This window comes from Aulonocara sp. 'chitande type north' Nkhata Bay, linkage group LG6, assembly GCF_057382095.1.
Source record: "Aulonocara sp. 'chitande type north' Nkhata Bay isolate Kocher_YH1m ecotype deep benthic linkage group LG6, A_spYH_male_GT1.1, whole genome shotgun sequence".
In the NCBI taxonomy this organism is placed as follows: domain Eukaryota; kingdom Metazoa; phylum Chordata; class Actinopteri; order Cichliformes; family Cichlidae; genus Aulonocara; species Aulonocara sp. 'chitande type north' Nkhata Bay.
Window position 1 is genome coordinate 22,743,168 of NC_141349.1, and position 72,089 is coordinate 22,815,256.

The 72,089-nt window shown below is 38.8% G+C and overlaps 2 protein-coding genes across 2 annotated transcripts; one reads left to right on the top strand and one right to left on the bottom strand.

Moving 5' to 3' along the window:
* Positions 1–669: 669 nt before the first annotated feature.
* tacr3a (tachykinin receptor 3a) lies at positions 670–30,374 on the top strand. Its single transcript, XM_086295688.1, has 5 exons — positions 670–6,909; positions 10,301–10,498; positions 11,259–11,409; positions 25,625–25,821; positions 27,644–30,374. Exons 1-5 carry the CDS (start codon positions 6,542–6,544, stop codon positions 27,975–27,977), a joined length of 1,248 nt encoding a protein of 415 aa, XP_086151814.1. The 5' UTR covers positions 670–6,541; the 3' UTR covers positions 27,978–30,374.
* Positions 30,375–43,009: 12,635 nt separating this feature from the next.
* Positions 43,010–44,600, bottom strand: LOC147327805 (uncharacterized). The gene is made up of 3 exons (XM_086297594.1): positions 43,851–44,600; positions 43,288–43,669; positions 43,010–43,179 (listed from the first exon to the last, which is right to left on the bottom strand). The coding sequence occupies exons 1-3, from the start codon at positions 44,598–44,600 to the stop codon at positions 43,025–43,027; spliced, it is 1,287 nt and encodes a 428-aa protein (XP_086153720.1). The 3' UTR covers positions 43,010–43,024.
* Between the last annotated feature and the right edge of the window lie 27,489 nt (positions 44,601–72,089).

Here is a 72,089-nt window from a genome sequence, read left to right on the forward strand (position 1 = left end):
GTAAAAAGACGGAATCGTCCCGCATTCAGAGAAATTATTACACGTTTCGTGTTGAGCTGAGAGGGGACGCAGTTTGTCCCGGACTTCATCTAGAATGAAAAAAGACACAAAGGTGGAGTTATTCTGTTGTTACGCTGCACAGCTGCCTCTTCTTCTCTGATTCTCTCCCCTCTCTCTCCTGTTGCTACTTTAATCATGAAACTGATCAATGATCAGCTGATCGGCTTTTCTCTTGTTTGTTTATCGTCCACTTTGCGCCAGAAAGAGGAAACCAGCGGATGTCGCGCTAAACAACAGCAGCATGTTTAAGCTTGATCAGCTGTTGTTAGAATTTATTTCATATTACTTTCTAGTATCAGCTGATGTTTGCTGGAGCCACAGCTGTAAAAGCTGCTGGTCATGATATGGTTTGGTTATCTGGTGAGAGGGAAACATGAAGATGAAACCAGGAGATGTCCTTACTGGATCATCAGAGCTGTGATGGAGAAACAGGTTTACCTTTTAGTTAACATGAATGAGTTAAAGGGAAGTTATGAACTGTTTCTGAGAGACAAATAACACCAGGATCCTTTTCTATGTAGCTGACAGCTGGTAACTGGGCGGATCTAGCAAAGTTTTGCCAGGGGGCCAAGGGGGGCATTAACAGGGAAAGGGGGGCACAAAGAAATACTTTCTTATTTTCATTTAAAATGTCTGGCTGTTATTAAATAATTATCTGAAGCTTACAACCAAAGTTTTTATCTGATGTAAAATGTATAGAAATCATACATATACCAACAAGACTGTACATCACTGTCACAACAGCATTTGTTTTCATTCAAAGGCTATATGGCTTTAATACCTGGTGGGCCGGTCTTTAGTCAAGCCCGGGCTGTTTTTTTGTCCCAGTCCAGCCCTGGGCACGACACGCAGTGAATTAATCTGAGAGGGTGCATCAAAAAATAAATGGCCGGGCCAGCAGTGCATATCACAAATCAGCTCGCATAGACACATTAGTTGTGCCTCTTCATAATGAATGATGGTATCTTAGCTAACAACCCCAACTACCAGATTCAACTTGTAATTGGCTAAAAATAATTTAGCCTACTGGTAAGAGGGACGTTGTTAGTTTTCCACAATCCGACACTTCAAAAGCTTCAGGAGCTTTCCGCTCAGCACAGCATCAGCACTACGGAAATACACAGATACATCCGTAGACTCGAGACACAATGCATTTTTTTTTAAATGTTATTTATAAGATTTTAAGTTCAAAGTTACATAACGTCACACCAGACAAAGGACATAAGATTCAAAAACAATAACATTTAAGCACAAAAAAAAAAAAAAACCAGAAACCAAACACACAACAACAAAAAACCCAAACAGGAAAACAGGAAAGAAAAGGAAAAAAAATTAAATAAATAAAAAATTTATTAATAAATGAAAAAAAAAAAAAATACACCAGTTAGCCAGTACAAATCAAAAGTTCAAAAGAAACACCATTGTTCAAAGAAGATGATCTTCTGCGTGAGTTTAGACAGGGCAACAGAGAGTTCACCAAGACCAAAAGATGTGGGAAACAAGTCCAGGAAGGAATCAGGGTCCGGCAGAAGTGCAGTTTCACACAAACACAAAGTGCAGTCAAATGGGTTAAAGTTTATGTTGAATTCCCATTAATATGATTGAGAAAAGGGCCCCAGATTTCGACAAACTTAAAATGGGTGTCAGCCAAACGATAACGAACCTCTTCAATATACAAACAAGCAATCATCTCATGTAGCCAAACCCTGAACAATGGAGGAGATGGTGATTTCCAGGCTCTAAGAATAAGTCTTTTAGCTACAATCATGCCAAACATTAAGGCTCTCTGAAGAGGATGTCTGAGTGCCAATGAGGTTAGGGAGACACAATGCATTTTTGGGACTTTCAGGTGTATGGACCAATGTTTTATTTTCTGATCAAACCAGAAATCTTTAATGAGCAGCTAGATTTGTCTCGCATTAACTGGCTAAGTTAATGCCAGTTAATGCAACATCGAAGCAGCTGGTATCCACAGCTGTGCGTGTTCATGGAGCTTGCATTTTCACCTGCTGGACATCACTACCTGACAAGTTTAACTGTCTTCAGAACATTGCAGAGGCCTTATTGACAGTATTTGGCTCTAATATCTGTGTGAGCACATTTTCTCCTACACGAAGCGTGTCCTCAGGTAGCCGTCTGAATGCTGGAGTGCTGAGTGGGAGACCAGAGATGACATTAACATGTGTGTCTCTGTATTAACAGACATGCCATATTGGCTTAGTTTATTTTTCTTATCATTGTTGTGAGGACACCATAAATAGCATTTGTATTTTCTGTTGTACAGTCCATTTGCTGTTATGAAGTTCTTGTTGTGGATAAAATGTGTCTTTTTTTGTTTATATTGTGTAACTGTTCATATAGAGCATTATTAAATTTATTGCTAAAGCAATCATATGGCACACTGACTTCTGAGGAAATTTTAAATGGCACTCGCCATCAGAAAGGTTGCCTACCCCTGGTCTAGAGGATAACCAAGTTAGGCACACTGACAAGTGTCCTAGTGACTGTCAAAATTAACGCGTTAACGCAAATTAATCCGCCATCATGGTCAATGTGATAAAAAAAATTTAACGCAATTAATGCATCTGGAGTGCAGAATGACTCAAAATCCCTGAAATGTTTCTGTCAATGCATTTTGGGCAGTTTTTGCAAGTAGAGTTACCTTTGCACATGGGCAAATGGGCAGTTGATCAGGTAGTGCGTATATTTTCCCTTTTTTCTCGAGTCTGTTTGCTCATGCAAAATTAAATGCGATTAATATAGAATACAAATAAATGATATTTAATCGTGATTAATCAAAATTAATCCACTGTAACCCTGTAAGGTTTTAATTGTTTGACAGCACTCATTTATATTATATATTAGTGTATACTTACCTATTAGTATATAGGTTTTTTAAAAAGTTGTATTTCACAGGAGAGAACCTGTGTTAAAAGATTGAAGAAAACTATTCATTCATATTCATATTCATATTTTTTAAATCACTAGTCCTGGCACAAGCAACTGGATCTGCATAGGCGTTGGCGGTTTTTTCCTTCCCACTGTTGCCAAGTTCTTTCTCATAGGGATTCTTTGGATTATTGAACTTTTCTCTATATTTTGTTAGAGTCTTACAATATAAAGCACTTTGAGGTGACTGCTGTTGTGATTTGGCGCCATATAAATAAACTGAATTTAATTAAAATTGAAATCTAACATGAATGTACAAAATATACTTTACTTTAGCATATCACCACCATCCATGATGATTATTCCAAGCAATGGTGCTTTATTCTTATCAGTGCAGCAGACCTTGACAGCTGCTGTAACTGCACTGAAGCTGGTTTTATTGAAGACAGTTAATCTTTGCTCTGGTAGGTGTATATCTATAGCAACAAACTAGAGTTTGACAGTCCTACCTCATTATTCTCATTTTAGTTGAGGTAACACTGAAAACACTCCCTTGCTTCTAAATTTGAGTCCAAATGTTTCAGCAGTGCAAGCATGGCTGCTGATAACATTTACTTGATTAGTGTGTGGCAGTCTGTTGTTGGTCAATAGTTGCACTTTGACAGCAAAAACTGAACTGAACGAACAATACAATGAATTCCTCACATGACAGTCTTCTTAGGAATTCAATTTTCAGCTGTTAATGTCTGAGATATGGACTAATTAGGAAATAATTGAAGAGCGATGCACATTCATTAGCAAATAAATTGCTGTCCATGGTTGCTGTCCACATTTTGAACTGATCAAACCAAATAGCCCCGAGCTCTAACCCCAGTTTGAAACACCACAGCACCAGCAGTGAAAAGAGCTACACATCAGCTGTCCTGGCATGTTTATAAAAGGTACTGTTATCTAAATAGCTAAGCAAATGACACATTAAGTCAGAAAATGGAGCTTCCCAATGACAATCAAGCCTATCAAGCTTTACAACAACAACACAGCAAAGAAGCAGTGACCAAACAATAAGTCCATGGTGGCTCATTACACAGCTGTTCTCAACGTGATCCAAGGGGAAAACAGACAGGAGTCAATTTCAAGTTGGTATGCGTCACATACAAAAGAAGTTGTTGTTGTTGTTTTTTTCCAACATTGATGCTACTTTTTTTTTTTAAATTACTGGTAATTTAGGTTTTGTTCCTGCACCACAAAACCATTTAATTACTTCTGCACAGTTTCTTACTCTATAGCCATTACAATGTATTATGTTAACAGTGAGAGTAAAACCATTATGCTTCAGATTGCAGGGTAGCAATAGTTGACAGGTGTAGCGTTTGTTTGTAACTATTTGCATCTTTTTATGCACCTGTATCTCTTGGTAAACAGTATAATTAAGATGAATTTCAGAAGCTGCAAACAATGTCTTTGTGTCAGGAAACATTGTCTTACTTTTATATGACACAGCCTATAGACGCAGGCTGCAGTCACTGCAGTGTAATTGTGCCTAGCAGAGTGAAAATGTCTAATAAACGTCCTCTCACATTTAAATGCAGCATTAAATGTTCTGCTGAGTCAGAATTCAAAACAAAGCTTACTTTTTTCTTTTGTTTGAATGCACACATTGAACTGAGTTAAAAGTTTTAGTTTGAGGAAGACCTACTGTGGAACCATACCTGATAACTGGGGATGTATTGTTTCAATGAGGAAAAATGACACTGAGCAGCTGCCACAGTACAGTGGGATACACTCACCAGCTACTTTATTCATCAACTGCTCATTGATGCAAATATCTAGTCAGCAAATCACATGGCAGTAACTCACATGTACTTAGGCATGGTCAAGACAACCTGCCAATGTTCGAATCAGAATTAAGAAAAAAGGTGATTTAAGACACTTTGAAAGTGGTGTGATCGTTGGTGCCAGTGCAGTGTGTCTGAGTATCTCAGAAACTACAGATCTGCTGGGATTTTCTCACACACATCTCTAGTGTTTGCAGGGAATAGTCTGAAAAACAGAAAACACCCAGTGAGTGGCAGTTGCCTGGGAGAAAATACCTTGTTGATGGCTGATGTCAGAGGAGAATAGCAAGACTGCTTTAAGCTTAGAGGAAGGCAACACTAACTCAAATCATCACTTTGTACAGCCAAGGTAAGGAGAAGAGCATCTCTCAACGTGTTAAACATTGAAAACATTGGACTGCAGCAGCAGAAGACCACACTGGGTGTCACTCCTGTCAGCTAAGAACAGGAAAATGAGGCTACAATTATAACAGGCTCACCAAAATTAAACAATCAAACACTGGAAATATGTTTCCTGGTCTAATGAGGGCTGTTTTCTGCTGCGAACTACAGATAGTAGGGTCAAAATTTGGCATAAACATCCTGAGTGCATGGTTCCATCCTGCCTTCTATCACCGGTTCAAGCTGCTGGTGCAATATTGAGGGGATATTTTCTTGGCACACTTTCACATCCGAGCATTGTGTAACACCACAATTGTTGTTGATGATTGTTGCTGTTGCCATTACATAAGGGATTTTTTTCAGACTGACACTGTGCCCATCTTCTGATGGCAGCTTCCAGCATGAAAACATGTCACAAAGCTCAAACCATGTCAAACAAGTTGTACTGGTGAGTGCATGTTATTGTCTGTCAGAAAGCTTTGCTGAACTCAATTGGATTTTATTAGCTGTATAAAACATGTAAATGCAGCCCGGATAGAGGTTTGTATAGCACTGTATGGGGAAAAAAGCGATGTGAGCTGTTGGATGTCTGGAGGGAACTTCAGCCTGTCAGTTGTAAATGCTGCATGGGTCTGACAGGAAAAGGAGAAATGAGAAAAATCACAACTATACCAAAAGTAAAGGTGACACAGGACACTGCACACTTTCACTTTCTCTCCAGTACAACTTAATAATAATAATAATAATAATAATAATAATAATAATAATAATAAGCAGCAGCACAAAATTTAATATATCTGGAGAACCCAACAGCAGGAAATGGCACTGATGAATTCATTGACATAGTTGGAACAACAAGTGTTAGAGAGAAAGACTGAATGAATGAAATGTAATATCCTGTTTGTAGCTTCGTTGGAAATACTGCAAACAACATCATCTGACGGGTCAGTGTAGATAAAGGTGCACACTAAACACGGACTGATTCTACACCGCAGAGAGAGAGAGAGAGAGAGAGCGCGCATTATTCATGAAGTGTAAAACAGCCGCCACTAGAATCAATCAATCTTTTTTCACATTGTGCCACTTGTGCGTCACTGAACGCGCACGGCGTCCTGCTGCTGGAGGAGAGGCTGCGCATTCATAGGCACAATCAGACACTGGGATTTACTTGTTCCACACACAGTTTCACTGCGTTTTATTAGTTGTGCGCAGAGACGTGCATGTCGGATCAAACAAACGGGGATCTTGTTAGGGGTGTTTAAGTTGCGCGCTATGGCGCATGTAAGCAAATCTTTCTTGCCAATCCAGCTGTGCGCCTAGAACATATTGGCGAAACAACTGAAACCTTTACAACATCAGGGGAAACGGAGAAGAGGATGACGGCTTCATATAACGGATCCAACATAACGACGAATCACACCAACCAGTTCGTCCAGCCGCCATGGCGCATCGCTCTCTGGTCTGTTGCCTACAGCTTCGTGCTGGCGGTGGCGGTGTTTGGAAACCTAATTGTGATATGGATCATTCTTGCGCACAAGCGCATGAGGACAGTGACAAACTACTTTCTGCTGAACCTGGCGTTTTCGGATGCGTCAATGGCTGCTTTCAATACTTCAATAAACTTTATCTATGCCGCTCACGGGGAGTGGTACTTCGGGGAAGCCTACTGCAAATTCCACAATTTCTTTCCAGTCACATCTGTGTTTGCAAGCATCTACTCAATGGCGGCAATAGCTGTGGACAGGTGGGTTTTATAAAATGCAGTAAAAAAAAAAAAAAAAAGTTAAACAGATAATGTTCTGTTGCTCCACATGCACCTCATACACCAATTCGTTTTTTATTGGTCACCGGGTAAATTGATTAAGGTCTTATTTTAGGTTTACCAACAGCCTTTAATCAGTTTCTGTCATTTTTTTTTCAATATTGGAACAAATAATCACTCAGTGTGAGGATGTTATACAAACACTAGAGTTCAGACCCTTCATTCAGCAATGGGAATATATCCCACTTATGTGCACAGTCTTATTAAATGCAACTAATAATCAGAAAAATAGAATATTAGAAAACACACAGGATGAAAGATAACCTTGACACTTTAATCTGGATCATTTTATTTCAACCCTGAGTTCAAGCAGCACTTGTGGGAATGTGAATTAAAATCAGTGTCTTGCTTCAAGTCAAAATGCGTTTTGCAAGGCAAATGAATGTATTAACTTGTTCCCTTATAGAAACTGATTTGGAGTCCTCACCAGTTTAGTCTGATGCCTCTGTTATCAACTTCATCTTTGTCCTTTTTTGTTCCCACTCTCTGTCCCTGCTGTTACACGTTTTTTTTGTTTGTTTTTTCCCCAATTCCCAATGGAGTAGTCAAGTCGTGATTTGCATAATTGTATTGGAAAGGCAGTTCCTCAGGAGGGTGACTGCCATCTCATACACCTTGAGCCTGTTTCATAGATTTAGTTTTACATTTCAATGCAAGTGAATCAGACTGAAACAGTTGTTTTGGACAGAGTCTGTGCTGCAGTGAATGACTCTGTGTATGCCAACACCCTAGAAAAGATTGCCCTTTCCTCCTACACGCTCTGGCTCTCTTGCTTTCTGCCACATGCACATCTTTTCCTTTTTTTCTTTTTTTTTTTGCTCATTCACACGTCCTCTTTTCTCCGTTGGTTCGTTTGCAGTCTTTCTCTCTGACAACCCTTGTGCTTTCCATTAATGTGAGGATGCAGTCAACACTATCACCAGGGCTTTGAAACTGATCAGTGGACCATCATACATCATAATGTTTGAATAAAGGGATTAAACTGATGAAAGAAGTAGCCACAGGCTGAACATAATGAAAAGACAAAATCATGTGAAAGCTGCAAGCAAGTGCAGTGTGTGTCTACAGCTAGTGTTCACGTGTCACAGTGCGTTGTGTTATTGTCTGAGGTGTTTTCTTCCTCCAGTGCTTCTTCTTGTCGCTCAAATGGAACAATGTAATTCCTCAGGCCGTGCTCATTTTGGCTTCTCTCAACAACGACTTACATGCCTTTATATTTTTGGTCCACAATGTCCATTCAATTTGTCATCTGTGTACAGAGAAAGAGAACATCGGCATGACCTAGATGATGTAGATGTAACCTCCGGTCATGCTTTTCGTAACCCCAGTATGGTGCTGTCTCCGCTCTGATGTCTTGAAATGGCATGAGGCCACAGTTCATGATCATCTGTGAATTTGTCCTTCCTGCTGAGTCTCTCAGCTGCCAAGTGTGTTTCCTTGGGCAGCGGAAAGAAAAGAAAACAGGTTTCTGTGTGAAAGGTAACACCACTGAAGATTTTACAATGTCCCTGTGGTCATTTTTTTAAACAATTTTTTATACCTCATATAATTATTTGATTATTGATTATTGATTTTATTGATTAGCATTCAAATTCAAATCTCAGTGAAAACAGTGAGAAAAAAAACCCAGTGAAAACAGAACAAAAATCTACCATAAAGAAAGAAAGCATGAGACAAGGCTAATCAAAAGGTATTGGCTGAAGCATTTGCTTATTACGCCAACCCTTTTCTGTTGTCTCCCTAAATGTTCTTCGATAGATATCAAAAAGGTGTACACTTGTGTTATTTTATTTAGGTTTTTCATGTTTGCTCACTGCAAGTCCATTCCATCAGCTGACATTGTGCTCTGGAACATACTTGATTTAATTATATTTTGGAGGTCAATATTGTAACAGAAATAAATTTCTTAAAAGCTTATGTACAATTTAATTTTCTTTGTTTAAATAGCTTTAATTGGGAACACTTAACATAGCTTTTACTAAAGAAAATGCAATGTTGTTCAAATGATAACAATATAAAGAAAAAATGAATAGAAAACCATGGCTAGTAAGGATTAAGTACAAATAACAATTAATGATTCCTTTGTGATACTCTAAAGTGAGGTTTGCAGACTGATTAAACATTTTTCTTTCCCTTGAGGACTTTTGAGAGAGCACTTGAAATGTACCTCTGTACATTATTTTTGGTCTGGACTCTTCATCTGAGGTAATCTCTGCTAGTTAAGCACATGCTGGTGATTGAGTGAATGTTTACTTGGTAATAAAACAGTGTTGTGACATAGCTTCAAAACAATATGCTTTCCAAAAGCTGTCCTGTGTAGCTTCAGGCATGACAGGCTTCCGAGTCACACCCAGTTCTGTTGTCTCCCTAAATGTTCTTCGATAGATATCAAAAAGGTGTACACTTGTGTTATTTTATTTAGGTTTTTCATGTTTGCTCACTGCAAGTCCATTCCATCAGCTGACATTGTGCTCTGGAACATACTTGATTCCACATTTAACAAGGTCCAGTGAGAAGCAATAAGTTCCAAACAATTACTGGTGAATTTGCTGTTATCCCCGAGAGGGTTGTGGTCACTGGAGTGAAAGGACAAGGCCTTTTTTTTTTTTTTTACCATCCTATGAAGATTGAATTAGCAGCTCTAAGCCCCTGTGATTGCCTATTGAAAATCATGTAACATCCTGAGCTGAGTTCACGAAGATGGTAATCTCCTGTCAGTGTTTCACTGTGTCAGTCAAACAAAATCTCATCACAGCTTTTTAGGAATGAATAATCCATCAGCTTCCCCGAAATTCAAACACCCCCATGTAATTGGACTTATACAAGACTGCCTTGTAGAAAATGAGGTATATTTTTAATGTTGAAAATGTCGTTGAATCATAAGTTGAATTAATGGGCGATTCAGTCAATTCCACTTGTGCATTAGTGACATTTTCCACTTTAAAATTATACTTTATATTCCAGCAGCTTGTTGAAGTTAAATGCTTAGGTAAGAGAATGTTTTTTTCTTTATTGCATACAGCAAATAGACTTGATGCTATCTTTTAAATTTCACACTTTCTCAAATAATTACTTTTGAACTGTGAAATATTGTTTCATGTTTGCCTCTTGAGTCCTCTTAAAATCCTTGACATGAAACAACTTCAGAGTGTATAACGACCACTGATCTGAAGACAAATTTTGAGATGTTACGATCTGTAAAAAGTAACTGCAATAAAGACAAAATAATAACATTAAGGATGTGTTAACTCTGACATGTACGTCAGCAATTAAATAGAAACACAGAATTCTCTTTTTAACCTCTTTGCTGTAGGTACATGGCCATCATCCATCCTCTTAAGCCTCGACTGTCAGCGAAGGTCACCACAGGGGTTATTGTTTGTATCTGGAGTCTAGCTATAGTTTTGGCTTTCCCCCTCTGCTACTTCTCAACCATCCAAACCATCCGAAGCATACCCCAAAGGACTGTCTGCTATGTGGCCTGGCCCAACAGGAAGGATGACTCCTTCATGTGAGAAAGATTTATCTGTTTTTTCTGCTATGTCTGATGTTTGAATGTGTTGGATGTACTTATACAAATAATACAAGCAAGATGAAATAAACTAATAAATCCCATCCTTCATTTTAAACATCACTCAGTACATTTAAACAAAGTAGAGCAGAGCAGTATTGTTGGAAACACTACAGGGTAGTGTTCCCGTTTGAGCATTATGTGTGCTAAGCTCAGCAAAAAATAGCGATTTTACAACATATTGATTTAATTTTTGTAAGTATATAGTTGTACAGTGGTAGTTTTGTTTAAAAGGTAAAGACATTGCAAGTATTTGGAAAACATAAACCCTATGACTACATCTGATGAAAACTTGTGCCATTGTCAGAAAAATGGCAAAATATGAAATATTGCAGTGTTTACTGTCGTATTCATTAGCATTATGAGAGTAAAAAATAGCATTCCAGAGAAATTATGTTTTTTTTCAGAGGTAAATAAGAATAGAGAAGCATTCAAAAAATGCAAAATATAATAAACACACCAAAACAATTTGTTAATTTATTGTCTTTTGTTATTTTTTCTGGAAGGTAGCACCAAATGCAGTCATTTGGGATTATAGTGCAAGTGTTCCCAGAATGTTACATTTATCAGTTGCAACAGGAACTAAGAGCACAGAGGTGGACATGTTTATACAGCATGAAACATATACTATGTGTGAGTTATGTATGATTATTTTTTAAGTGTTCCCACTTCTTTGACAATTTTTATACCTTCTTCTTAGGTATCATATCATAGTAACAGTGCTGGTGTACTTGCTGCCCTTAGTGGTGATGGGCATTACTTACACCATAGTGGGGCTGACACTATGGGGTGGTGAGATCCCTGGAGATTCGTCTGATAACTATCATGGACAGCTCCGGGCTAAAAGGAAGGTAAGCGGGCTTACAGGGGAAATAATACACCAGCATCTGAAAAATCAAGATATGACCTATGGGAACCCAATTTGCAACTGTGAATGTGATAACTGTTGAATGCTTAAAGGCAGAGAAATGGGAATAAGTATTTTTCTGCCACTGAGAATCCTGAAGCTTCAGAGTACTTTCATCTTGCTTCTGTTTTATAATCTAAAGTAAGCCAGGATAAGGACAGCAAACCCTGCTGCGTATATTTGTCTTTACTTTGCTCAAGCTAGAAACCATTTCAGCATGCACCAAGGCAGAGGAATTATGCAGCAGTGCACATACATTTAGGATTTGTATTTAAACTTTTGTTTTTTTTAATGATATAGTCACTGTAGATGAAACGTTTATTGTTGAATGAGGGGAAGACTCTCAGACTGCCACCAAACTTAATTATTTTCTCTGGGCCTATTTTGTGTACTTCCCTGGACATGCCATGGTTAGTGTAGCGTTGCCTTGGAATAAACATCCAGTGGAAGTGGATGACAAATAATTTTAACCTTGTAGTCTCCATTAGACAATTTAAAGTTGTGAGAATGCAGCTGTTGTTAAAACACACCATATTTCACAGGTAGCTTGTTCTGCTGCCTGCTGTCAAAAATAATGGATTACTGCTGTAAGGCTATTGATGTAGCACTTTTCTTCTAATGACTGTAGCTCCAGTGACTGTCCAACCAACCAGTGGGTATTAATTTTGAAAACGTCATTCACTTCAATTGCCTAAAATACTGAAAAAAATGCACACAAAAAGAAAAGAGAGAGAGAGAGAGAAAATAACACAAAGCAGATCTTCAAACTGCTGTAGAGGTGATTGTGATAAATTAGGTTTGTCATAATATTTTTAAAGTACAGATTACAGCTAGGTTAGAAGGACCCACATAGACCCATATTTGTATAACAAATGTGTGTATCCATATGGATATATTCAGTTATTTATAAAATAAATAGTATTGGAAATTGTACTTTAATGCAATTTAAACTTGGACTATGTATACGTTTCATAGTTCTATGTTTTTTTTGTTTTTTTTTTTTAAATATCTGCTAGTCTGCTCTAGTCTCACTTCAATAAGTTTGTATTGGCTGTACTTTGGGTGGTTTTTTTGGGGACCCAGTTAGACAGATGTAGAGCCTGGCAGCTCGGCAGGCAGCCGGCACGCAGGACCACACAACACGCCGGCCTCTGATGGAAGAGAGGCCGGATCAAACAGCATGCCAACCTTGGGCTTGGCAGGACTCCCGCACACTTTGACCTCTGTCTCCAGCTTGGCAGGTCCTGCAGGTGCAACAGACTCCAGTGAGAACGCCGCTGTACCAGGTGGCACCGCTGTACCGGGTGGCACGGCCAGTCCCTCCGCCACCCGGACCTCTGGGCTCAGGCCGAACTGGTCCCCCGTTCGCCTCATCCTTCGCCTCATCCTCCACCTCCGGCTGGTGAGGTTGCTTGCGTGCCTCATCCTCCACCTCCAGCTCTGGCTGCACAGGTTGAGGACACAATGGTTCCTCTGCGGCCCTCCTCCGGGGAGCTGGAGCAGGTGCAGGCACCTGCAAGGCTCCAGGTGCTCCCACCCAAGAAGTGGGTATGGGCGCAAAGGCAGGCTGCGTCCTGGCTGGCCCCACTCTGCTGGCCCCCTCTCCTACACTGTTGGGGAACGCCGGTGGGGGTGGCGGCAGTGTCGAAGTCCAGGCGCCAGCCAAACACCAACAACAACAATTTAAAGACAGGACCCAGTTTCCATTTTATGCGACAATTGGGGATGTCCCTCAGGTGCGTCTGCCTTCCCTGCAGCGGCACCGCAGACCACGCCCCACTACAAAGGCATTTTAAAAAAGCAACCATTGTTGGCTCACCCACAACTATTATCTAGCTAATGCTGCTGCACACCGATTATGCTTTGGTTTAGCTTTGGACCTTTTTCTAATTTTGTCAAAAACATTTAATTCTTCTTCAAATAAAATGTCTATTTGCTAACAGGCATGATCTGTTATTAATGCCTTTCACGGTGTCTTCACGGTGCCAGCAAAATTATATCTATGAAAGAACAAAACATATTTACTTTTCTCAGACAACACTAATAAAGGTAAATATATTGGATAGATTAGAAATCACTGGAGGAGATGTAAGGTCCACTCAACAGTAGAACAGTCATTACATTTACTAAATGATGTGCTTGTAATTTTATATATATATATATATATATATATATATATATATATATATATATATATATATATATATATATATATATATATATATATATATATAGATAGATAGATAGATAGATAGATAGATAGATAGATAGATAGATAGATAGATAGATAGATAGATAGATAGATAGATATGTCTGTACGGGGTTTTGTACATAGACATATTCAGATTTGACCCCAGACATATATTTTGTTCACTTGTTTTAGAGCAGAATTGTTGAAATCTTAATTTTACCATTTAATTTTTTTGTTTTTTGTAATTGATGAAGCACTGTTCTGTTCTCATTGCTGGTTTACATGGTACAGTGTGTTTATCTGAGCACATGAATGTCATGCAGGTTGAGAGTACAGTGCTCTGAGTCTCTGGTCAGAATAGATTACACAAAGGAGAGAACAGCACCAGGCTTACAAGCTAATGTTTTTATGGTACTCCAGGCAAAACATACTAAATAAATAAATATATATATTCAGCTCAGTGAGCCGAATCAATTTGAAAACTCATAAAAAAAAAATCAGCTTGGTGACTGGCACAGAAATGTAAATGAATCTGATGGAAATATTGTTGTGTCTACAGCTAAATAGACACTATAACTATAACTCATTTGAGTAAGTAAATGCAGATGGTGTCAGGGTTCCTGTTCCTAAAATGACTTCATGTTTTTTTCATGTTTTAAAGGATTGTGTCGCCTTTATGAAAGTGTTATAGACAATGTACATAGAAGATGTCAAACTGTGCATTGTGAACCCATTTTAAAGGAAACTCAACTCCAAGTTGACCTTAAATTGCTTTCAGCTCTTCATGGTATTAGTGAACAAAGCTATGGCTCATTAGCTGTGTCCCAGTTTAGTTTTACTTATTAATTCTGAGCAAATTAAATTTAATGGGTTCACAGTGGAAAGGCTTGTCAGTACGCATTGAGTTTAACTTTTTTTTGAGCATGCTGACCATGAGCTTTGCAGTCAGTTCACTGCACAATAAACATGATTAGCTCCATAAACGTGCTAAAAAATGAAAGCAAATACAAAAACATCAGGTAGAATCAGTTCAATATTTTCTGGAATCACTCACAATTTTCTTTTTCTGATTGATGCCCTCTGCGTTGTCTGCCACATGGCCATCGTGCTGGACCAAAACTAGTGTTAAAATAATCAACTGTGGCCGTCACTGTGAGAAAGAAACTGGGATTGTTTTATGTGTAAGGAAACATCAAGCACAACTTAGCTCGACTTAAGCTTTCCTAACTTTGTAACATAAAATCTAATAAATAGATACATCCAAGAATACAATTTTACTTAATTGTTGGAATTTAAAAATGAAATAATAAATGAAAACAGACCCAGGATGAATACAGTGTAAAAAATGAACTTATGTTATTTGCACTGCTCTTATTTCAATCATTAGTCTGCAAACTGCTGTTATTTACAGTTACAGTTGTGTATGTGGAGACTGAGGTTAAATAATATGTGACTGATTCGACATAACAAGTTATGTTATGATAAGTAAAATAAAATAAAAGCTTTTTTCTAAATGTTACACCAAATAAATGTCCCTCTAACTTCTTAGACGAACGAGCAAGTAAAAACATCCTGTTGTCAGAGCTTTTCAGTCATATCAGCTCACTTTGACCACAGTGAAACAGAATTCTAACTATAGCCAAAGATAACTAGAGTAAATATAAAATCGATTTTTAAAAAATGATAATTTCATTTGTTAAGGAGAAAAACCTTCCTGTATGAAAAAGTATTTGCCCCTTAAACCATATAAATGACTGTGCAAAGCTTGGCAGCTTATTGCATTTAGCCTATTTCACTTTCTTAGACAGCATCTAATTAAGTGATTTCTTAAATCAACAGGTCTGGCCTGAGCCTGGCTAGTGAAAGTGGATTCAGCTTTCCAAATATAATGTTGTTAATCACAGTTAATTCATGATTTAATAACAGAGGTCAATTAATTTCGTCACATAATGCCAGGCAGGTTTGGAAAGCTTTTTTTCCTTAGTAAAAAAAAAAAAAAATCCTCATTTACAAAGTACCTTTTGCATTTTCTTGGGTTAACTTTGTCTGTAATACCAAATTTTATTTGGTGATCTGAAACATGTAGGTGTGACAAATATGAAAAAAAGCAAAGAAAAAAAGAAAGAAATCATGAAGGGGAAATACAAATTTAAAACGTTATTTTCAGACAGGCCAGGGAAAAAATTCAAGCCAATTTATGGCCCTTAATATTTGTTTTGTAATTAGAGTGAAAAAAGTATGTGTCAGGGCTGGTCTACTGTGCGACTGGGAAGTTGCAAGCCTGTAACCATGTTTCTGTCATTTTGCTCATAAACCAACAACACAGATTGAATTAATTTTGTTTGTTTGTTATACAGTCTGCAGATTTAATGTAATCTTACAATTAATCAGGCTTAATCTGAGAGAATGTTTCAGTGCAAAAAGAAATTATAGTGACATCTTACTACAAAGATCATAACGTAAGCATGTATGTCTTTTCCCTGTTTTGTCCAAGACGTTTCACTGAATCTGGATGAGACTGATTAAGTAAACTACCACAGGAACTATGTGTAGTAGCTTATCTCAGAAAGGAAAAAAAACGTTATTTTCCTTGTTGTTATTGGTAACACTTTCCTCTTTACTCAGAAAAAAAATTCTTATTACTTACATATATTACTTATAAATTTATATTAATTGACAAAAAACCCCGGTAACGGTTCACATCCATGAACATAGATTCCTTTTTCATCATAATTTCACAAACAGCAGGGTGTTATAGTACCGTACAGACAACAACGCAGCTGCTGCATCTTGCTCATTGCTGTCAACTCCTCAGCTTTTACAAGACGGTTCTTTTGCAGCGGACTAGCTCTGCAGGTTTGCTTTGGCAGAGTTTTTACACACCCATAAAGTGGAGTTGTTCCTCTGGCTGGAACTGAACCAGTGACCTTGAATGTGTAACTCAATATATCATCTTTAAAGCAGAGGTAAAAGGAGAATACCTACTACCTGATAAATTGCTCACTTACTTAAAAGTATCTAGCAAAACAATGTCCTCATCATCAGCCAAATTATACCTTCGCTTGAATGAATCTTAATACTTTGAACTGCCGAATCACGTCTTTCTTTTTCACCGCATTTCTGGAGCATCTCATGACATGATTTGCTCACATCTTTCTAATGCCAAACTGCCTTCAGTGGGTCTTCTGCCTGAGCGCCAATCAGCATGCTAATTAACATGATAAATGACAAAGCTAATATGAAAGTTGTTTGTAGGTATGATTTTTTTTCCATGTTTACAATCTAATTTGTTTGTTAGGTCAGCAAGATCTGCTATTTAGTACTAAAGACAAGGTATATCTACTAATATTAGCTCTGTAAAGCTTTGACATATAAAAAATTAGCTACATGTTAATGCTATCATCTAGAAACTTAATGTCCAAACTCAGTGAAAGAAATGTGTAACAAATATTAATTATGCTTCATGCAAAACCTGAGGGGGACCTCACATAAGTCAAATACAAGTGTATATTTTAGTCTGGACCAGAGAAACAAACTGCAATAAAAATACCTAATAAATACAGAAATGATTTGACAGTGTCTTGTTTGTTTGAACCAATCATAAAAAAGACACATTTAAACTCAGTTTTGTAATTTTTCATCCTAATAATAGATTTCCTGTGCAACAGGTCTGCGAGATGAGACAAAGCAATAAAAGAAATCTTGATTGTGTGCATCATTTCTCATCGTTGTGATGAAAAGTGGATTCACACTGCTGCATTGTTTTGAGTTAATCCATTCTTCTGCAATCACAGCACCATGGGTACTCTATTTTAAGCTCATGCCTGGGGCTGTGCATTGAAAATGTCAGTCTGACACATGAAACACTAGTGACCTGTCGCAAGACCGCTGTGCAGTCCTTTAAGGTAGTTTGTGCTCAGTTTTTCTTTCTTGGTAGAGTCTTGAGAATGATACGTGAGAAGGTAAAGATCGGTGTGGATTACATTACAAGATGAGTTATTTGTAGATATTCAGTACAGCAGTGTTAACCTGTATCGTGTGCAAGTGTAACACTAACATCAGCAATAATGAAATGTTTTAATCCCATCTGGGTTCATCCATGGCCTGAGAGAGACAGTCATACAAGCATCAGTCAGTGTGGAGGGTTATGCTACAAAAGCTTTATTAAAGGTCATTAATAATACCATATAACTTTGCTGCTTTGTTTTGTTTTTTGTTTTTTTGAGTGCATGCTGAGCTTAAGGTGTGTCACACTCTTTCTTCTCGTCAGTGACTGATCAAAACAGCAATTAAATATCGGCCTCACACCTTGACAAGGACTCCAGCTGAAGCCCTCACTGCAGGCACAAATCATGGGTAGATTTCTACTCAGACCCTGTGGTACCTTGAGTCTCCCTTTCTTTTATCTACATTTTGTCTGCTCTCAAAATATCGTTTATTATTATTATTGTAATTAAATATATTATTACATTATTCTATGAATATTGTTGCTTTAAAACTTTACTGTTTATATACTAATAGTTCTCACAGCTGCTAATATCTAAACTTCATTCTAGGTCATTAGTAATCATTATTTTCTCGTTCATTTTTTCATTTTATTGAATGAGTTTCTCTGTTGCTTAATCAGTTAATCAATATTGTGTTTTATTCAAACTCACTATTTGGCGATATCTGTTCCACACGAAGCATAACTCATTTTAGTTTCATGCTCAGTAATGTGTGGTTATTTACTAGCTTAATGAAGTCCAGTGTTAGGGCAAACCCCAAGACTGTTTTGGTGGTTTACGGTCTAACTCTAAATTATTCATATCTCACTAGCTTTATTACTTTTTGGGTTTTTTCAAAAGGAACTGAGCATTAAATCAAAATGTCCCATTTTTTTTTGCACATTTCCCACTTTTCATTTTATTTAGATGTGAAATATTGTGGTAATGGAGATTTTTAAAGAAAGGTTCAGTTAGTATGTTCACTTTGGCTTAATTTTGTTTTTGCAGTTAAATTATGTATATAACCTATATATGTGATATAAATATATATGAATTGAATGTTGGTGCTGGACTGTGTGCTACATTTGATTCCCACTCTGTGCTCCTCAGGCTGATTTCCACATTGCAAGCAACATATTTTTGTGCTTTTCTTCCTCTACAAGCTTCACACCAACAGGGGACCAAGTACACGCCTGCAATACAGCATGTAATGTAATATTCAGTGAGAAAGGACCACTTTCATTTAGTCCCTTTTACATGTCTTGATATAAAATAGCTTAAAGGTTTCACAGGAATGCTACTGTACGCCAATTTAGGCTTGACTAACACAATGTTTTTAAGATGTAATACTGAATACAAACACTTGAGATTCTACTCTTAGACAAACACATGTTTGGTCAGAAGGCTTTAGTGTCATATTTGAACACACTGGGTTCCTTTTACATCCATCCAGATATTCGTCTTCTGTAGCTCATCTGCGTCTGGCTTGCAACAACCTACTCAATCAATCAATCAAAGCTTTATTCGTCACATGCAGGTTGCCCTGCAGTGAAATGGACACCCCCCCCCCCCCCCCCGACCTTACACATATAGCACAAACATTACATGGGGATACAGGTCGGAGATTGGTAGAATCAGAGAAAAAACATTGAAATGTACACTACAATGGGGAAAGTACAAGAGGAAAAAAGGAGACCCCTACTCATGCTATGCTTCCATGGGACAGCATGAGAACAGGAAACAAAAAAACTCCTCTGCACAAAAAAAGCACATAAATGTCCACAGCACAACATTGTGAAGACATGACAAGCCACAGGGGTGGGTGGGGGGTGAGGAGTAATCCGAAGCGAACACAGCAGCCGCCCTGCACAGCGCTACCATTCCAGCGTGGCACACAGACCCGCCGTGTAAACAAGCATTGAAGGCGTTGGAAAGGGAGGGGGGATGAGTGAGTGCCTATCAGTGTAAGTGTATGTGTGTGCGTGTCCATAGTTCAGCTGAGACAGTGTCCTTCGGCCTATCAGGCTAAGTAAACAGTCCTCCAGCCAATCCAGGTGTCCTTGCATGGGATGGGAAGAATAGCCGTAGCACAGTCGTTATCAGGGAGTGATTGTTCGGCTCCAGCCTTGGGCCTGCAGCTGGCGCCGTGATGGGGATCCGCAATGTTCATGTTGATTTTGTTAATTTCCATGCGAGCAGCCCAGGAGAATTTTCAGGCTGCTCTTTAACACTCCGACGCTGGTCTCTCAATCTTCCGTTGGAGAGTCGCGAGCCTCCCCATGATGGTATCAAACTTCTGTTCCATGGTGTTGTCATTCTTTTGATTCTGAGACCTCACAACTGCAGTGATCCGTTCCGCGATGTCTTCCAACTGTCGCTCAAGGGTCTCATTTTGAGCAGGCCTCTCTCTGATGTATCCCCCCATACGCTCAATGGTGTTGTTTTGAGCCTTCACAGCAGCTGTAAGCATCTCCAAGGTGTTGACCATATTACGTTCGTTGTGAGAGGTTGCGCCTCGTTCCATTGCGATTCCAGCGGGCAGCCTTGGGGGGGTTTGAACAGCCGGTTCCGTTCTACTCTGGTGTTCCTGGGAAATCTGAGATATTCCCAAACCAACCAACAGATATAACCACTCCATGTCCACTCATGTCTTCCCCAGGGCCTCCTTCAGTTAGACCAAAGCACATTGCCTAGGAGGCATCTGAGGTAAATGTTGAAACCACCTCAGTTGGTTCATTTCAATATAGAGGAGTACTATTCTGCACTCTTAGTGTGTTTGGAAATAATCTAGAATAGCATTTTACTGAGGTTAGGTTAGGTTAAGTTGGGAAAATCACTGGACAAAAAGTCTTAACTATGATTAAAAAGAAAAGTATTTTTGTCCAGCGAAGGCTAGCTCCTGTTAGCAATAATTAGCAGTTTTGGTTAGTTGTAGAAGAAAACGCTATTGAATCGCGTTAGTAAAAGATCAAGATATGGGTTAAAATGCAGTCTTCCCATTATCAAACGCTGATTTTCTTCATTAGCACAGTGAGGGGGCTTTTGAAGCCAGCATCAACCAATCAAGGTCCTGACCATGAGGATTTGATGACTTGAGTGTTGCACTGGGCTCTTCAGACAAAAGGGCCCTACAGGATAGTAACTGCAGGTGTCAGACTGTCTTTTGTAGCTGTCTCAAAAGCATTTAGTATCTTTTCTCAAGATAAACCAGAGAAAATATGTTGAGTCCAAATCTTAGACACTGATTAAATCATATTATGATTTTCCTTAGATTTTTCCTATGTTTTGTCATCTGCCTTCCTGCTACCCTGCTGTTAAAGGAAAATGATCGTACCCATAAAAACAATTTTCTTTAAATTGAACTGAATTCACTCAGTCTTTCACACACATTTCTCAATTATGTTTTGCATGGGGTAGATTTACTGCAATAAGCTGTTAGTTGTTAAGAGGCTATATCTATCTATCTATATATTTAATATAAAATAATACATATATATGCGCTTTAGATTGGATGTCAAGAGGAGTTCAAGTATTTAGGAGCCTTGATCACAAGTGCGGAAAGTGTTGAGCAGATGATTGACAACAAGCACCTCAGTTCGTCGGTGAGCGACTTGTTTGTCACGGTGACTGCAGAGCAGAGCATGAAAGCAAAGCGGGTTGGATGTGCAGCCATAAGCTGTGGATAGTGATATAAAGAATGAAATCACAGATACAAGTGGCGGAAATGAGATTCCTCTCAAGAGTGTCTGTTCTCACCCTGAGAGATAAGGTGAGGCTCAGTCACTAAGGAGCAGAGATGAGCAGCCGCTCTTCCGGATCAAAAGTAGTCATTTCAGGTGGTTTAGGCATCTATATAGAATGACTCATTCAGGCATTTCCAAGACATGCTGGTGAGATCATGTCTCTGAGATGGCATGGGCACGCCTCAGTGTTGAGCCAAGACAGCAAAAAGCAGAGGCTGGGGGGACAAAAATTTAAGGTTACTTATACTGCTATTTAATGATCTGAGAGGGAGTAAAGAATAAATACAAAGACAGAATTCAAAGGCTTAGTCTACCTGTGATACAAAGTCCACAAGTACAAATAGTTGAATGTCACTGCTTGTACAGTAGAATAACAAAACTGTATTTCTTTCTTTCTTTTTTTTGTAGGGTTAAAAATATCTTTAATCTGGAACTTAACCTGTTCCAAGCATAAATTACATATCCATGTACATGGCGAGGTAAGCCACCTTCATGTTACAGAAGCCCCAGGATTAATCCCAAGAGTCACCTGGATAAGATGAAATGCTGCTTCGTAGTGTAGGCCTCCAGTGCAGATGGATTTGTGTCTCCTCCTGGGATCAAACCAAGCACGTAGAACACAATAATATGGAACTACTGCCTCTAATTTCTCATAGTGCTAAGTGTGTTTGTTTGTTTTTTGTTGTTGTTTATGTTGTGTGTGTGTGTGTGTGTGTGTGTGTGTGTGTGTGTGTGTGTGTGTGTGTGTGTGTGTGTGTGTGTGTGTGTGTGTGTGTGTGTGTGTGTGTTTTAGATGATTTTTTTAAATACTGGTATTAGACTGAAATCCTTTTTTCTTTAGGAAAATGTGTCTTGTCTTCCTCCCCTCACCCCAAATGCTCCTCCCTGATCCTAGTTCTGCCAGCAGTTCCTTTCTGTTAAAAGGGAGTTTTTCCTTCCCACTCTTGTCAAAGTGCTTGCTTGAATATTAGACTGAATACTTTACTCTTGCAGTTGCTGCCTTTATAAGTAGCCTGGTGCTAAATTACTGCCAATACTGTGAGCTCGGTTTTAAATAATTGTTGTTACATCTTACTTATTGTTTTTGCTGGATTTCACTTAAATTTAACATGACTGTTACAAAGCATATGATTTTAGGTATGAGCCCCTGTTTGTCCTCAATTTTTCATTCTAATATTGTCTGATGTCACTTTGAATTCAAAGCTCATTTGAGTACACTGCTAGACAGAATAAGCCCTTTGTCCCCATATATTCTCTTTCCTTTCAATAACCTCCAAAACACCCAAGGTAGAGTATGTAGAAATAAACCTTTTGCACTCTAGCCATTATTTGTTTCAGTCTCTTGTGCGTCACAGAATATCCTTTTTAATATTGTTTATGGACCATAGTTGCATAAGGAAGGGACTGTGGGTTATTTTTACTGCACACAAAATGTTGACCACTGTGGACTACATTTTACTGTAAAAGCTTGAAAAACAAACTCTGTCCTATACTCATTTACCAAAAAGGTGCTTTTTTGTACTTTTGTTTGATGCCCAATGGTACAGATACCTAATCTTCAAAGAAATGCTTTATATTCTGTTCCCCCTTTAATATTATGTTTGTTAACATAATAGTTCATTATTATTATTTAAAGCATACTTCTTAAAGTAAATATTTAAGTTTGTGTGATTACGTTTTCTGGCCGTCCAAATATGGACCATTTAAACAAAATAAGAGAATTTAGCAAATGTGTCTGTCGTTCTGTTAAGTTATGAGCATGTTTAGCCTGAAGAGGAAGTGCCTGTTTGGCTTTGCCTTCCAAGGTATATTTGCAAGAAATCAAAAAGTGCAGCAAGATTTTTAACAGCTGTTCCTGTAGTGTTCACTGAAAGCATTTCAATTCAGCTCAATCGAGTTCAAGTGAATTACTTCATATATATAATTAATATAACACCAAATCACAAATGCAGCCACCTCAAGGTGTTTTATATTGTAAAGTAAAGATCCTAAAATGATACAGGGAAAACCTCAACGATCACACGACCTCCTGTGAGCAAGAAGTTGGAGACAGTGACAAGGAAAAACTTCCTTTTAACAGGAAGAAATCTCTGACAAAACCAGGCTCAGGAAGGGGCACCCATCTGCCAACTCAAACCAGTTCGAGATGAGGGGCAGAAGGCATGCTGGTAAACACAGAGAGATTGACAATGATTCTAAAAGACTGTATGTTTTAAAGATCTTTAAAGGAAGAAAATAGGTTTGAAAACTGGCTCCATAGGCAATGCAAGAAAGTCAAACACAACTAAAAGATGGACAAGAATAATAAATAAATAACAGCATAGACCATAAGATATAAATGGTAGTAGTTACCATCAGTTAACACGTTCGAAATCAAAATGGATACAAGCAATGGTTGCCACTATGTCTTGCTCTTTTATCTTCTGTCATCCTTTCAAGGCTCTGTGACACACAAACAAAATGTCCAGCCTTTTATAAATGTAGAGAGGTCCTACAAATAATCTAGTGTAAAATAAACTTTGGAGTCAAAACCTTCCCCTCAGCTTTTCCCCATAAATTACACCGCTGGAGGATTCTTTTGCTACAGATCATTGTACATGCAATGGAAACATTTATACTTACACACACAAGGTCTTTTATTGGTCTTTTGACTTGTTTAAGTTGTATTATATCTTTTGGGTATCATCCTTCATTTAATGTAGACACTGTCATTAAATAAAACAGCAACTAAGTGTTTCAACCCTGTTCAGCAGCCACCTAGTAAGGTTTACCACATAGTTTGTATTATGCCATAAACTTCTTTTTAAAACATATACTCAAAACAAAGGGTTCCAAGACTTTGTTTAGATTTCAGGGAGGACTCCGACATGTCTGTTTTGTATCTGCAAAGCTTTCTGCTCATGGTGCCTCTCTAGCCTCTCTCTGAAGAAACAAAGTATTGGAGATTTTGTTCCTGGTAACCACCCAGATACAATCCACTGCAGTTCAGAATTGCCTGAACTGCCATCAGTCAGGCAAAAAAGTAGGTTTTCCTCTGACTTGATTTTTATTAACCTTTATTTTTCAATAAATGTAGCGTGTTTAAAATGGGCATATTGATATGGTTTGATTCAATTCTTAAATGGTTCCAAATGCAGGATGTCGCAAAAGTGGAAAGGCATGCAGTTAACAAAGGGAATTTAATAAACTTACAAAAGATAAAACAGTGCATTCATACCGAAGCTTTAGGTAAAATGAAAAAACAAAACAAAAACAATAGCTCAATGATCTGAAGTTATCTGGAAAAAAGACAGGACAAACACACAAAGAAGCGCAATTACCAAAATAAAACAACAAGTAGAAACAAGGAAGGCAAGGGAAGTAACACATCAACAAAACAGAGATAGATAAAAGAGAAAAGAAAAACTGGAATGCTGGGGGAAATATAAACATGCTAAAACACTTGACTGATACAGAATCCTAGATGCTCAGTGGTCCTGGGTCTTCTTTCTCATTTGTTTAAATTTTTGTGATGCTCCAAATGTTTTCAGTTTGTGAAAGAATTGAACTGCAGGCAAGGCAGTTCAGCACCTGGACTGTTCTTCTATGAAGTTGTGCTGTTATTCTGAAACCTATAAATACCTCTCAGCATTGATGGTGCCTATTAAGCCGTCAATTCCATTACGACTTTTGAACTGAATGGTCATAACGAGTCTCTTGTTTTTAGTCTGGAGGATGCAGAGTCTATTTTTCAAAAAAGAAGAAGAAGAAAATTATGATTTGTTTGACCACAGACTCACAGACAGTGTTCTTGAGTCCATGTAATGATCTTCATGACAGATTTCTCCAGATTTTCTTCAAATGTCATTCAATTCAAAATGATTTTATGAAATGTTTCAGTTGAAAAAATTCTGAATTACATTATCATTGTTATTATTATTATTATTAGCATTACTCCATTTCCATGTATAAAAAGCAGAAGTAAGGCCAATTAAGGAATTGTTATTGCCTCAGTCTGATCCAGGGACATTTAACGTTAATTTTAGCATCTCTTTTCCCATAACAGAGTTGGCAGAAGAGTTATTTTTGGTACTAATTATTTGGTGTTTCACGTATTTGTGTGATAGTCCTATTACAGCATTACAGTAATAAAAGTATAATTTGCCTGCTTTTGGACTGAAGTTATGTGCACCGTATTCTTCTTTCAAATGATTGTCATTTATCTATGCTTTTCATCATTTTGCACTCTCTCTGTTTCAGGTGGTTAAGATGATGATTGTTGTAGTGGTGACGTTTGCCCTCTGCTGGCTGCCATACCATGTTTACTTCATTGCAACAGGTCTCAACAAGTTTCTGAGCAAATGGAAGTACATCCAGCAGGTATACCTGTCGATCATGTGGCTTGCAATGAGTTCCACTATGTACAACCCCATCATCTACTGCTGCCTCAACAGCAGGTGGGTAACAACAGTGTTGCTAATTTAGCATTGCTACTTAACGAGACAACAAATGTGCAACTAATTTTGCAAAGGCACCTGATGCATGAGGGAATTCATTCAAGGTCTTTTACACCTGTATTACATAATGATTTGATTTTTCAATATATTTTTTGGCATTTTAACTTTATTGGCTTTATTGGATAGACACAGCGAAGACTGACAGGAAAGCGGAGGGAAAGACAGAGGGGAAGGCATGCAGCAAGAGGCCACGGGTCGGACTCAAACTCGGGGTGGCCGCTTTAAGGCACGCGGCATATGGTCACCTGCTCATCCGACTGAGCTAAACTGGCGCCCATAATGATTGTTGTTTATATTGAGATGAAAGCAGTTAAGGGATTGTCATTCCCTCAGTGCATTTGTATGATGACTAGGAAGGCCTACAGTGTTATCTAATGTTAGCTATGCAAAGTAAGCTTCTCTATCCAAGAAGTATCATAAGCTACTTATCATAAAGAAGTCAGCTAATGCTTAACTGTTAGCTAACTCAAGTAGCTGTGTTTCAGTAGTAATATATCAGTTGCAATACTATTGCCTGGGGGAATGCTACCTCCAAAATAACATTTGCTATGCTAGCCACACTTGGTCAACAATGCAGAACAGACAACTACGTTGCAGCTTCACATCTAGCATCCCTACTAATAATGACAGACACCACTTCACTTCCCACTAAAGGCAAAGGTGAAAATGAAGACATGACCCTGTGTCTGTGTCGATAAGATACAGAGCGTACTCATAATATGTGTCTTGAAACTCATCAGAATTGCCCTTGAATCTTAAGCCAACTGCAGACACTGTCCTAAGGTGCTTCAACACTGACTGGCCTCTCAGACAACCTTGTCCTGCATTTACCCAGTGTGAGCCTTGGCATTCTAGACACATAACTTGGGGCAAGCAACTCATCAGTGTAGATTGGTGGGTGATGATGTGTTTGTCGGATCTTCTCATCACTGATGACCATGATCCACTTGTGGCCACATTGAGTCGTGGCCACAGGCCTCAAGAGCAGCTTCGGCAAGTGATAGGTCATTGGGTACCTGAGGGTTGGACTAGAGGATGTTTGTGTTACCACCACTCAGTCCAGGCTTGGGACAGTTATAGTTCTCAGGTACAAATTCAGTGGCCTCATTACTCTCTTCACCAAGGAGAAAAATGACCTTCTTGGTAGTTTTCTCAGAGGCTCTTTGGAGCAGCTGTCTCCACAACCCCTACCACTCAAATGACAGGGTATTTAAATCTGCACAGCACATATACTGATGCTGATACTAGTTTCTCCCAGTCAAAAGTGGAGATACTTTCAAGTGCCAGAAACAGAAACAGTTGTCTCAACGGTGCCACCACTCTGCCAAAGATGAATTCAAAAATGAAAAATAGACCAAAAAGGCATTTCTATAAAAGGTTTTGGTGACTTCAGAGAGTGATAGCATTCTCCAGATGGATGGATGAGTGGATGATACAGAGCCAGCTGTTCTGCACCTCACTATGCAGAAAAACAATTTCCTTCATGCATTGCAGACCAGCCTGCCACCATGGTCACTGAGAATAGAACATTCAAAACACAGAGACACAAATTGGCTTATGAGAACAACAATAACCAAGTGATACAGAAAGCAGTTTGCTGTATGCCTTCCTCACCTCATACGGTGGTTCATTTACAAGCCAAGGAGGGGAACACTTGCTTTTTCAATTAGAAGAAATTATGCAAGATTTAACAGAAATAAAGGCCAATTAAATGACAAATGAACTCATTTTTTTGTCATGTGTTTTTCTCTCACTACAACAGGTTTCGAGCAGGCTTCAAGCAAGCATTTCGTTGGTGCCCTTTTATTAAGGTGTCCAGCTACGACGAGCTGGAACTACGCTCTACACGGCTAACCCAAACACGCCAGAGCAGTATGTACACACTGACACGGATGGATAACACCATGGTGGTAGTTTATGACCCTGCTGAAGGTGATGGCAGCGCTGTAGGTGGCACCGGAAGGAAGCATTCCCTGCCTGGTAGGAAGAGAAGCTACGTCACTTCTCGGCACACAGAGATTGCTGGTTGCAGCGACACCGCTGTGAAAACACAAAATGGAAGCGCTCCCAGCGCTCAGCCTGAAGAATTCCCTTGAACATGAGCATTTCCAGATGTGTGTGTACACAAAACATTTCCATGTGTAAAGCTTTATACGCATGCATTCTTACACCGCAGATGTACAAAAAAGTGCGCACGGTGCTTGGTTAGCTTAGAAATAGAAATACTGAGAGCAAAAAGTTTAACTCTTGTTCATTCAAGTTCACCCTTTGATACAAATCACTGTAAGAAGCATTTAAACACAGCCATCTGTCCTACAGCTCATTCAGTTGATGATAAAATTATTCAGTTCTGATGGAGATCAGATCAAAAGCCTGTTTTTTATTTCACCCCATAACAGCTGTGAACTTCACAAAGGATGGGCGTTAATGGCTTCAGGAGAAGCCATGAACGAGTGGCTGCAGAGAGTCACCAGCGGAACAGCTGCTGATGGAATTCTTTCTAGCACTACATGGCTCTGTGTGTAACTCTTGGTTATGCAACTGTTTCCTGGTGACCTACAATAAGCCAGAGGAGAAATCCAGTTCATTTCCACCATGTCAATAAACAGGCAGCTCAATGAGCTTACTGAACGCAAACTAGCCATCTAGGAGCTAGGGCGTCATTGTTTTATTTATATTTTTCAGTCAAGTGAAAGGAAAACAATACAGGAAGTTGCATGGTGACGTGCAATATATAAGGATAGCGTTGTTCCGCTACCGGTGCCACTGCTGTTTTAACGCTGTTTCCCTGTGTTGCATGGAAATTGTTGCTTGTGTGAACATCAAGTGCTGAGATGGCACCAGGCAGTACGACAACCTCTGTTGTGTTGAATTTACAGTTTACAGTGGAAGCATACTGTGGCAGATCCTCAATGACTCAGCATTCATCAAGTCTCAGACGTGAAAATTTTCATATTTTTGGTCTATTCATAGATTTTGCTGTTAAGAGATTAGATTTGTCACTTGTTTTGGTAATCAAGCATAATCATAGTTTTGGTTTCCTATTGAACATACCGAGCTTTGGAATAAAAAAAAAAGATTTTGTGATCAAAGCTAAATACAGTTTTGGTATTTTGTCATTTATATTCCATGTTGATTAACACATAGCGAACAGATATTCAGCTGTCACATAGTATAGAAAAAAAAAACCAACTTTTTTTTTTTGTAAATCAACCAGAAGGTACAGCCATACAAACACAACACAAATGTCCTTAATTATCCTAAAGAGATTTGAATGTTAATAGACTCATGAAAGTATTTTCAAAGAATGTGAAAACATATATGCTGTGCATTTTAGTGTTTTGCATTTTTAAGTTGTCCAATCATTTTTATTGAGGTTGGTTAAATATTGAGACGTATTAATCAAAGTATTTTGCTGTTTCTGTGTGTAAATAATGTGTTTGTTTGAATGTACAGCACGGTGTGTGCCTCTCTCTGTTCAGCGGTGACTAAATTGTTTGTTGTGTCTTTAAAGTTTCTTTCAGCATGGGTCTCTTTCTTTCTTCTTGGTGTAAAAGCAGTATACTATATTTTAAACACTTAATTATTATTCCTGGTAAATGTCAAGTAATTTGTTAATATGAGAATGAATAACTTTCTAATTCGATATCACATTTCTTATATAAAGGCCTCCAAAAGATTTCTCATTGCTCTGCTCTGTGAGTACTAATATATTTGCTTGTAGCTTTATTGTATATTGATCTTCTTCGTCGCATTATGAGTGTTTACAAGTGACAGAATATGCTTATGATGAAATGTAGCTGTGACTTATTGCAATTTTTAAAAAGACGTTAAATGTAAAAAAAAAAAAAAAACCACTACAAAAGATAGCCAGAAAACTTTTCAGTATTACTGTTCGTTTATACAAAAGATTATTACTGTGCTGTGCTGCATCCAAGAATAATGTTTTGTGCAGTTTGCTTTGCCACATACAGTACATTGCAACATTTGATTTTGCAGTTACAAGATTGTTTGCGCTTTATTACTCATCTTGCGTTATCTTTTCATTATTGTGATGAATTTCTGTGTCGACGTAAGCCCGAGTGTTTCAATAATTTAAACATGTCCTTTTGTAAAAAATTAGCTTACTCAGTTTTGAGAAGTGGGCTACCACCTTTGCACAAAAAATAAACGAGAAACAATGTACTTGCTGGCAATCAGAGATTAAAAAACACGTCAAACTATATTTGATGTATGCATGTGTAATGCTAAACATTACTCTCTGCAGACATAATCGCTGCACAGCCAGAGCGTTGGCACAGCACAGACCTTAATTCTACTCTCTGTCATTATGTCAGTTTTGGTGCCTGCAGCTACTAAACAATAATTCACATCTATTTTGTGGTTTAGCAGCTTCTGTCTGATGATGAAATCCAGTGCAAAGATCAGTCCCTATGAAAGGAAAAATCGACAGCACAATGTTACAGATTTTAACATTAAATTCAACTTTAATAAACAGCCAGTGTGTGTTGTGTCCTCTGTCTTGTTATATAGAAGTGTTTAACAAACCAGACAAATTTATTACAGTGGGGGGGAAAGGGGGTTCAGTGCCAGGTACTCATCTGCCTTCTATCTCTCAAGGGGACCATTCAAAGCTGTTGATGCAATTTTTCAAAATGATATAAACCTATAAATGGGTCTACAAACTGCCTTCATGACAGATATCACAGGGGAGTAAATGTGATAGGCCTTGTGGGCGTAGTAAAGTCTGTATGAGTTTGGCTAAAGGGGAAAAAAAAATAACAGTATTAAGGCAACTTGAAGGTGACAAAAAAACAGCTTTGAGGTAGCTTATTGAGTTTTCACAGGGAGCTGGCTAATAGTGTTTAGCTGTTTTGAGAATGAGTAAATGAAATTCTATCTGCTGCTGTCTCAATCCCCTAAAATTTTCAGTTACAAGCTGTGCCGCTTGGATATGTTTCATCTCTCTGCCGCCTCAAAGCATCATTACCGCATGGCTTGTCTAATCTAAAAAATGCTTTGAAATTTATGTGCTTAGCAGGAGCTTTTAGCTTCCGGTTGTTTTGTCATCAAAGCAGAACATTTGAGATAACTTTCCTTGATTATTTCTTTCTTGTTACTTAGTCTTCAGTATTTCGGCTGCAGCATTTGATGCGACGATCAGCAGTCAAGTAAAAAGAAAAACCTGTCTACATGAAAAGTGAGTTAAACTCATCAGACAGCTGATACTTTTTTTGTCTGTGGTGGTATCTCTCTGTTGATCGGATCATAATCTCACAGTTTAAAAACAGGAGTTTTTTTTTTTTTTTTTACATCGTAGGCAGGGAGTGCAAACAAACGATCATCTGGAGATGAAGCAGATTACAAAGGCTGAAAGAGACAGTGGGTACAACAAGACTTTAATGACTGATAGTAGTACAACATGTAAATATCTGGGGGTGTAGTTTGTCCTTTTCAGAGGATAGCATGATAATTAGGACCAGCAGGGAAACATCCTCACAGTGTTCATGCAAATCTGCAGTAAATCTAATGCTCCTTAAAAATACACTCTATCACATTTAACTCCATCAAGGAATGATTTTTAGACCCAAATCTTTCAATTTACAACCTAAATATTTGCATTTGTGTCAGAACACAGAGCTGAAACATGAAATACTGCAAAGCACTGAATCTTGAGTCAATACATATTAGGGTGATACAGCAGGTACAAGCATGGATCTGCAACACTAAATAAGGAAATTGCTGTGCAGTAGTCCATGTCTAGTGCATTCGGTTTAGGAGTGCTGGTCTGCTGGTCTGTGTCAGATCGTTTGGCAGGTCATTCCTTTTTTTGCAGTGTGGCATCTTACCCACCAGTGTGGTATAAAGCTTCCTATCAAAGTGGACATTTAATGCACAATAACTTATTTGCCTTCCTGTGTTGAAGAAAATATATTTTTAATTGCTCTGGAAACTGATTTTAATGTTGCTAAAACACTGAATGATTCTGTTTCAGTGACTGCAATTAATGTTGCTTTTATGGCAGCAGAGAACACTCAAACCCTTTTTGCCCCACCTTGCAAGAAGGCTAGCAAATGATGTGTGAAAAATGCAGTCCTATAAGCACACAGTTGTGCTTATCAGCGTTAATATCTTGCTCCCCACAAAGAATCCAATGCTTCTCAAGATGAAAGAAAGTCATGAAAAAAAAATTGCACATATCCGTTGGGCAGTTCAAAACATTTTGCTCATACTCCCAGTCTGAAGGAATAAACCTACATTGTTGGGCCCACAATGTAACTCACACGAAATGTGCTAAAAACAATGCACACTTCTTACAATCTATTTTTAAAATCTTGCAAATATTTTAATATTTGCTTAAATATTCTGACTTGTGACTGCAGAACAAAATAATTTACACTCAATATCCTTATCATGGCATGCTGCAGCAATTTTCTTTATTTGACAAATGTGTGGAAAAAGTTTTTCAGCACTTTCTTAATTAGCCTGATTGAAAACAGCCGGGGGTGACAGGCTAATTTCTGGGCTGTCTGAAGATTGCCGCATTTGCCTTTTGTTACATTTTGACACTCCGCAGTAGGCAAACAGAGGCATAAACAGTGTGATGTTTAAACTCTGCAGGCATCTACCTACCTACCTTAGTTTCCTAGTTCTGTTTCACTTACACTTTAAAGGCTATGTGGCACTTTAACAATACAATTTTAAATGCTATTACGACACCCCAAAAGTGCATCCAAATTGAACGCTTTCATCCCACATTAATGGATTAACAGATAACCAAGTGGTGGAGGATTTTTGGAAAAATAGTCATTTCCAGAACATTTGACTCATTTGATTCACTCTCTCCTTAAATAGCCCCAAAACACAGACGGGATGTAATGCAAATATAGATAAAATAAAATGGACAAAAATACTTTTGACTTTAAACAGATCAAGCTTTTAATAACGGTACAATAAATAATTTTTCCCACAACTGGCAAGGCTCAAAAGTCAGCCCTGTGACTTTTCATTTGTCTAGGGTTTAGAAAACTGAAAAAGATTTTGATCCTGATCCTGTCAGACATAATTAATAGCTGAATGAATAGATTGGGTTCTATGAAGCTAAAGGGATAAACTTAGCAAAGACTCCAACACACAGCAACCAGCAACAAACACAAACATTAGCTTGTTTTCATTTTGTAAAACCTGCATTATACTTCTTAATGGTGCCCTGTGTGGGTTTCTGGCAACTTAATCATGTAAGCTTTACCTTTTGTGCACCCTGTCCACCTTCTTTTTCTAACATAAGTTTAAATTACCTGTGTTTTAAATGATGACAAATGGCATTTGGTAGGTGGTCATTAGGGTTCTGTTTTGCAGATCTCTGTCAAATTGTTTACAGTTTGCTCTCATAGAAAATATATCTCACCCCAGGATTGCCATTCTGTCCTATGTAAGTGGCAGGGTTGACATACAGGCCACTGTAATATTAGCTGGCAAGAGTTAAATGCTTAGACTGATTCTAAAAAATGCAATACAGTCCTCAAACATGGGTCCGAACCAAGAAGGGATCATTAAATTTTTAGGATGTTGTTGCTGCAGATTTGTCAGCTGTGCATTCATGATGCAAATCTGTTCCATCACATCTCAAAGGGGCTAAACTGGATTTAAATCTGGTGGGTGTGGAGACCATTACAGTAAAACAAACTCATTGTCATGTTCGTGAAACCAACTTTAGATGATCTGAGCTTTGTGACGTGGAACAGATGGAAAATAGGTACACTGTGGTCATAAAGAGATGGAAATGATCAGGAATGATTCTCTTGTGGGCTCAGTTGGTTCTAACGGAGCTGAGGAAATAGTTCTGACATCATTACGTCACTGCCACCATCAGCCTGAACCACCAATAGTTGGTGAGATGAATCCTTTGATCTACACCAAATTCTGACCGTACCATCTGAATGTCACAGCACAAGTCAAGACGCATCAGACCAGGCAATGGTTTTACAATCTTCTAATGTCCAATTTTGCAGAGGCCATGCAAATTGTAGTCTAGATTTCCTGCTCTCACTTGACAGTAGCAGCACCTGCTGTCATTTTCAGACACACTGAGAACGATCACTCACTGGATATTTTCTCTTTTATGGATCATTGTCTGCAGCAGTTTCAGTCCAGCTCATCTGACACCAAGAACAATGCTACGTTTAAAGTTACTTCAATCACCTTTCCTCCCAGTTCTGAAGCTCAGTTTGAACTTCAGCAGGTTGCCATCACCATATCTACATGTTTAAGTGCAATGAGTCACTACCATTATGAGTGGCTATATCAGGTTGAGCCAAAAGGTGGACCAAAAAACCAGACTCAAAAGAACAATGTTTGAGTTAATGTAACCTTTATTTACAGAGACAGTGCTAAATAACAAAACAGGAAAGGCTTTCACTGTGAAATCTGAAACAGACCAAAGGAGCTGCGATTTCAGACTGAGACACAATTGGAAGGAGAGGTGAGTCGGTGGAAACAGACGCTGGAGAAAGGTTAAATGAATGCAAGGAATGCAGACAGTAAGTATCGCACAGAGGCCAGTAAGTGTTACCACATAGGTAGTAAAATAATCTGTCACCCAGCTCCACCCCAGACACACCTGCTCGCAAAAAACAAAACATGAAACAAGATACAACACAAAACCAGAGCTAGTCTACCCATACCCTAACAGGCTGTCCATTAGTATTTGTGTTAACAAGCAGGTGTAAGTAATCAACTGGTTATTGAGTGTCTCATAGGTTGCTCACTCTGAGCTAGAAAAGATTCCAGTGATCTGCCTCATTCTCAAGAATCAGTTTAAAATTTTGTCTTTGCACCGTAGTCTAGTTGTTGAAGTTAAAAAATATCAGTGAAAATGAGTACTTAAAGTTTACATTTTCTTACACACTGACTTTCAAACACCCCCAGAGATTAACCTCATTCAGAAAAGCTTACACAGCTGCACTAGAGAAATGTCAGACAACAGGCAAGGTTTGAGATAGGCACCAGGTTGTGAACTTGCCAGGCCTGAACTAGGAGTTATGTGACAAATTATGAGCCTGGAGACCTAGCATCGCCTGACTGGAACTCCGGCCAGTGAAGATTAACTTGATAAATCTGTGAGTGTTCTCCTGTGGTTTGATCTAAGATGTTTGCAATATCAGAATGTTCCGTGCAAAATCCTTTTGTGTGGCAGGGCAAGGAGTATTGTGAGATATTTTGAGTTGTCAAACAAAGCTGTGACTAATAGGTTAAATAATGGCTTCATTCCATTCCCTGTGCCCCTGCAGTCACAAGAACTAATGGATAAAACACTGTTAAGGGGAAATTTTAAGTTTGTTTATCTGTATGCAGACAGTCAAAAATTCAAGTGATTCTCTGGATACTGTTGGAAAAAGTGCTTGGATCTACTGATTAACTCTTAAGCAATGTTTAGCTTAAGTTGTATTCTCTTGAGGAGCCTCTTAAACACTTAATTAGAGCCTAGGAATGTGAATAAAAGACTTCTTTGTGAGTTAAGTCTTGCGTGAGATGAGGAAACTCAACAGTGTAATAAAGTTCAATCGGTAATGTAGTTACTGTCGCGGGGAGTACATGTTAAGGTTTGCAGTTATGTAAAGACGTATACAAAGATTAGAAAAGTTAGCTGTTTTATTGTGAACCAAGAAATATAACCAAAAATAAAATAAAAGAATGGGCTAATTTGTGGTTGTTATTTCTTATAAACACAGTTAAATTGTATCTTTTTCCTAATCCTCTGTCAATTATCTACCATGCAAGACATGTATTTATATAGCTGTTATTCATGACCCAATTTTAACTATTTATTTCAACAGAAGAGACACATTAGACAGAATGCATTACATTTGTGAATAAAATTATCTTGTGGTTTTTCTGGCAGAAATAAAAGAGCAAATTCAGAGAGCAGTTCTTTCACATATACAGATTAGTGTTTATTTATGCTTCTCTTTATTTTGAAAGTAGATACAAGCTGCAAGGTTTCAATATGATGGCGTATCATGCCACTTAATGGAACGCTACCATCATTCTTTCCTACTGTGATTTTTTTTAGGTTTATCTGCATGCGATACAATGAGGACAGTAAATGTTTGGACTGTGACATAATTTTCATAATTTTTCATGCAATTAAAGTTCAGGTTCTCCTATGAACTCATTAATTCATTCAATAGCAACTGCATCCATGTTTTATTTTAGGTTCTCTTTTAGAGAGCTCAAATATAATTGGACAAATAAAAAAAATCAAATAACATTAACTTTCAATAATTTTCTAAAAATCCTATAGACAATAGTGATTGAGATAAAAATTAATTACATTTTAATCTCAATCACAATTTTGGCTTCCCACTAATCGGCATGATCGAGCAAGATTTAATTTTACATACAATTCCATTATGTAAAAAGCAAAGAAAAAGCAAATCAAGCACCTGACGTACCTGCACGAACCCATCAGAGCTGTGAGCTACACCATGCAGCTCGAAGTTTCCTGGACTAGTCTGGATGAATAACGCTACGTTAAAACACAGATATACAATGAAAATCAAATGTCTGGCACGATGAAGAGCATGTTCCTAGAAGTGGATCGTCATTTGTTGTTTGTAAATTCTTTGGGTTTACCGCAACTGATGTTAACCAAGAACAAATCAAATGTGAAGAGTGTTGCAGAATTGTGTCTGCATTGCAAGGCAACACAAATAATTTATTCAACCGCTTGAAAAGACATGACAAACTCCAGTATAATTAATGAATGAAGGCCAGGAAAAACAATGCAATGGTAGCTAGCATGAACTGTCCTAACATCAGCTCAGATGCCCATAAAAGGCGACCCTGTACAGCGCATCATCATATTTCATTTGGCCAATGGTATGTGGCCATTAAACACAGCAAGTAACAAATGTTTTGGAGAATAGTCAAAATATATATAAATATTAAAAAAAAAAATCCCAAGCGCCCTCCAGGTGGTCTTTATCCTTTGAGCTCGGGTCCTCTACCAAAGGCCTGAGAGCTTTAGGGTTCTGTGTAGTATCTTTGTTGTTCCATGAACTGCGCTCTTCTGAACAGCTTCTGCTGGAGCCACTCACCCAGTTTGAGGGTCACTGCCCCAAGTGCTACAATTCACACAGAAACCATCGTTGCCTTAACCCATTTTCTCTAGCTCCTCTCTCAACCCTTGGTTTTCTCAAGCTTCTCTTGTTTCTTCTTCCTCATGTGGTTGTACAGCTCCATCTATCACTGTAGCCTTATATGTACAGAGGTTAGCAGTTGGATATTGTGCAAAAGAAATGGTATTTATGTACAGTATGGAGTGCATAATGTCGAAGTTCCAGTAAGTGAAGGTGAGATGTCTATGAAGTGTTCAGCAGTCTGATGGCCTGATGAAAAAAGCTGCCTCTCAGTCTGCTGGTTCGGGACCAGATACTGCAGTACCTCCTGCCTGATGGAAGTAGTTTGAACAGTTTATAGTAGTATAGTAATTTGAACAGTTTATGTCTGGGGTGACTGGAGTCTTTGATGATCCTTATTTTATAATTTTATTGATTCTAATCTTGACCATAAGCATGCAGCCCTATCTGGAACTCATGTACATGCTGCTTGTTTGTTGACTTCATGGAGTGTAAAAGGTTGAGGATATGTAGATACAGGGTGCCAGTAGGATTTCTGCTGGCCTCCCTTCTGTGTCCAGAAAGCAAAACATGAAGTCCACAGAGTGAAGTGAAACTAAATCCATGGGACAGGTTTAGAGGAACTGAATGAAACACTTAGGGAAGACAGCACTATTTATATACAAGAGTAAAGTGGAGGGTAAAGAGCAACAGCTGAGGATGTTCAAGGCAATGAGACACAAGTGAGGGGAAGTAATACTAAAAGCAAGACATAGGATACAAATTACTACCAAAATAAAACAGGAAGTAAGAACTACCATGGGAAATGTAGACACATAAATAAACTGACCATAAGGAAATTGATACAGAAGAATGAGACAGCAAACACTGATGGAATTCAACTCTATAACTATGTTAAATTATACAAAGTGCTTAAAAAATACTCAAGAATAAATATAGATCAAAATTCAATCAATAACAGAATCAAGAACAACTAAGATAAAATAGAAAATAGAGTAAGAATAAATACATACAAACACAAAAAAACCTAGGATCATGACAATATTTAAATTTTTCTTCTTTTGTTTTATTCCTGTCATGCTGTTACAGGTCAGTTTTAGGACAAAGCCTAATATAGCCTGCCTTTTTTGAAGCAGGCGAATGATTTGCACAGTGAGTTGTGATGGGCCCTCTCTATTTACTCTTGTGAATTCCTCTCTTTATGGTAGGATAATAATATGCCTACTTCATGGAAAGTGTTCTGTACTTTACTGCCAGGTCTGAAGATGTTTTTCCTTTCCATAAGGATCCCGCAATCATCCACCAATTTTGTCTTCTCATTATTGCCGTGCAGGCCTTTTTACATTTCAGCATTTTCTTTGTGTGTGTGTGTGTGTGTGTGTGTGTGTGTGTGTGTGTGTGTGTGTGTGTGTGTGTGTGTGTGGTCAGAGTGTGACCCGATACAACTAATGTTGTTGCTCTCTCTCTATTGAATATGTTTTCTTTTGGCAGTCTACTGACGCGCTTTCTTCTCTGCATGTTGTGGATTCTTACAGGGGACTTTTGAATGCAATTTTGCATTGGAAGCAACTTCAGACCTTTGACTTGCTTCATCCACTGGAAAAAGATAAATTAGTTAAGAATTATTAGTGCTTAAAAAAGCCCTGCAAAGGCTGCATAAAAACAATGACAACAATTCAATTTAATTTGCAATTCAATTTTATTTATACAGCGCCAAATCACAACAACAGCCTCTTCAAGGCACTTTATATTGTAAGGTAGACCCTACAATACATGCAGAGAAAAACCCAACAATCATATGACCCCCTATGAGCAAGCACTTTGGCGACAGTGGGAAGGGAAAACTCCCTTTAAACAGGAAGAAACCTCTGGCAGAACCAGGCTAAGGGAGGGGCGGCCATCTGCCATGATCGGTTGGGGTAAGAGAAGGAAGACGGGACAAAAGACAGCCATGGGACAACACAAACAAGTTCAAGTTTCATGATTCAAGAAAATGGTCAATTCGGTGGGCATTAAGTCAGAACAATTCACAACACAGGAAGCTGTAATTAAGCTCTAATTAATAAACAGAAATCCTTCCAAACCTGGTCAACTGGTATGGTTCTGTAAGTCTGATTAGGTGAGGGGAATTCTAGCAGAAAGCAGCTTGTAATGCACCTCCAACTGTCTCACAGAAAATCCTGACTGGCAGCTGAGATTATATTTTCTGCATCTGCAAGTCTTCTAGGGTCTGCAATGAATAATATGGAGTGTGGAGAGATTATGACCATGCAGTGTTTAAAGCTTTGAAGTACTGACATTACTTTGAGTTTGATTCCGCAAAGAAAACTCTGTTTTCATGGATTCCTGGATGTTAAACTTAATTGTTACACCTCGTAAAGCAACTACGCTGATCATTTCATTAAAGATGAAAGAACTTAGACAGTTTTTACCTCTCAGTGACCTCTCAGTTACCTCTCAGTGACGAACAAACGCAGTGTTCGTTTGACTTTGGGACCGGAGAGAGTTTTGGACCCAGAGTACTCCACGAGGCTCCTGACTACGGTAGCCGTAATGCTCCGACAATCCATCAAGCGGTGCGGCTTCATAGCTTACCAAAGTTGTACTACAACATTTGAGCGCGGTGTACCACATAAAATCCATTCGAGGTCTGTAAGCACAACCAGAATTCATACATAAGGTGCACCGGATTATAAGGTGCACTGTCGATTTTTGAGAAAATTAAAGGATTTTAAGTGTGCCTTATAGTGCGGAAAATACGGTATATTGTTGTGCCACTTAGGTTCTTTAATCAGGGGTAGGCAGGATGTAGTGCAGTTTTTTTAACCATTCAGTAGGTTATATCACCACCTCAATGACATGATTGATCTCCATCCTTTGTAGTTCCTCTTCTACTTTCAGCAGCATGGAATAAGGCACCAGGTGGGCAGTGCCGTGCTCCCCGTAAGGCTGCTAATATACACTTGTCTTGATATACACCTCACACGCCTCATCAGATTCATCTTAACTGACAGGAAATGGCTGAATAGGTTGTTGACTTTGTGTTCATGGACTACAAAGTCTTTAAAAGGATAGTCTTTGCCCCTGTATCATATTGTGACAATAAAAGAGCTGAGACACAACAGCTCCCCTCCTGATGGAGGTCAGATGGTTTTAATTGTCCTTCTCAAAGAGACATGACTCCATTCTCCTGTTGGCAACTTTATTACCCTCTTTTGAGTTTTGGAGTTTAATGAAGCATAGCATCCCATAGCTAACACGTTCTCTCATCTCACACTGCTCATATTCGTTTCTACTCCTCACATTTTCACTCATGCTCACTCGTGACATCACAAGCCAGTCTGAACTTGAACCTTTTGGGGATAGTATAACTAGAATAACTCACAGAAAATGTCCAAAACAAAAATACAATTAGAATACTCCTTTCTGAAATCTCAAATCTTTTCCACGGATTAATGAAATGCAAATAATTTCAAACATTTCAATTCAATTCAATTCAATTTTATTTTATTTATATAGCGCCAAATCACAACATAAGTCGCCTCAAGGCGCTTCATAGATGCAGAGAAAAACCCAACAATCATATGACCCCCTATGAGCAAGCACTTTGGCAACAGTGGGAAGGAAATTTCTAGATCACAACACCATCAGCCCCTGTGTTGATCTTAAATTCTACTGGGATGGAATCTACATTTAGTTGCACAGTCCATGCTTCATTTCTCTCATTCACATCAAACACCAAACCCACAAATTATGAGGTCTGCCCACCCTTCTCAGTCTCAGTGGCCTCATTCACTGACCTGCTTTTACGACACACTGTGGCTCAGGGTCCCATTTTGAGACAATTGTCATATGAAGCTTTCACTTCAGGGCGATCAAAACCGGTTCTGAAGCAGGTGAAAACCTGGCCAGCAGGAGCCATCTCTGCTCTTCAGGACTGCTTCGAGAGCACTGAGTGGAACATGTTTAGGGAGGCTGCAACTTACGGCGACTTCACTGACTTGGAGGAGTACACGTCATCAGTGTCCAGCTACATCAACAAGTGCACCGATGACGTCACTGTCTCCAAGACCATCATCTCACGACCCAACCAGAAACCGTGGATTACTGCCCCCCTCACTGGATCCACTTCAATTTGCATACCGCCATAACCGCTCAACGGACGACGCCATCTCCACTGCACTCCATCTTGCCCTGACACACTTGGACAAGAAGGACTCACACGTCCGAATGCTGTACATAGATTTCAGCTCAGCATTCAACACGATCATCCCCCAACAACTGATCGGAAAGCTGAGCCTGTTGGGCCTGAACACCTCCCTCTGCAACTGGATCCTGGACTTTCTGACCGGAAGGCCTCAGTCAGTATGGATCGGGAACTGCACCTCCAGCACCACCACACTGAGCACTGGGGCCCCACAAGGCTGTGTGCTCAGTCCTCTGCTGTTCACACTGCTGACTCATGACTGTGTAGCAACACCCAGTTCAAATCACATCATTAAGTTTGCTGATGACACGACCGTGGTGGGTCTCATTAGCAAGAACGACGAGTCAGCGTACAGAGAGGAAGTGCAGAGACTAACGGACTGGTGTAAAGACAACAACCTGTCTCTGAATGTTGACAAGACAAAAGAGATGGTTGTTGACTTTAGGAGGACACGAGGCGACCACTCACCGCTGAGCATCAACGGCTCCTCTGTGGAGATCGTCGACAGCACCAAATTCCTGGGCGTCCACCTGGAGAAGGACCTCGGCTGGTCCCTCAACACCAGCTCCCTGCACAAGAAAGCCCAACAACGTCTCTTCTTTCTGAGAAGACTGAGAAAGGCCCGGCTTCCACCACCGATCCTGACCACCTTCTATAGAGGAACTATCGAGAGCATCCTGAGCGGCTGCATCACTGTCTGGTTTGGGAACTGTGCCATATCGGACCACAAGACCCTACAGCGGATAGTGGGAACAGCAGAGAAGATCATCGGGGTCTCTTTCCCCTCTATTGAGGACATCTACACCACACGCTGCATTCGCAAAGCCACCAGCACTGTGGCTGATCGGACACACCCCTCTCACACACTCTTCACACTCCTGCCATCTGGAAAAAGGTACCGAAGCATTCGGGCACACACATCCAGACTGTGCAACAGCTTTTTTCCACAAGCCATCCGTCTCCTCAGCAAAAAGGGACTGACTGATAAACACACACACACACACACACACACACACACACACACACACACACACACACACACACACACACACACACACACACACATTATCACTCAGGTTAACTCAACTACCTCAAAACATTGAGACTGGACTGACTAATCAACACAAGCGCAAACACACTGACCTACACCACCAAACCATCGTACACACCAACCTGTAAATGCTCTTTTGCACAATATTATTACTGGACTTTTTGCACTAACTTCTGTACTTCCTAATTTTTGCTGCTACACTAAGGAATGTTTACTGTTCCTCCACTACCTCAACTCATCATCACAAAACCTTATTACAGTTTTTGCCCACTGCTTGAACACATTTTGCAAAACTCCGCTCTCTGTGCCAAAACTGTACACACAAGTACACATGACACAACACTGGGAAATATACCATTCACATCTGTGCCAAATTGAAACTCTACTCCCAAAACCTAAACTCTGCTGTCAAAACCTGACATTCCTTTGTCAAAATGTAACTCTGTTGACAAAATGACACATACTTGCATCATATGCAAACACTGACAGATCAGGGGGAACACACTAGTCTTCTTTATATAAAACACTGCAGTCCTTGATTTCCATTGTTTATTCAGAAGGCACATTTACAGGAGACACATTTTCAAACAACCAAAAACGCAAATAGACCTACTCAATATTGTACATTGCAGTACCATGAATTCAGATAAAGCAAAAAAAAAAAACAACAACACAATAATACTGCATTAGAAAAAACACTATACTGTAAACACAAAAAACCATGACAATTGTGCATAAGTGGGCTCATGGATCCCGCCGTCTGTTGGGGTCTGGCCACAGGACCTCATCGACATCGCAAGCAATGTCTTCTCTCGCTAGGCACCGGGGAAAATATCCTCTTGCATGTCGAAACCATCCATGGATTGCTGTCACCTGAATGTCGCCGCAGGCCTGTTCCATTGCCTGCAGAAGAGGCATGCGGGCATGTGGTTGGCGGTCATATACTCGCCATCTCCAAGCCGAAAAAAATTCCTCTATAGGGTTCAAAAATGGTGAGTAAGGGGGCAAGTATACCACTTCAAATTGATTGTGGTTGGAGAACCAGGCCTGGACCAGAGCAGCCCGATGGAAACTGACATTATCCCATATCACCACAAACCTGGGCTGATCTGGTCTGTTCTGTACAACTATATCATGGAGAGCATCTAGAAATGTGAGTATGTGTTGGCTATTGTATGGACCTAGTATTGCATGATGGTGCAGAAGCCCTCGAAGGCATATGGCGGCACATAATGTGATGTTTCCCCCGCGCTGCCCTGGGACGTGCACAATTGCCCTTTGGCCAATTACATTACGACCCCGTCGTCTTGTTTTGCTCAGGTCGAATCCAGCTTCATCAATGAAAATGTATTCATGAGGCTGTGCAGCTCCATCCATGGCCAAGATTCTCTGAAAAAAAGGGGAACATATCACTGTACTACAGTGCTACACATACAGCACCCTCACCCCATCACACAGGTACCTGTGTAGCTCTCAGAATAGATCCATGTGGTACTGATATGGTACATATTCAGCTGCTACTGGACTTCACCAATACTCTATTGTAAATGTAAGGGACAGTTACACGTACCCGTACATATTCAGCTCGAAGTCCTTTGACCCTGTCACTGTTCCTCTCGAATGGGACTCTGTAGAGCTGCTTCATGGTGATGCTGTGTTTACCCAAGATGCGTCTGATGGTGGTGATGCTCACATGGTCTATGTTGCTGAACACTCGCCTGCCTGCAAGTATTTTCCGTCGTAGCTGGTGGAGACGGATGGCATTGTCTGCCCTCACTAGGTCCACAACGGCAAGTTCCTGCTGTTGTGTGAACAGGCGTTGGCGTCCTCCCCCAGAAGGTCTTCGAGTCATTCTGGAGAAATACAACCACATATTGTCATTGGTTTGCTTATTTTTCTTACAGTACTTTACTGTATGTACTGTGTCATCCACTGTACAACACTGTACTTCAATATAAGGAATCAGCCACTTTGGCTGCAAAAGGAGCATTAGCACCCCGTACACTTGATATGGTAATGGTATATACTGTAGAACAGTGCTATAAAACCATCTGAGTAGAGCAGAAGGTAGAGAGGTGAAGACAGACCTGTTTTCTAGTCGGAATGTTCGTATTACAGATGCCACTGTGAAGCGGCTTAGATGTGGGTGGACTCTCTGCCCAGCTTCCCTCATAGCCAGGCCATGGTTGATGACATGGTCCACCAAAGTTGCTCTTATTTCATCAGAAATATGGGTCCGTGCATGGCCTCTTCGGCCTCCTCCTCCTCTTCCTCCTCCTCCTCTACCTCTTCCTCTTCCTCTTGTTCTCCCTCCATCCATGCTTGCAAAGTTCTTGAAATGGCTACGCTGAGGGCTTTTTGTAGTTGGCTAATTGGTGTTCGGTTTTGCAAGTAAGTGCCTTCAGGTGTGTATTTGAGCGGTTGCAATTACCCGATGTGTTTTGTATTTTGGATACATGTGTTTTCCGAATGGCACCCTGAAATTTCATTTTGTGAGCGAAGTGTCTTATGTATGAAATGGAGTGTAGCATGCAGGACCATGTGTGTTGCATAAAGGAGTAGGTGTGTTGCATAATTGGAACTGGGGTGCAAAGCAGCGCTTTTGTTTAAGGTAGGGGTACATGTGTTTGAGGTATGGTAACAAAAGCTTCAACTTGTGTTACTTTAGTCTAGGCATGGGTTCATGGTGTTCAAGCAACGGGCAAAAACTGTATTATGTTACGTTGTGTTTTTGTATCATTCTGTCATTTTGCTGCTCTTGTTTGCACATTTGCACGTGCACTTTGTTGTCTGCTGTCTGATAACAAAAAAAGTCTTCCTTAGATAGTTAGATAGTTAGGTTTTTTTTGTTTGTTTTTTTGTTAATTTATGTTGTAATTTATGTTAGGTCAGTCTGTCTTGTCTCTGCTAGCCAGCTAACTAGGCCTCTTAGTTAGCTAGTTTAGTGTTTTCTGTTAATTTATGTTGTAAATTTATGTTGCATGCAGCACCTTGGTTCCTGGAGGAACGTTGTTTCGCCTCACTGTGTACTGTTAAACTGTATATGGTTGAAGTGACAATAAAGCCAACTTGACTTGACTTGACTTGACTTGACTTGGCTTTTCATCTCTGGTTTGCTTTGTCTTGCCACATTTGTTTTCACTTGGTTGTCATGGCTTCCAGTTTGTGTTTTTCCATTTAAATCTAGAACTTGCAAGTTCACCTTTACTGGGAACTCCTCTGATTGTCTAATGGTCTGTATTCTATGTGCCAAGTTGAGGTTCTTCATCAGCTGAATCTTTTCACCTTTATATACACTGTTACGAGTTCAAAATTGGGTCACATTGCTCTGATAGTTTGTACAGGATTGTAAACAGTAGTTTGTGGTGCACACATTGGATCTGATAATTAAAAAACCTAAGCATTACATTTTGAAGAGAAACTAATTTTTTTTTTTAAAAAGGTACAATGGGTTCAATTTATAGCTTAATAAAGCCACTATTGCAAGGAATAAAACACATATAATAATATTCAGAAAATCCAAAATGTAATTTCCCTAATGAAGACACAGGGTCTCTGGAAGATGGAGAAGAGAGTGATTTCTGGATTGGCTTGACAGCCTCAAGCTGTCATTTGAGCCATTACAGTTTTTGGGTACTTCATCCTCCAAAAGGTTCCCAAACGGTCAGCACTGCTGCTTTGTACACCAGCCAGCTGTACGTGAATCCTCTCCAACAACATTCATAATTACGTTACTGTATAGTACTATTTTCAGTGGAGGACCCAGTTGGTTTGATGTATTTTTTCATTTCAGCTGCATGACAGTTTGATGTTGTGCTGACTGCACAGCTCCGTTAATCTCGTTTTCTTCTTTCACTGTTGGTGAAACTGCATTTTCTTTTCCTTTAATCCTCCATAGCTGCCTCAAATCAAAAATGACAAATTGGCAAGACAGCATATGCTGCTTTTCAACATATGTTTTCTCATGAGTAGCAGTTCAAATCACCCATTAAAAAAAACTGATGGTGCAAAAGAGCCCCTGTAGCTCTTAAAAAGACTCAATCTTTCTTAGTTTTACTGCAATTCCAGTGTAATTCTTTGTGTCTAACTCTTCTTTTAAACTAGAAATGTTAAAAGTACAATAGAGCTGTGAAGCTTTGGAGCTGTGGAGCTTGATCTTAATCCAGATGACAGTGGCGTGTCTAGAAAATTTTTGTTGGGGGGGCCAGGTAGGGGCACAGATTAGGAGAAGGGTGGCAGATGTAATTGGCAGATAATGTTTAAAAAAATTCTACCAACCATTAACCATAATTCAATAACCCTATTAACCTAATAACCGAATGCGCTTTTAACTCTTATTAGAATGAGATTTTAACCACTACGGTGCAAAGTTTTTAGATACTGCGTTGATAAAGTACAAGAGATACAATCAGTGCTTTGTCAGTGTTTACTCAGCATTCAAGGACATCAATATTTGCATAGTATTTTTACTGACATGTAGTGCACATATGTTTTGGGCAAAAACATTTTTTAATATTAAAATACGAACATTTGTAACAAACAATTGACAAATTAGCCAGTTCCAATGCAAAACTTTATCTGCCTGTTAAAAAAAGAAGATAATCTTCTCACAAACTGGTGTTTGATTTTGAAACAGGAAAAAAGTGGGGAAACAACTGAAAAGACTAATATTTGAATAAAACCTGAAAGCAAGTAAATACTTTCTATGCTGCCTTATGGTAAACTTTGGTAATATTGATAAAGAACAACACTGGCTGATGATGAAATATAGTCAGCTGGCATGGTGACACTGCCAGTATTAACCTGCAGGGCTGGACCGGGACAGAAAATCTGGCATTTTGACTAGAGACTGGTATTAAAGGTATTAAAGCCATAAAGACTTTGAATGAAAACAAATGCTGTTGTGACAGTGATGTACAGTCTTGTTGGTATATGTATGATTTCTATACATTTTACGTCAGATAAAAACTTTGGTTGTAAGATTTAGATAATTATTTAATAAAAGCGAGATATTTTAAATGAGAATAAGAAAGAAAAGTATTTCTTTGTGCCCCCCTTTCCTTGTTAATGCCCTACCTGGCCCCCTGGCAAAAATTTCCTAGATCCACCTCTGCACAGTTACCAGCTCAGCTGCTTAGAAAAGGATCCTGGTGTTATTTGTCTCTCAGAAACAGTTCATAACTTCCCTTCAACTCATTCATGTCACCTAAAAGGTAAACCTGTTTCTCCATCACCTGTTCAGCTCTGATGATTCAGTAAGGACATCTCCTGGTTTCATCTTCATGTTTCCCTCTCACCACATATACAAACCAACATCATGACCAGCAGTTTTACAGCTGTGGCTCCAGCAAACATCAGCTGATACTAGAAATTAATATTAAATAAATTCTAACAATAGCTGATCAAGCTTAAACGTGCTGCTGTTGTTTAGTGCGACATCTGCTGGTTTCCTCTTTCTGGCGCAAAGTGGGCGATAAATAAATGAGAGAGAAAAGCCGATCAGCTGATCATTGATCAGTTTCATGATTGAAGTAGAAACAGGAGAGGCAGGGGGAGAGAATGAGAGAAGAAGAGGCAGCTGTGCAGCGTAACGACAGAATAACTCCAGCTTTGTGTCTTTTTTCATTCTAGCTAAAGTTCGGGACAAACTGCGTCTCTTCTCAGCTCAATATGAAACGTGTAATATTTTCTCTGAATGAGGGACCATCCCATTTTTTTAAGGAGCCGTTGGCAACTCTACTAACTAACCTTATGAATAAAATAAAGTTCACTATCAGTAACATCATAGAACCCACCCACCTAAAAACTCCATCAAGCTGGCTAGAACGCAGTACGAGTTATTGCAACTGACGGTAAAAAGTCAGCACAACGAAAATAAACTCCACCTAAACTTAGTTTATATCTGACCCAGATAGACTGCAGGTCATAATCGTACATTTGATTGAATTTTATTGTTTTACCTTTGGGGTGGCACCTGGGGTGGCCAGTCTGGTTGGGGGGGTGGCCTGTGCCTCCCCAGGCCACCCCGCTGGACACGCCATTGCCAGATGACTCTGCTGGTTTGACGGGTTTGTTGTGGGGAGGTCTACAAATTCATACTGGCACTTGATTTTGACTGACGTCCACAGACAACCTCACACATGTACGAGTTGCACAAAGACACTGTATGAAAGAAACACAATAGAGCCATATGATGCACATGTCTACTCCACATAGAATGATTCAAAATATTTTTTCCACTTAACCCTTAAGTGCTCACCTCTTCAGAAATCCTTTTTGAAAATTAACTTGTATTTCACTCTGATGTGGATCAAATTTTTCATTTTTACCCTTGTAATATGCATGAATATGATATTTATACATCCATTGTCTTTTGTTTGTCCTTATCAGGGTTGGGGTTTGGGGGGTGGGGTGCTGTGTTGGTCCAGTTACTTGAAAAAAGTAATAGTAACTAATTACTGATTACTTATTTTCAAAAGTAATCACGTTACTTTACTGATTACTTATTTTCAAAAGTAATTAATTACTTAGTTATTTTTTAAAAACACCATTTACAACCTGAAAAGGTAATAAAGCGATAGATCTTTCAGCCCAATTCTATTTTTTCTGCACATTCCAGCACATAAAATGAAATATTATTTTGTACGGTGTCATTTAGGTGGTGATATAACCTACTGCAGTACGGTGGCACGGTGGTTAGCACTGCTGCCGCACAGCAAGAAGGTCCTGAATTCAACTCCAACATCAGGCTGGGGTCTTTCTGTGTGGAGTTAGTATTGTACAGCACTTTGGTCTACCAGGTGTGTTTTTAAAGTGCTATATAAATAATAATGGTGCAGGTGTGCCGCAGCGGTCGGTGGAAGAATCAGCGAGTTTCTCTGTGAATTTCACGTTCTGTCGTAGCGCACTCGGTGTTTGCTTGGAAGTTAAGGGTTTTTTTCACTGTAAAAAGAAGTTTTCTTCCCACACAGTGAACAGCGGACACTAATGATTTCGTCACTTTTTACAGAATCAAACTCAAAGTAAGGTCAGTACTTCCATGCTTTAAACGCTGCACCTCATACTCACTCCTGCACTCGATTTATTATCGAGTTGTTGTTGATCTGCACACAGCTGTTGCCACGAACGTCACACTCGCTTACGTCATTGTCATGAGACACTCCCACAAAAAAATCACGGTTTTAGTAACGCGTGCTTACGGGAAAGCAACAGTAATCTAATTACCCTTTTTGCAGTAGTAATCCCTTACATTACTTGTTACTTGAAAAAAGTAATCAGATTACCCATCCATGGTGGGGGGCAGGAGCATATCCTAGCTACCAGAGGGAGGGTACACCCTGGACAGATCAACTGTCTGTCGCAGGACTCAGACATGTCACTGTCAAAGTAATAAACTTCTTATTTAAATGTGCATATTTTTGTCCATTTAGTACTTAGATTTCAAACACATTTCAAATGAAAAAAATTGTGGGGAGAAAGGGTTATTTTAGTGATTAGATCTGTGACAATTATACAAGATCACCAGAACTATTCTTCCCTGCCATCTTGTCCAGAACGGAGAGCTGCTCAATGAGTAGTGTGACCACTGAGGTCGTTTGTGACGATTGATTGGTACAAGGTCAACACTGAGCAGCTGCAATTCTATTGAGGAGTCTACTCATCCAAACATTACAGCATTAAAAGAATCAATGCTGTTGGGACCACAAGCTAAATTCTAATGACCGAGCAAATGAAAAAAACAGAATCTCAATGGCTCAAATACCACCAGGTAAGAAAAAAACAGCATATTTTAATCACTCAAACTGTAACAAAGTGATTACACAATGTGGGCATTTATTTAATTACATATATAGTAATCTTGTAAATGGATGAATGAATAGACAAAGCCCAGTTTTTAAATCAATTCTGTTTTAAATGTATGGAACAAAAGGTTTTTGAAGTAAAAGAGTCACACTATATTTTAAGTTTAACAGTGACCATAAACATTTCTTAAAACGATTAATGTAAGTCACAGAAAAACAAGTCAGATGTTGAACTGTATTACTAGAAAGATGTAACTTTGGCATGGCTCTGGGTATTTGACCAAGCATTTTGAGTTTTCTTATGAATTTACAATTCTTTGGATTATTAAGATGATTTAGGTTCAAGTTTACGCAGGGAGAATGTGCTTTCATGTCCGTCTGTTCCCTGTCCTGTTGCCTAGCGTACATGTCCTTGCCCTGGTCTGAGTCTGCGTGTCATGTTCTCTTTTATTTTAATAGTCTCTCGTCCAGTGTTCAGTGTGTTTAGTTTTACCAGCCCCTGTCTCATTATGTCTAATTTGTTCCTGCTGTGTTCTCATGTGTTTCTACTCCCGCTGACTTTTGCTTGCTTTTGTGCCGCCTAAAATAAATGGCTCAGTTTTGTTAAGTCTAGTCCTGCCTCCAATGTCTGCTTTTGGGTCCTCATCCTCGCTCCACACAATCTGTCGCTGCAGGCAGGCAAACTACATGTGCATGTAAAAATTTGTGTTATTTTGCCAGTTTACAAAAATAAAAATAAAAAAATTAATCAAATAAACTCTGATACTGAGACCACAAAAAATTAATAAATGTATGTTGAAATCATGCCAGGTAGGGTAAGACAGCAGAAATACAGACTTTGATTGCGTTATTTAATGCATTTATTTTCAGGCTAAACATCCATCCATCCACTGCCGGTTATCCAATTCAGGATCATGGGGGTGCTGGAGCTCATGCCAGTACATGTTCAATATCCAATATGTTAAGAAGATAAAAGGTATTCTGTTTTCTCACCTGCAATAGATATATTATATTCTAAAAGAAACACTGTTTCTCCTCTTTCTCTTGTTATTTTCATGAACAGGCTACAACACGATTTATCTGTTTGACACTTTTAATTTATGTCAGTGATTCATCCAGTTGCATGCCTTTTGCATTATTAAAATGAAGCTTATCCGTAAGTTCAGTAAGAAAGATCAGAAATCACTCATTTGCCTGCTTTCACAGGTTTTAGCTCCTTTACATTTTCCCACGCTGTCAATCTCAATATTGACATCATTAGTCTTGTTCAATCATCTTCTTTGAGCCAGTCAGCTTCCACTCTATAAAACTGTGCTCTCAGGCATTCTCCCTTCTCCTCCTCATCTCCACCTCACCCAAGTCACTCAGAGCTGCATCCAAGCTTCAGTCTTTATCTTCACCACCACCAGCATCTAATTTCTGGGGTGTACTTATCCTAAATACTATCACCACTGGGATTCTGTTCTGCCATGATAGGTCATCAGTGTCTAATCTAATACATTAATCAATTTCTCTATTGTTATACATCATGCTAAATTGTTCCAAATGGTTACTGAAATATATCATACATATTAGTATTGATCTCAGAAACGACTGGTCATCTTTATTTAACAGTAACTGTAAGTAGACAGAGCAATGGCATCACAACTAGATTCATATGTGGCATTCTTTTGAATTCATTAGAATGACTTGAGCTCACAGGTAGTATTTAAGTTACTTGTTTGCATAATATACTTGTTTATAATATAGCCTAGCTGTGAATAAATTTACTCTTAAGTTGTGATTTTATTTTACACAGTATTAAAACCACTGAAATCAGAAACATTGATTATTTAGTTACAAGGCAGTGTTCAGCTAGGAAGGCTCAAGTTTTGAAATTCATGCAGATGTTTTGCTGACCCTTGCCATCCACCTAAACACTGTTGCAGATCAAACCCACTCCTCATGGCAAAACTAATCCTGGATAGCAGCAAAGTCCCCCAGGAGGACAATTTGTCCATTCATTCTGGAAACACTTAGGAAGAACAGCATATGAATAATGCCGCAACCCACAGAGACCCAACTTGGAAACCAGACCCCCAGAGGTCCAATCTATGCCCCGATAGGTCAGAGTTGTTTTCATGTCTCAAGGTGTGAAATACTTAATTCAACTGGTTGTTATAAGTTCAGTGCATCTATGATTCACACCTATGACTCTTTCCCATAGTAGAAGATTTAATACATTTTTGTTTGTTTGTTTGTTTTGCTTTGTTTAAACTCAAAGCCTTTTCAATGTTATTATTTTGAGCCACAGGGTTGCTGGTTTAAAGAGTTCTGTGAAGAAGAGCCAACTATGTAAATTCCACTGAAGCCCCAGGGGAATATTGTTTATCTAACACAGCACACACTGATGTGTGCAACTTCTCTAGGGACATGGTTCTTCTTCTTTTTTAAAGGTATGATAGTAACTGAGAAGAATAATGGCAGCTGGCAGAACTGAAATACAGTTGTGTGTTGCTACACATAAAAATAAATCTGAGAAGTTGGTTTAATTTCACTTTAGAGAAGAAATGAAATTGAAAATAATAAATAGTGATGTGCACAGGTTTGTAGCTTGAACCTATTCGCTGGAACGTTGAAGACAATATAATTACACAGCAAGCAAGACACGAAGTAGGCAAAGTTCTTCTTGTTACTCATGCATGAGGGAGACCTGCCTGGAGCCAAGTGTCGTTCCACCACTTGACCTCCGTCAGACTCTCAGCCAGGTTCCCCATAGCACTCCTTTTATTGTGGTTACATGAAAATGCATAGGGTCATTAACATATAACATCTTACATAGGTATACATGTGAACAAAGAATAGTGTGTGTGTGTGTGTGTGTGTGTGTGTGTGTGTGTGTGTGTGTGTGTGTGTGACCCGATAAATGACTTCTCTAAACCTGCTGGTCTGGAAGTCTAACAGTTCATCTAAACAAAAGGCACTTAGCCTAAAACAGATATATCCTGCCATAAAACAATAAAACAAGGTACAACCTCTTCTCATGCTCCCAGGATGTAGCCTTTGCAGCCTGTTAAAGATCACACATCCTATCACTACACAATCGATTATACACGTCTAAGCATATATGGTTAAATATTTCAATTCAATTCAATTCAATTTTATTTATATAGCGCCAAATCACAACAAAAGTCGCCTCAAGGCGCTTCATAGATACAGAGAAAAACCCAACAATCATATGACCCCCTATGAGCAAGCACTTTGGCGACAGTGGGAAGGAAAAACTCCCTTTTAACAGGAAGAAACCTCCGGCAGAACCAGGCTCAGGGAGGGGCGGCCATCTGCTGCGACCGGTTGGGGTGAGAGAAGGAAGACAGGATAAAGACATGCTGTGGAAGAGAGACAGAGGTTAATAACAGATATGATTCAATGCAGAGAGGTCTATTAATACATAGTGAGTGAGAAAGGTGAGTGGAAAGGAAAAACTCAATGCATCATGGGAATCCCCCGGCAGCCTACATCTATTGCAGCATAACAAAGGGAGGATTCAGGGTCACCTGGTCCAGCCCTAACTATATGCTTTAGAAAAAAGGAAAGTTTTAAGCCTAATCTTAAAAGTAGAGATAGTGTCTGTCTCCCGAATCCAAACTGGAAGCTGGTTCCACAGAAGAGGGGCCTGAAAACTGAAGGCTCTCCCTCCCATTCTACTTTTAAATACTCTAGGAACAACAAGTAGGCCTGCAGAGCGAGAGCGGAGCGCTCTAATAGGGTGATATGGTACTACAAGGTCATTAAGATAAGATGGGGCCTGATTATTTAAGACCTTGTATGTGAGGAGCAGGATTTTGAATTCAATTCTGGATTTAACAGGAAGCCAATGAAGGGAAGCCAAAACAGGAGAAATATGCTCTCTCTTTCTAGTCCCTGTCAGGACTCTTGCTGCAGCATTTTGGATTAGCTGAAGGCTTTTCAGTGAGTTTTTTGGACATCCTGATAATAATGAATTACAGTAGTCCAGCCTGGAAGTAATAAATGCATGAACTAGTTTTTCAGCGTCACTCTGAGACAGGATATTTCTAATTTTAGAGATGTTGCGCAAATGGAAGAAAGCAGTCTTACATATTTGTTTAATATGTGCGTTGAAGGACATGTCCTGGTCAAAAATGACTCCAAGGTTCCTCACAGCGTTACTGGAGGCCAAGGTAATGCCATCCAGAGTAAGAATCTGATTAGATACCATATTTCTAAGATTTTCAGGGCCGAGTACAATAACCTCAGTTTTATCTGAATTAAGAAGCAGAAAGTTAGCGGCCATCCAGGTCTTTATGTCTTTAAGACATTCCTGCAGTTTAACTAATTGGTGTGTGTTATCTGGCTTCATGGACAGATAGAGCTGGGTGTCATCAGCATAGCAGTGAAAATGTATGCTATGTCTTCTAATGATGCTGCCTAAGGGAAGCATGTATAATGTAAACAGAATTGGTCCTAGCACTGAACCCTGTGGAACTCCATAATTAACCTCAGTGTGTGAAGAGGACTCTCCATTTACATGCACGAATTGGAGTCTATTAGATAGATATGATACAAACCACTGCAGTGCAGTACCTGTAATACCTACAGCATGTTCTAATCGCTCTAATAGGATATTATGGTCAACAGTATCGAACGCTGCACTAAGGTCGAGCAGGACAAGCACAGAGATGAGTCCACTGTCAGAGGCCATAAGAAGATCATTTGTAACCTTCACTAAAGCTGTTTCTGTGCTGTGCTGAGCTCTGAAACCTGACTGAAACTCTTCAAATAAACCATTCCTCTGCAGATGATCTGTTAGCTGTTTGACAACTACTCTTTCAAGGATTTTTGATATGAAAGGAAGGTTGGAGATTGGCCTATAATTAGCTAAGACTGCTGGGTCTAGAGATGGCTTTTTGAGTAAAGGTTTAACTACAGCCAGCTTGAAGGCCTGTGGTACATAGCCGATTATTAGAGATAGGTTGATCATATTTAAGATCGAAGAATTAATTAATGGCAGGACTTCTTTGAGCAGTTTTGTAGGAATGGGGTCTAAAAGACACGTTGATGGTTTGGAGGAAGTAATTATTGAAGTTAACTCAGAAAGATCAATTGGAGAAAAAGAGTCTAACTTAATATCAATGGTACTAAGAGTAGCTGTAGATAATATTACATCTGTGGGATGATTATTGGTAATTTTTTCTCTAATGATAAAAATTTTATTTGTGAAGAAGTTCATGAAGTCATTACTAGTTAACGTTAAAGGGATGGTTGGCTCAAAAGAGCTCTGACTTTTTGTCAGCCTGGCTACAGTGCTGAAGAGAAACCTAGGGTTGTTCTTATTTTCTTCAATCAGTGATGAATAGTAAGATGTTCTGGCTTTGCGGAGGGCTTTCTTATAAAGCAGCAAACTATTTCTCCAGGCTAAATGATGATCCTCTAGATTTGTGACACGCCATTTCCTCTCCAGATTACGAGTCATCTGCTTTAGGGTACGTGTTTCAGAATTATACCACGGAGTCAGGTACTTCTGATTTGAGGCCTTAGTTTTCACAGGAGCTACAGTATCCAGAGTCGTACGTAGTGAGGAGGTGAAATTATTAACAAGATAATCGACCTCTGTTGGGGTAGCGTTCAGATAGCTACTCTGCTCTGTGTTGGTACAGGGCATTGAAGATGATAACAGTGGGTGGATTATATTCTTAAACTTAGTTACAGTGCTTTCAGAAAGACATCTACTTTGATAAAGTCTACTCTTCACCGCTGTGTAATCAATTATTGTAAAAGTAAATGTTATCAGGAAATGATCAGACAGCAGAGGGTTTTCAGGAAACACTGTTAAATGTTCCGTTTCTATGCCATATGTTAAAACAAGATCTAGAGTGTGATTAAAGTGGTGGGTGGGTTCTTTTACATTTTGAGAGAAACCAATTGAGTCTAATAACAGATTAAATGCCATGTTGAGGCTGTCATTTTTAGCATCTACATGGATGTTAAAATCACCCACAATAATTATTTTATCTGAGCTCAGAACTAAATTAGATATAAAGTCTGAGAAATCAGACAGAAACTCTGTGTAAGGCCCAGGTGGACGATAGATGATAACAAGTAAGACTGGTTTCTGAGTTTCACAGCTGGGGTGGACAATGTTAAGCATCAGGCTTTCAAATGAATTAAAAGTCTGTCTTGGTCTTTCATTAATTAATAGGCTGGTGTGAAAAATTGCTGCCACACCGCCCCCTCGGCCTGTGCTTCGAGATTTCTGGTAGTTAGAATGGCTCGGGGGTGTTGATTCATTTAAACTAACATAATCATCCTGCTGCAACCAGGTTTCTGTAAGGCAGAGTAAATCAATTTGTTGATCAATTATTAAGTCATGTACTAACAGAGACTTGGAGGAGAGAGACCTAATATTTAATAATCCACATTTCACTGTTTTACTCTTTGGTTCAGATGTGGATACTGTATTGTTCTTTCTTTGTAATTGTTTATGTTTAAGTTGTTTGTTGCTGGTTTTTAGTTTGTTTTTTGTCTTTTTGGAAGCTGACACAGTCTCTATGGAGATGGGTTTTTGGGGGGGTAGCAGGAGGAGAGAAGCTGCAGAGAAGCGTGTAAGACTGCAACTCTGCTTCCTGGTCCCAACTCTGGATAGTCATATTTTGGGGGGTTTAATAAATTTGTCCATATTTCTAGAAATGAGAGCTGCTCCATCCAAAGTGGGATGGATGCCGTCTCTCCTAACAAGACCAGGTTTCCTCCAGAAGGTTTGCCAATTATCTATGAAGCCCACATCGTTTCTGGGACACCACTCAGACAGCCAGCAATTTAAGGAGAACATGCGGCTAAACATGTCACTCCTGGTCTGATTGGGGAGGGGACCAGAGAAAACTACAGAGTCCGACATTGTTTTGGCAAAGTTGCACACCGATTCAATATTGATTTTAGTGACCTCCGATTGGCGTAACCGGGTGTCATTACTGCCGACGTGAATTATGATTTTACTGAATTTACGTTTACCCTTAGCCAGCAGTTTTAAATTTCCTTCAATGTCGCCTGCTCTGGCCCCTGGAAGACAATTGACTATGGTTGCCGGTGTCTCTAGCTTCACATGTCTGAGAACAGAATCGCCAATTACCAGAGTTTGACCCCCGGCGGGTGTGTCGCCGAGTGGGGAAAAACGGTTAGACACATGAACGGGTTGGTGGTGTACCTGGGGCTTCTGTTTAGGACTATGCTTCCTCCTCACCGTGACCCAGCCGCCCTGATTCCCCAGCTGCTTGGGGTCTGCCGGGGAACAGCTAGCGGGGCCTACGCTATTTTCGGCTGCACCAGCTACAGGGGCCTGGCTAGCTGCGGGTGAATGAAGGGTGCGAAGCCGAGTCTCCAATTCAGTAATCCTGGCCTCCAGCGCTGCAAATATGCTACATTTGTTACAGATATCATTACTGCTAAAGGAGGCCGAGGAGTAACTAAACATCTGACACAATGAGCAAGAAAGTGCAGGAGGGACAGGTGAAGTAGCCATGGTGCTAACGAGTCGGCTACGAGCTAAGCTAGGCTAGCGAGACAGTACAGAGACAGTGAGTGAATACTTTGGCTATAAATTAGGTAGTGAGTACACAGAAAGTGTGCTTCGGAGGAAGCACGTGAAGATTATACTATGAAAGAAGAATGTATTTAAAAGTTGTTAATTAAATCGCTAAGCAAATAAGCTACTCAGAAACACCACTGTGTTTGAGCAGGAACAGGAAGTGATACTCTACCACAGAGCGAGCGAACACCAAGTGACAGCGCCACCAATTCACCTTTCTAAGCATAAATGACAATCAACAATACAAAACCTAACAGTTATCTTTTACATGACTGGTTCCAGATCAGAATAAGATAAGAATAGTAATTAATGCTTTCATGTGCTGCAAAAGTTTATTCATGAATTGTAAAACTTCTAATTTATCACATTATTTTTTAAATTATTCATTTAATTATTTTAATTTATTTAATTTATTCTATGTCTTCAGGAGAAAAGTTTATCACTGAAAACTATGAACAGCTTATGATTAATTGTCTTCAAGTGAAAGTCTGGAGTTTTTTTTTTTTCACTTATCTATTTAATTTTTTTGTGGTGTACAGGTTGCATTACTGGGGGCATTGTGAATACTTAGATTCACTGTGCTGGACCTCTTACCTGAATTGTGGTATTGAGGCTTTCTGGAGCTAATACAATTATTTGACAAATAAAGTGAGTTTTTGTGGAATTAATTGTACTCACAGCACATCCAACAAGTTCATACTATTTTTTAAATTATTTTAAAATGGCTATAATTCCTACACAATTAATGCAAGTTAATGCAAGTTGAAAAATGTTGCACCTCTATAACAACTTATGTTTGGTAGGTTTCCTGTAAAATCAACTGTAGTTGTGTACAAAAAAAGTGTCATTGTCCAAATAGTTGAACCTCACTTTACATGTATATACTGGGAAATGTATTGATTTTTTCTTTAAAGCCTGTTGCCACGTGAAGTTATTAATTAATGGTTAAAAATGTCACAAACAAGAAACTTTTTAAATAAGTGTGTATGAATAATTTAAAAGTATCAAAGTAAACTATTAACATCACTATTTTAATTATTCTTATCATGCTACTGTTAATGTATTGTCCCTGTTATTTTTAAATAGTAGATTTTAAGTCTTCTAAAATATATAATTACAGACTATTTGGGGCAGGTTTTTTACTACCATCGAATTATATTATTCAGACAATGGCATTAATTACTTGATTTGAAAATTGATTATTTATGGACACTGACCGCAGCCAAAAAGTAAGATTAAGAAAATCAGTGGTGTGTGGTGACTTTTACAGAAGGCCAAACAGAAAATTAAGAAACATAGTCATGTGTTATATGAAAAAGTATTGGCCTTAAATTTAAAAGACACACACATCTGAATTAAAATGCTTGATTGATATATGACACAGTTAAAAAAAACAGTGGTGTATTATTATTAGTGGTGTAAACAGCTGATTAAACTTAGCATATTCAGCCAATTTCGTATACATAATATTCTGAAAATGTTGGTTGAGGACCTGTTGAACTTGTCTGTTTTATTAAACCAAAGTCAAGCAACTGACAAGCTCAAGCCATTGCTAACAGATTGTGGACAAAATGCTGGCTCCCTATGGAGTTCATTGCAATCATAGCTGAGTTAAATCTGCTTCCAGAGACAATAGCCAGCTGTGAAGGGCAGCAATGTGAAGGCACTTTATAACACTGAGATGATAGAGGTCACATTCACTATGGTACAGTTTGATGTCTACTTCTGGAAATATTGACTTGTGTCGTAAGTGTTTTATATTTGAATTGTATGAGGATATTTCTGCAATATAATCCAGAGTCAGCACAATATTTTCATGGTCTGTAGCTAGATGAATGGGACTTTAATAAAACATGAAGAGCTGTTTATTGTTCTCGTTTCTTATTTAATTTTCTTTTTTTATATATATAATTTTATAAACAACACTATAAAAGTAAGCTGGGCCTGCCTCAGCTGCTTCTGGCTTGCTCTGATAAAACCTCCTTCTGAAAGCAACTTGATCTGCACTTACATCTACAGTGTTGCTAGTCACGGAGAGTTGACCTTGTTGACCCAAGGAGTCTTGTCTTCCCAGGCAAAGTGAGCTATTCTCTCCTTCTATCATTTTCATTATTAGCAGGGCCCATGGTGTAAATTGTGCTTTGCATAGCTGATGAAGGTCAGACAGAATGTGAATGATGTTGATCAGCCCGGGGTGAGCTGCAGCAAAACACAGAGGAAAGGGAGATGGCGATTACTTGGATGAGGTTTCTGGCACAAAGAGTCTTTAAAATGAATTGTCAAATAAATTGGGCCTGTGGTTAATCTTATACTTTTTTTAATCTAAAAAGTTGTAAAGGAAGGAGATCAGTGTAAGAAATCAAATCCACAACGTGGTTATCAATGAGCTAAGGAAGCGAATTTATATTAAAAACAGCATAGCAGAGTAGCATATAAGGACCCTTAAAGTACTTATTTCATTCAACCTGTACTGACACCAGCCTCGGTTTGACTTCTCTTTTGATAGATATGCTCCTCTATAGCAGTGCAAAGGAGCTGAGAGCAAGGGGAAGATCGAACGGTCTTTACCAGAAATAAAGACAGTTTTGAATGTTAGATTTCAAGGGTTATCTCGGGGGATGGGGGAGGGGTCATAAAATCTAAAAGTCTCGTTTTAGATTTCACTAGAAATAAGTTAGGTGCTTTAGTCTTTAGTGCTCCAATTCTCCAAGGTCATTGGAGCCGTGACTAGTAGAAAAGGATACACTTAGTTCTTAGGGCTACAATATAATCAAAACCAAAAGCTGCAAATGACTTTATTTCATATACATTTTCTCTTTTGTAGGAGCAATCGTCTATAAAGAAATGTGGTATATCCATGTTGTTTGTATAAAAAAATTTCATATTTAAAAAAAAAAAAGAAAAACAGCATTATTTCATTCCTAGTTCCACACACGGCTCTGGAGTCAGCAGGTTCACAATTACTTTCTTCCACAAGATTCTCTCTTTCAGGAAATACACTCAGAAGGGAGCCAACTTCATTAATGGAGTTAGATCGACTGAACATCTTCCGCCATCTTAAGCAGCAGCAGGAAGATAAGATGATTGCAAACAGGTGAGCTCATTACCTCCAGGCGTGCAAAGTCAAAGGGCAGGAACCCAGGAGAAGACCCTGCTGGTAAAAGTGCTGTCAACTTTCACGGTTCATTCATTCATGCTTCTTTAAATATTTCAGAATGACCCCTATTGCTCTGAGTTTCTTTAAAAATTTAACATCTAAAGGAAAATGTGTGAAACTGGTCTTCTAATAAGAAGAAAAGTGTCTGCTAAAACACTGTAAAGCTGTTTTCAAGTATGAAATGCATGAAAAAGGTCAAGATGGATTACCATGGCAATTTAAGATTTTAATCCCAGAGACTAGTTTATTTCATAAGGAAAGCAGGTGCAACTATAGCACTGTCCATTCACAAAATGAATTCATCTTCCAGACTTGCGAAGCTGCCATCCGGTAAAGTCCTAAAAGTGAAACGCTTGAATTCTGTAAAGATTCGGAGCAACTGTACGAGTGCAGCTTGTCAGAATATAAATTCCTTTAATCATTAAAGATTAGAAACGATGCTTAAGATGCCTGAGAGGTTATTGTTTTTTTTAACTTTCACATTCCTCAAAGCCCTCTGTAGACATAACAGTGGGTTCTGACTGTTATTGTTTCTTACATAGTGTAGATATCACAGGTACTTCTGGGATGAGATGTACTTCACATTACAGATGTGTCACGTCTTCCATGATATTACTTCATTGTCCTTTACATTATCGTCTCTGAAAAGGACATCATGTTCCTAGGCTTTGCTTGTTTTGAAATTGGTATCATTATCCACAATTTGTAAACCTGAGTTGTGATTCTGTTTGTAAATACCTGAAGATTTTTGAATTTAAGTGACTTGGTTTTTTAAAAATAAAGAAAGACTTTGAGCTGCCCATGCACGTCTTTTCAAAGTATTCAACCGTGTCATCATCCTTCTATATTATTCTGTAGAGGAACACATGATGTTCCCAGTCTCCTGCACACACATTTCTTTCCATTTCTCTCTCTTTTTTCTTTCTTTTGAAGAGAACTGTGCATGTCAGTGGTGTGGTCAGTTGCACTGAAAAGGAAATAACTAGGATGTTACCACAATTTGGAACAACATATCTTCTGTACAAAGTAAGCACTCTGCTTCACTGACTTATCAGTCATTGCCTTTCCTTGCAATACACTCATTGTAATAATTTCTTACTGATCTTCTAAAAAAAATTACTGTAATAGTCAGATTCAAGCAGTGGAATCAAATGAGGAAACAATATAAATAATGTTGCCAAAATCCAGAATACTTAAGATAAAAACCTTTTTGAGCTAGAAGCACACATGCATGGTGTGACTATAGTTATTCCTCATGACACAGTTCGAAATGGGAACAGTTAGTGTGAAATAAGAAATGTAAACATTAATATATGTAATATATTTCATACCTTCTTTGGTCAGTATCAACCTGTTGGCTTTAAATATATTATTTCTACACAGTGGACCAGCTTGTCTATTACATGCTTTGCCATGGTACTGGGTTGCGTTTGTTCAGTTCTAATGAGCTTGAAAGTCAATGTTTGTTATGACGACCTTATAGCCTGAAACTTTTAGGCAAGATTGCTTGTAATTTCTTCAAGTAGTTTTGGGGAATTGTTTTCAGTCCGAAGAACATTCAAAAGGATGTTTTTTTATTATTATTTTTATTTTATCTAATCTTTATTCACCCAGGTTAGTCCCTTTGAGATCAAAGATCTCTTTTACAAGAGGAACCTGACCAAAACGGTGGCAAGATGCATAGAAACAAATATCAGATTCATTTAACAGCATTAAAACTTAATCATACATCATTGCTCACTGTAATGATGTTAGCTGCCTTTTGTTCTATTCTCTGTCAAAAAAATCCCACACTGCCTCAATAATGCTGAGTTTTGGGCTCTGAGGAGGCCAATCCATGATCGATAGTGTGTCATTGTACAGCCAAGGAGACACTTTCCAAATCTGATGGTACTTTTCTGTGTCTATAAATCATTCAATTTTGACAATCATCACTTAACAACTGGCTGAAATGTAGACTAAAGAAATGGAAACAAATTCTGTGTTTCTTGTGATAGGCTGCTAGCAACAAAGCCTAAAGATACAGCTGTCCACTTCCTGCTGTGACAAAACAAATTTCCCACGTGTGGGACTAATAAAGGTTATCTTATCTTATCTTATCTTAAAATTGCTTGGTTAAGTGCTTTCTTATACTTAAAGGTCAGTAGTAGTAGTCAGTGTCAAATGGAATAACAAGCAAAGACATTTTTCTGAAAATGGTCGGCTACAAGGTCTGGATTAAAAATGAGTGAAAAAGTAGCCAGTGTTTGAAAAGAAAAGAACGTCTAGCTCCTTGGAAGTAAAATATAAACTGACGAGAGGTAGCTCAAGACTATTGCACAGTACATTATACCTAGACATTTATAACTTCATGACAGACATTTTCCACACTTTGCAGCAAACCTGTTTCTTAAGGCAGCTGAATTGGGCTTGATGTGAAGACTTACTACGGCTAATTCAGTGAGACAGGAGGGGTCCCTTCCCTGATCCTCAAGTAGTTCATGCATTATTCTGAAACACTTTTTCTGAGTACCTACAAGAAAATGCTGTTGAGCAGTCACATATTCAGTGAAGCTATTCTTTGTTGTTGGTTTTGCCAGCGTGCCAGCTATCTGACAAGCTATTCTGTTTCAGCTCTTTCATCTTAGAGATTTCATACTGACAGAAAAAAAAGCACAAACTGTCTGCCTGTTATCACACAGGAAGGTTCCAAATACGGACTTCACTTCCTCCCTGGATGTTGCCTTGAAAGGGTGAATGTCGTGAATTTTTACCAACTAGTGGATTAATGTTGTCATTATAAAAGGAGGAGTGTTTTGTTCCACTGAGGAGAAGAAAATCTTTAGGCAGTGACTTGAATACATGTAAATCACACCACAGGATAATATTCACAAGCTGTGCATATGTCTCAAAAAGGACTAACCACAAAACCTCAGCACTATTGGGATTAATTAGTAATGTTCTTGATTGTGGGCTGTAGTTTTAGAATCAGAATTTGGGTGAAATATGTGATATTTCTGCTGCTGACAGTCACAGAAATGAAAACTGCTTTAGCTTCATTGCCATAACTGCCTATACATACAGGCTGCTTCACAAAATGTATGTGTTCTACAATAGGTTGATTTGATTTAATTTAACTTGAGCAGTCCAGCATTACAAAATGACCACGTATAACTACTGCACTTTGGCATGAAATATGCTTTAGTGTTTCTTTAGTGTCTCTGAGAGAGACCATTACATATTTATAGGATTTGGCTTGACAGCAGGGTGTGCGGGCATTTGCAGAATGCAGCAGACACTAAAGAAAACTTGCAAGATAAAAATAAGACATTGCAGCACAAGTAAGACTCATCTCAGGATATACTGTGAACCCCTGCTGTACATGACTCCTCACATCGCAGAAGTACAAACCTTCTTTGACTTGAACCCCACACTATAAGTTCCTACTTTGTGCTCCCTACACCATAGTGCAGAAAGGTAGCAAACAGTTTATTTTATTACATATTTTATTCTCAATCAAAATGTGCACTGATATCAGTCTAATCTTTATATGTTTAAATAGATTTCCTCTACATGCCTGTGAGTCAGGTTTAATAATTTCATTCAGTTACAGAAAAAAGACACCCTGCCTTCCTCCAACACACTCTGCTTGCCTGTAAAAGGATCAAAGATCTTCTCAGGTTTTCATCCTGTCAGCTATTTGTCCCCAAGCTTTACAGAAAATGACAAGAAGAGTCCATTCAGTGACAATAAAAACATGTTTTCCCCTCAAGGTGCCATGAAATTGACCCCATGTCAAAAAAAAAAATGCTGTTTGAATATTAAAATATTGTTGTAAAATATTGAATCACTTGCATGGTGTGCGTCACAATGAAATGACAAATATTCTTCTTTTTTTCATTTCTAAATAAAAAATATTTGATGAAATTTTAAGTGTCCCAATGTACCTACAGCCGGTTGAGTTTTGGAAGCCAATAGAAGTTAACAGGATGTGTGGAGAGAAGCTATGAATTGCTTATTGGTGGATAAAGCTGGATAACGACACAGTTAAAAAGAGATGCTTAAAGGTAATCCTATTTTGAAAGTCCAAAACATTCACAGGCTGTAAATTGAGCCAACAAGACTAAGATAAGATAAGATAACCTTTATTAGTCCCACACGTGGGAAATTTGTTTTGTCACAGCAGGAAGTGGACAGTGCAAAACTTATATAGCAAAAATTAGAATACAATACGAAGAATATACTGTACACAACTGTACAGAATAGAATAGAATAAAATAAAATACTATACACAGTAGAATAAAATAGAACAAAATATACAATAGGATAAAAATAGAATACAAATTCTATATACAACTGAGTAAAAATACAACTTTGTCAGAAAAGATTATTGCACTTAGTGTTATTGCACATGTGTGGGTTTGTGTGTGTTTGATCAGCTGCAAAAGTCTTTGTTGTACAGTCTGACAGCAGTGGGGAGGAAAGACCTGCAAAATCTCTCTGTCCCACATCGTGGGTGCCGCAGCCACTGAAGGAGCTGCTCAGTGCTGTCAGCACTGCAACATGAGTAAAAAAGCAAAATGTTTTAATCACTGCAAAATCGTCAAAATAAAGGGGAACACTGACATTTTAGCACATTCTTTTTTGTGCATTACTTATTCTAAAAATTCATACAATTCATTGTATTGTTATAGCTCTGATACAAGATCATTTATTGTTCTTTGGGTGGAACAGTCCATTATGCTTTTGTTTTCTTTTCTTTTATTATGCTACCTTTGGATTACCTGCCCTGTTCCTTTTATGATGCAGCATAAATCTTCTCTTGCATTTTAATCTCAAAGTAATTCTTCTCTTTGGAAAATTAAATTTTTTGCACATTTTTACAGTTGCTAACACTTTTCTTTAAACCTTCCATCCACTGAAAACTCTAAACACAAGACTCAATTTTAAAACTACCATCAAAAAAACCCTGACTTTTGTTACAAAACCTTTATCTGTGCTCAAAAGCACACAGTGTTGTCTGACTAAGCACATAACCTGCTGTCCTACTTCCCTCCTCCATACAAGAAAAAGACACAAGGGTAGCTGGAGATCAGACAGCCAAGAAGTAATTTCCTGCTAAAAGGGAATTTAGACTTTTGTGTTTAATTCACGCTGTAGGTACATCATAATAGCAAACCTGTGAAACCCTGCACTGTAATCTAGCTGTAACCTGACATGTGAAAAGGAAATGTACAAAGAAATGGAGGGACAAATAGGTTTGCCTCAGAAAAAACAAACAGATAAAACAAAGAACCCCTCCCCAAAAACAAATAAAAAGTGGCCAAACATACTTTTTGTATCTGTCATGGATGACAGTGAAATCTTTTCCCTCCTTATCTTTTCTGACTGTTTTTTTCAATAGTTATGCATTTGATTAGGGTCAGTGTCACTGCTGGTGAGGGAGTGCAACGTCCAGGATTGCCAGAATGTTTGCTGTGTGTCCCAGCATAGTCTGAAAAGCATGGAGGAGATTCCAGGAGACAGGTAGTTACTCTAGGTGAGTTAGACAGGGCCTTATAAGGTTCTTAGCCCATCAGCAGAGCTGGTATCTGCTCCTCTGTGCAAGGATGGAACAGGATGAGCACTGCCAGAGTGTTACAAAATGACCTCCAGCTGGAGCTAGTGCAACTGTTTCCAACTAAAGAAACAGAAACAGACTTAATGAGGGCCCAGCTTCCTCTAGCAGGCCTTGTGCTCCCTGCCTGGCACCATGGAGCCTAATTGGGATGTGATATAGAATACAAGAACTGGCAGTGTTTTTCACAGATGACGGCAGGTTCACCCTAAGCACATGTGACAGAGGTACAAGGGTCTAGAGAAGCCATGTAGAACTTGATGCTCCCTGTAACATCATTCATCATGGTCAATTTGGTGGCAGGTCAGTGAAGGTCTGGGGAAGCATATCCATGGAGGGGCGCACAGACCTCTACAGACTAGGCAACAGCACCCTGACTACCATTTAGTATCAGCATGAAATCCTTGGACCTGTTATGAGACCCTGCGCTAGTGCAGTGGGTCCTGTGTTCCTGTTGCACGACAATGCCTGGCCTCGTGTTGTGAGAGTTTGCAAGCAGTTCCTGCATGTTCTGGTAAATGATACCATTAACTGGCCCCCATGCTCATCTAACCTAAATTCAGTAAAACACATTATCTTTTCATCCATTCGACACTGCCAGGTTGCACCTCAGACTGTCCAGGAGCTCAGTGATCCCCTGGTCCACATTTGCCAGGAGCATGCCTCAACATTGTCAGTTTGATGATCTGTAACAATACAATTGCTGTGTGTTTTGTTACTTCGAAGGAATCGGTTTTGAGAAGGGAGAGCACATGGATGTCTGTCTAAACATTTCAGAAAGACTAGTTACAATTTAAAAAAACAAAAAAAACAAATCTGTACGTCATCTCTTCATCTAACTGGCTCTGGCCACAAGACTCTGTCAGTGCCTCAAGCTTGATTCTCACCTACAACACAACATGAGAAGAATGGAAAGATGTCAGAATCCATCCTTGTATAGATGCTGCATCAGTTTGATCACAGGGCTTCTCTGTGCCTTTAATGAGGGGAAGTAATAGAAATAAATTAAAGTGATGTTGTCTTCACTGAGATGAAAAGTGTGCTTTACAAAATTGACATTGGAAAGAAGGCAGCAGATGTTATAACAAATGAACATAAATGCACAAATTCAGATGGAGTTTATGAAAACAACGTCCAAAACTCAGATTCTATGAAGGTAAAAGCCCCTCAAATCAGGAAGCTATATGTCTTTAAATTCCTGTTAGAAATGTAAAAACAGAAAATACACTTGGATAATTTAACTGTTACCTGAACTCTTTATACAAAACCTTATTAGACTCTCATTTTGTATCTGATTAGAAATAATAAAGGAACCTTGAGCATCTGGTTCTATATTCAAGGTCAATGTGGCCTTACGGCATTATTTCTACCAAACCATAACAAATGTTTTTTTTAATTCTGCTTTCTTTTCTTCAAGATAATCAAGAAGAGGTATCAGAGGGAAACATAAAATACAATGGTGCAGGCTTGTGTGTAATATCTAAATTTCCCGTTGGTCATTTATTCCCTCAGCTTCCATGGCAAAGAGTGTTCAACATTCTCATAGGGCACTAATTTTGTGTTGCACATTTGGTTTTAGTAATGCATCTTTATATCTTATCTCTTTTGGGGAATTTAATTTAATAGGTTATTTTCAATTTGTCTTTCGCTTTCATTTCTCTGGCAGATAATGACTTTTTGCTGTAGTGCGATGGATCCATGTGCCACTAACTTGCGACGCACGCTTGAGACTTCTGACAGCAATTCAATTAGAAGTTGGCGATTATTATTAGTGGAACTTTGTAGCTTAAAGGCCCTTTCAAAGTGGAAATATATTGCTAATAAAATATAATTATCGTTTATTCTGTTTTTTTCCTGCATTGTATGAAAGGTACGAGAACTACACATGCGAGTAAAGCACATTGATTATTTTGGAAGGGCTCCTTGGAGACAGCAGAAAGGGAATTCTTGTTTGCCGAGCCTGTGTGGAAAACATTCATAAGGGAAAAAAGTCACTATGCTGTTATGAGGATTTTCCATTTGCTATATTTTTGTGAGGGTAAACACGTCCCTCAGCAAGAGGCAAAAACTACTTTATTCAATGTCAACTCAAATATCAATTTTTCAAGCTTAAATAATTTAAATGCTAATTTTATTATTAAACACAACACAGTGCAGCCAGTATTTGAACCCTCTCACTTGCTATAGCCAAATGGAGCAGAGTCTTCTATTTGGGCCTCTTCCTCAAAGTCCTGCAGGAAATATTATGGACTGAGATCAAGACCATATAGTCAGATGGGTCTTGTGAGAAACAGTTGAAAAAAATGTCCTGTTTGTAAAGTGCTCAACAAATGCAACGGCTCCTCTAATTCTTTTTCTAACTGTTATGTGTAATTCTGTACACATAACAGTTTGCCAGATAAAAATCACAAATCTATAGTGAGTCCAGCTGTTATGACAGAGACAGATCTGCCAAAGCAGCTTCAACAAAATGAGACATGAACTCCACAAAACTTTTGCATTTTGTTAATTGGAGCTGAGGTCTTAGTAGCTCCGCCTTCAAACCCTCCCAATTATGAGCTGGAGACGTCCTGGATCAGCTTTGTTGCTCCCCAACACCTTGTCACTGGTATGACGCTGGTGTTTCTCCTAGAATCTCCTCCACAAAGCATTTTATGGACTATGGACTTAACTGTGGGAGTCTGACAAGCTTTGAGATCTTGGTCATTATCAAAGTCTCTAAGGTTTCCCTTTACCCCATCTCGATCTTAGAGTGCAACAATACTACACGTTAGTCAAAACATTTATTTTATCTGTGAGTGGCTATAGTGTTTTATCTTAACAAGTCAAGATTAGAGGATTTAGGTAATACTGCTCTCTTTGCTTACATGCTAGAGCTAGATCAGAAGATTATTTCCTCGTGCTTTAAAGCACATGGAGAGGGAAAGGCATGGCCATGACTGCATAAACTGCAGGTGCTGCCATGTCCAGCAGGCTTCAATACCGTCCCACAAACTGAAATTAATCTAATGGACTCAGTGAAAGCAAGCAGTCATTAAGGCAATACTATCAAGGCAGGGGCAACTAATTACCAGAAACATATTCTTAAAGACCCATTCCTCTTAGGAAAGTATGAGAAGGAAAATGCGAACTGACTGTATTTAAAGATACACCACTTGTTTTGGTTAAATTATAGTCTGGCATGTTTTCTGTGTGCCTGCATGTCAGACATGCATGTTAGCTAAAGCTGTGGATATAAACATAAATAGTTTCTGTCTCTATGTGTTAGCCCTGTTAAACGCTAACATCCTGTTCAGGGTGGACCCCTCTCATTAAACTATTTCAGGGATAGGCTCCTTGAAAGCAGGTGGTCCGATTATAGTGGGATGGAAAAACAATAGCATTAGAAATGGAAGCCTACCACACAAATGCTTATTTTTTGATCAGATTATATCAAAATTAGAACCAGAATCAAAAATTCTCACGCTCCACTTTCTACACCCACTGCTTCAAGTATATCTACATTGTAAACTGAGGCCGTGTACCATTTGTTTGGCAATGCAACTGCCAGAAAAGCAAACTTTACTCAGTGCTCTCATTCTGCAGCAATGATAGGATCCAACGTTGGTAGAGCGGAAATTGTTGTGATATTTTCCAGCAAATCCATGGCAAACAGTTTCTGCACTCAGACCAAAGCTGTTACTATGTTTCCAGATAAGACACTGAGCTGCCATCCGTATTGCTTCTTATATAACCTGCTTTTTTTCTATAAAACCTTTTAAAGGTTGAGATGATCTAAAACTAAAGTTTCACACTTTTATACATGGAACAAACAAAAACAAACCTCCAAAGTAATAGTGAGGTTCTGCAGTTCTGCAGTCATAATTGTCATTGAAACATAATTGAGCTAATTACTAACATTAAAACATGAATGCTAGGAAGATTTTAAAGTATGAAGGCAATGTAGAGGTGCACTCAGTTTCTCTGTTTCTGGACTTCATTTGCTTCTCGATATCTTAAAGCTTTTTTTTTTTTTTTAAATATTCTTCATTGTGCTGCTTAAAGAATGCTCTCTGTGACTTTCAGATAAGAAAGCTGGAAATCTACAATGTTATGCCGACTACATTGCAAGGCTATTTTTATATGTACCCTCCCAAAATATTACACCAGCAAAAATAAGCATGCAGCAGACAGAACCATGAAATCAACTGAAAACTGTTTCTGAGTATCTAATGAGTTATCTGGGCATCCCTTTGTGTCTGCAGCTTTTATTTATTTCCTTTCTGAAATCATTATTGCCGTTACATATGAGCTATGAAAGTAAGGCTGGAAAGATGGAAATAAGAGCAGGTTAGTAACATTCAGCAGGAGTCTGGCCACTCAAGAATCAAGTGGGATTCATGCCCAGGTAGAATGCTGTCTCATCAGCCTGCACATTTTGAGTTTATTTGGAAGACGATAGTTTCCCACAGTCCAAATTAATACTGTGCCATGGTAGGAATTTGCTTTTTTGAATGGTTTGTTTATTACTAGAGTGCCTGTACCCTTCCAAATCCAAACTCATTTCCCTATTCGCTGTGCAACTGCTTTGTTTGCAAGAAAATCTCTTTTTAGACAGTTGCAATACGGATGGAAATATTTATGTTTTAGCATCTGCAGTCCAGTACTTGAGCCATGACAAATGTTACCTATCATTACTTGAGCTCTGGCCTATTATCAGACAGGGGACCTGAGACAGCTTATCAGTCCCCAGTCTCCAGTGAGGTGAGTTGCTATACAACCCTACACCCACAGCTGACTACTTGTCTTATGGTGGTATTGCACTGGACTTATAGTATACTGATAATATTATAATAAACTATTACACTGTTAAAATTTATCATATTTAATTAATATGTTAAAAATGTTAAACAATGTGTTAAAAATGTACAATTAACAACACAAAATGTGAACATTGTAGTCCTCAGAAAGGTTGTACTGGATTACATAGATATATCACAAGAGGTAACTGGTATGGCAGACTATTTCTACTCCAGCTAGTTTGCACAACTGATAAGAAAGGGAAGTATCAGCAGGTAGTCAGATTTCCAAAATCTCATGAAATACCAGGCAAATATCATTACAGCTGCTATTTTATTGTGTGTAGCTTTTTAACCTATAAGGTATTCATACTGACACTGTTTTAACTCATACATTTAGGTTTCTATAATGCAAACTTTACAGAATAATCACACAAAAAGGACATCTATTTTGCTGCAGTTTCAGAAAAAAGTGGTTCACTAAAATATGGGTTAAGCTTCACTCTGTTGTTTGGCTGTATTGGCTGATGATCTCTCCTGAGATACAGACTGTTAAGCACTTTTGCTGTTGTGTAAAGGCTCAACAGGTATTGCTTATTTAGTTTAAACAACTAATGTAAATCTTACATAAGGTTTTGATAGGTTGGCTTGGATTAAATGGATAGTAGCTTTAAGGAGGAAAGTGCTATTAATTACTGATTTGAATCAATAAGTAATTAAAGGTTCGCAACAAGTCACATTTAATTTAGATTCTGTGCGTGTGCATTGATTCTTATAGGAATACACCAGCCATTTAGTCCTTCTTCACATAAGAGTCACAAACATTGATTTGAATCAGCTCAATGAAGGATGAGATATCGTGATTCTAGTCCCTATGGTTCCAGCTCCAGGAAT

Bases quoted from the DNA above. Each gene is read 5' to 3' on its own strand.
- tacr3a (XM_086295688.1), top strand. From the start codon at position 6,542: ATGACGGCTTCATATAACGGATCCAACATAACGACGAATCACACCAAC. The intron at 6,910-10,300 runs GTGGGTTTTATA...TCTTTGCTGTAG, and splicing joins GCGGCAATAGCTGTGGACAG to GTACATGGCCATCATCCATC. The intron at 11,410-25,624 runs GTAAGCGGGCTT...TCTCTGTTTCAG, and splicing joins AGCTCCGGGCTAAAAGGAAG to GTGGTTAAGATGATGATTGT.
- LOC147327805 (XM_086297594.1), bottom strand. From the start codon at position 44,600: ATGGATGGAGGGAGAACAAGAGGAAGAGGAAGAGGTAGAGGAGGAGGA. The intron at 43,670-43,850 runs GTACGTGTAACT...CCTTTTTTTCAG, and splicing joins TTCGAGCTGAATATGTACGG to AGAATCTTGGCCATGGATGG. The intron at 43,180-43,287 runs TGCCCCCTTACT...TTCTGCAGGCAA, and splicing joins TCAATTTGAAGTGGTATACT to TGGAACAGGCCTGCGGCGAC.